Source organism: Pteronotus mesoamericanus, unplaced genomic scaffold, assembly GCF_021234165.1.
Source record: "Pteronotus mesoamericanus isolate MK-2021 breed Mesoamerican mustached bat unplaced genomic scaffold, CSHL_Meso_final contig_25, whole genome shotgun sequence".
NCBI classification, from domain to species: domain Eukaryota; kingdom Metazoa; phylum Chordata; class Mammalia; order Chiroptera; family Mormoopidae; genus Pteronotus; species Pteronotus mesoamericanus.
Genome location: NW_026555105.1, coordinates 6,664,530 through 6,734,175, shown reverse-complemented (window position 1 = coordinate 6,734,175; position 69,646 = coordinate 6,664,530). Strand labels below are relative to the sequence as shown.

General features: G+C 53.5%; 2 protein-coding genes across 3 annotated transcripts in view; both read left to right on the top strand.

The window, feature by feature from the left end:
* Nucleotides 1-3,582, top strand: part of PARD6B (par-6 family cell polarity regulator beta) — a 16,127-nt gene extending 12,545 nt beyond the window's left edge. The window contains exon 3 of the mRNA XM_054573601.1: nucleotides 453-3,582. Coding sequence (XP_054429576.1) covers nucleotides 453-1,282 — 830 coding nt within the window. The 3' untranslated portion in view covers nucleotides 1,283-3,582. The remainder of the gene's footprint in view (nucleotides 1-452) is intronic.
* A 14,279-nt stretch (nucleotides 3,583-17,861) lies between these two features.
* BCAS4 (breast carcinoma amplified sequence 4) lies at nucleotides 17,862-67,384 on the top strand. 2 transcript variants are annotated; one of them, XM_054573373.1, is made up of 5 exons: nucleotides 17,862-18,041; nucleotides 30,183-30,254; nucleotides 39,658-39,759; nucleotides 43,381-43,521; nucleotides 66,457-67,384. In XM_054573373.1, exons 1-5 carry the CDS (start codon nucleotides 17,862-17,864, stop codon nucleotides 66,574-66,576), a joined length of 615 nt encoding a protein of 204 aa, XP_054429348.1. In that variant the 3' UTR covers nucleotides 66,577-67,384. The 2 variants fall into 2 exon arrangements, with proteins under 2 accessions (XP_054429348.1, XP_054429347.1); XM_054573372.1 differs by having other exon boundaries at nucleotides 66,454-67,384.
* Nucleotides 67,385-69,646: the final 2,262 nt, after the last annotated feature.

Genomic DNA, 69,646 nt, shown 5'->3' with positions numbered 1-69,646 from the left:
TGGTGTTGGCAATTAAAAATGGGAAGATTTTTACCTAAAAAACATGACTGGCAAATTCCTACAGTACAGGAAGAAAAACTGCCTGGAGTGAAGAGCAGCTGTGTCATTAAACAGGGCAAAATATATTTTAAGTAACTTGTTTAAGGATGTGTTTGCAGTACTTACCAGAATTTCATTTGCCATACTTAATATTGTTTAATTGTTATTGAGCTTTATCAAATTTAGTTTTGAACATTCAGTAATTTTATGATATGTGCTTGAGAGAGCCACCTAGTGGTTTTTTCTGATAGAAAATATCTTTTGCACTACATTTTTGATCTGATAAGCTAATATTTAACTAGTGTGTTTGTGTACCAAGTACATTTAAGCCATTCTTTCTGTGCGGATTCAACTGTAAATAAATGGGTGTTTTCACAGCATTTCTATAATTATTTTATTTTATTTTTAAACAGAAGAAGCAGACTACAGTGCCTTTGGTACAGACACATTAACAAAGAGGAGGAATGTTTTAACCAACGTGTTGCGTCCTGACAACCACAGAAAAAAGCCACATATAGTCATTAGTATGCCCCAAGACTTCAGACCTGTGTCTTCTATTATAGACGTGGACATTCTCCCAGAAACACACCGCAGGGTGCGTCTTTACAAATACGGCACCGAGAAGCCCCTTGGATTCTACATCCGGGATGGCTCCAGCGTCAGGGTAACACCGCATGGCTTAGAGAAGGTCCCGGGGATCTTTATATCCAGACTGGTCCCGGGAGGCCTGGCTCAGAGCACAGGACTGTTAGCTGTTAATGATGAAGTTTTAGAAGTTAATGGCATAGAAGTTTCAGGGAAGAGCCTGGATCAAGTAACAGACATGATGATCGCAAACAGCCGCAACCTCATCATAACAGTGAGACCAGCAAACCAGAGGAACAATGTTGTCAGGAACAGTCGGACCTCCGGAAGCTCCGGCCAGTCCACTGACAACAGCCTCCCCAGCTACCCGCAGCAGGTCGAACCGAGCTTTGAGCCAGAGGACGAAGACAGCGACGAAGACGACCTTGTCATTGAAGACAACGGCGTGCCGCAGCAGATTCCCAGAGCTGTGCCCGACGCGGAGAGCCTGGAGTCGTTAACGCAGGTAGAACTGAACCTGGAGTCTGGGCAGAACGGTTTTATCCCTTCTCATGATGTGAGCCTAGCACCCGTAGCCAGTGGCACCAACACTGAGTTTGAATCGCGCGTCCCGGATCAAAAACTCTTAGAGGAAGATGGAACAATCATAACACTATGAAACCACTGGACGTCTTCTGAGTGAGGATGCCGTTGGGACGCGTAGGTTAGGCTCGCGGAAAGCATGTGTACCTCTGGCCCAGGGACCCGGAACAGGCATGAGAACAAAGAGCGTTGCAAGCTTCGAATGTTATTAAAATAGTAGGTTGGTAAGTGCTAATATAGACTCTGGTGGGTCAGAGGTGAATTTAAATCTATATTGAAGGGGCCTTTGCTGATGCAGTTACGTGCTTTCGCTGTTTTGTCTGCAGAGAACTGGATGTTAGAGCACATTCCCAGAACTGTGTGAGAGGATGAGATCATTTCTGTTTGAAGTGGTTGCATATTTAACCTGCCATGCAGAGCCCAGTTAATTTCCCTTTATATATATATTTTTAATTCTAATGTGAAAAAAGTCTGATTCTATCTTTCGGTACCTTGGGGACCTCAGCTCCTATGTTCCTTGTATTTTATTTTGATTTTTTAATGTTGTTCCTCTGTTGCGAATTGTAACGAGTAATTTTTTTTCAAGTGCTTTTTCCCCCCTAATTTCTAAGAAATCAAATCAATTGACTGTTTTTAGGAGTTGCTTCCTGTGGTATAAGGCATCGAAACTATGTTCCTGAATTAAGAAACTCAGCAGTGGCTCAGGCTCATGCTTGTCCATCCCGGAGTGTAGTGTTCGCGCACTCAGACCCATTCCGATGGGTCCGACTTTATGTGGGAAACGGCAAGTCCGTCGACTCGGGGCCTGTGGGAGACTCTCCCTTCACCTCAGCCTCTTCTCATCCTCATTCCCAATCCCACTGGAAACCATTCCTCTTGTTGTTTGTCTGTGTGTGCTGTTGGTGTGCTTTTTGTATACTCTTTTAATGTATACAAGTAGTGCGAATCATTTTGAATAAAAAATGCACCCAGATTAAGAGATTTTTACACACAGGACAAACTTGTGCACTTTTTATAGGAGCAATTTGGGTTTCCCTTCATGGGATTTCTAAGAACACTGCCTACACTTTATGAAAATTATGTAGTATTCACCTTTGACAGGTAGAGTTTATCACTATTAATTTTATGAGGCTATTTATTACTTTCCAATGCATCCACTTAGAACAAGTTAAGAGTAAGGCTGCTAACTTTCATTCCTTGCCTGACTTCACTGTACGATGTGCACAAATGCTACAGTACGCTTGTATATAGAAACTAAGGAGAGCGTGAAGTACATAAGTTCCTTATGTACCTATGGATATTACTCTCAGAGTTATTTATTGATTAATTTTATGGTAGGGCTAGTATGGATACCTTATAACAATTGTGTGCTATTAAGACAATGAAGAATCCAATGACTCCGTTTTGAAGGTTATTTTCTCTGTATGGTCAAAATATGAAGATCATATTGGTTACATGAAGATCACTTGACTCACAATACTTAAACGTATTTAGTTCCCATTACCACTAAACATGTTGTCACTAAACTATTAACTGTGCAACAGTGTAATGCCATGTACTTTTTATTGAAATCACGAATTTCTTCCACTTCTATACCACCACTGTGTTTTTAGTGGCATTCTAGCTTTAACATCCTATGAGTTTTATAAATTAGACTCTTGAATGGCAAAACAATGATAATATATGTAAGGTTAAATTTCATTTTATAAGCAGTGCCAGGGGTTCAGCATTTTAAGTAAAAATACTTTCACACACTACCTCTCTCTCTCTCTCTCTCTCTCTCTTTTTTTTAACAAAGTTTTAACATCAGAACTTTTCTTGTGGGGGAAAAATACTTCAGGGCTTGACTTTTTGTACAAATTTTAACTGTAAAATACAGATTAGTCCTGTGTGTGGTATTCATGAAAATGGAAGTCAAAGCTGCTAGTGCATTTTATTTTAATTGTCAGTGGTGTTTTCAACTAGATCTCACTTATTGGTAAAATAATTGATTACTAGACGTATTGTAAAACCAATAGATCTTGGTTATACAATAAAATATCGATTCATTGGTAGTCTGAATCAATTATTTCAAGTGTATCATCATCAAAAATATCAGTGGACTCAGCACAAAATTTTCTAGTACTGAATGTCAAGCTTAACTGTGAATTTTGTTCTTTAAGTAAACTTATGATAATGTTCTCATGTGCTATCAACAAAATGTATGTACTTTTTGTGAACTATGAATTTTCTAATTAAATTTTACATGCGACAACATGATTTTTACATGGATGATACTTTGTTTAAACTATCAAATGTCAGTATTTTACTACAATTTTATTATAAAATGTACATTATCATTAACTGAACTTTGATTTTAAAAATCAAATTAGCTTTAGTTGTATATTATTTTTTACAAATAAAGATAGACTTGTATAAAGGCTACTTTCTTGTTTGCAAATATATGAAAAGTCACCCAACAATGATTTGCCTAGTACCCATGATACAAGTTATGGCAAGGTCCTGAGTCCCTTAACTTAATTTTTAAATGATAAATACCAAGTTGTATGTACATCCACTACAATTCTGTATGTGTGTAGAGACCGGAAGATAGCACTGAAAATGCAGTTAATTCTGTTAAAGTGAAAAATTACTCATGATAACGTCCAGAGTCATCATTCAGGTTAAGATTATTTGAAACAAGACAAGAGTAGTTTGTAATATGATAGTGTTATCTTCTGAAACTCATATTCACTCAGTTTTACTTTTTATTGCCACCCTGTAGGGATTAAGTTCAGTTTATACTGAAAAATGTAAAAGGCTTGAGACAAAACGGCATTTCTAATCTCACATTAGCCCTGGCTGGGTGGCTCAGTTGTTTGGAGCGTCATCCTCTACACCAAAGCGTTATGGGTTCGAATCTCATCCCAAATTAGTCGCCTTGTCATTGGTTTAGTTGCTCTCTGCTCTCACTCCTCTGCAAAGCAGTGTGAAGGATAATAATCCTGATTCCTTCCCCCAATTAAAAACATTGAAAATCCTCTTGAGTAGAAGTTCAACATCCTGTTTATAGACCCCCTCACGTCACAGGTCAGTCTGTCCTGCATCCAGCACTTGGTGTTCATCTCAGTTTCAGGGCCCATGAAGCAGCAGCGGTGTACAGAAACATCCACTTCACCCTAAAGTGTGACCCCAAGGCTGTTTGTATCTTAAATCCCTGCTGTGTCCAAGTTGCCAACCTGGGAAAGATATAAAATTTGATTTTTAAGTCAGAAATTTACAAGGAAAAGCTGGCCCCTCCGTGCACCTACTTTAGGGTCCTCGAATTCATGGTTAGCAACCGATGATTGCTTTGGCTTTCCCTTCTTATGGATAGGGAAGATGGATAGGGATGGAAGGCTTAATTGTGGGTAGTGAACGATGGCAGGGGAGCTCTCCTAATCGGGTGTGGGCGGGGCTTACAAGACATTGAAAGTCTTGACTTGTGACAGCAAGTCACTTGGTGATGGTATGGTGGCTGTTCCCTCCAGTCTAAGCACCAAGTTGTGCCTCCTAGCTGTAGTAAGGTCACTGATAAGCTATTTCAGTGCCATAATTGGGTGGATGTCTGACAGGCTATTGGAAGGTAAGTAGAAAGGAAATAAATCTGTTAGATTTCATACTTTAAAAGTCCTCGATATGTAGTAGTCTACCAAGTCCTTCTCTAAATACAACACTTAGGTAATATTTTTAAAACTACTATGTTTATCCTTTCTTTGCAACATTTGATGTGTATTTTATCAGTACTAAAATTCAGTGGAGTTCATGTTTTCTTTACAAACTGTATTTAGGTGTTTTCTCATTTTAAGTAACTTTTGGAGACAATTTGTTCTTCATGTAATAGAAAAATCACTATTTTCTAACTTGTTATGATGATCTTCATTCTAACCCCAAGGGATAGGTAACAAAATCATTTAATACAGTATTAGTAAAGAAAACTTTACAAATTTGTAATCCTACAGACAATGTGTAAATTCATTATTTTTTTCAGAAAAGGCTCAAGTCCTTTTTTGGCCACCAGGCATACTTATGCACACTGTACTTTGTTATAAAAAGGAATTAAATTGGCTTAAAATACAAATGACTGTAATTCATCATCTAAATGGGACCACTTTTGAGAGAATGGGTTTGCTCTCACGCCATGGCAACGAGCTGTCTTGGACAAGTTGTAGTGTGAGTCACCCTATTAAAGATGCTGGAGTAGAACCGCTTTCAAACATTTTTCTGAAGTTGTGACACAGTAAGAAAGGCACTGACCGCTGTGATCTGGTACACAGGTGTGTGTGTGCGTGTGTGTACACACATGTATAATTGAAAGTTTCACAAGGCAAATATTAACATGAAAAAATGCTCTCATTTCTGTTTTTTTAAAAATGTTTAAAAACAAACATCCAAACAATTTTAGGATGCACTAGTTGAAAAATACACTGGAAGCACTTTGCTTTCCACGTAACAGATTTGCCGTGGACAAGTATTGCTATTTTTTTTTTTTTTCCTGAGGTGGGGAACACACTATTGCTTTCTTTTTTTATTTTGAAATAAACCTAGAAAAGAGCTACATGAAAAGTACTGTTTGTACCCTTCACCCAGGTCATACCTGCCTTTGCTTTTTCTCTGTATTTTTTCCTGAAACACTGGAGAATTGGTTGCAGAGAACATAGTCCCTGAACCCCCTAAAGACAAGCATATACTCATATTTTCTAAGGACAGGACATTCTCTTAATACATTTTCTTACACAACCATGGTTCTGCTATAAAATGTTAAAACTTTAACATATATAAGCTATACTAGAATCTCACCATTTGTCCTCATAATGTCCTTTATGGAAATGCTTCCCTTGGTCCAGGGTCCCCCCCAGAGTCACAAATCACATAGAGGTGTCACGTCTCTTGGGCCTCCTTTAATCCAGAATCATTTCTCAGCTTTGCTTTTTCTTTTTTAAGATTTTATATATTTATTTTTAGAGGAGGGGGGAGGGAAAAAGAGAAACGTAGACATGTTAGAGAAACATGGACTGGTCTCCTCTCACACGCCCTCCGCTGGGGACCCGGCCCGCAGCCCAGGCATGTGCCCTGACTGGGAATCGAACCTGCGACTTTTCAGTTCGTAGGCTGACACTCAACCCACCGAGCCACACCAGCCAGGGCCTCAGCTTTTCTTTCTCTTTCAAAACACTGATGTTTTTGAAAAGTAAAGGCAAATTGTTTTGTAGGTTGCCCATCAATTTAGATTTGTTTCCTCAGATTCAAGTTATGTGCTTTGGGCCAGAATAGTATGTATGTGACGTTGTATCCTCATTATCACTTTATTTCTGTATGGTTGATGTTAAACACTTCCTGATGGGGAAAAACTGTCTTGTATTCTTATGTGTTGTCCATTCTAACTATTCTTATGCTGACAAACACCAACATTTGTTCTACATCTTCACTTGTTTTCTAACTGAAGAAACAACAGAAAGTGTGGTGAAATGGCACAAGTATTCTTTCAGCGTCACTTGCTTACCTGCGTTTCTGGGCGCAATGGCTATTCTCGGCGGCTGAAGGAAAACGCCCAGAGGAAGCCTCACCATGCACGTGGTCGCATTCTTAGTGCTAACTGGAAGCTTCTCTGCCTTTGGGTTCTTGGGATCACCAGTAAACCCAGCTCCAACTGCAGGCGTAAAAAGGATGCAGGGGTGCACGGCGCTGAAGAAGCAGGGCCAGGACTGTACCACCGGCACCATCTAACAGTGCTGCCCGGTAGAACCTTCTGCGCTGAGGGGAATGCCCTGTATTTGCTTGGTGCAAACGGGAGTCACTGGCCCACACAAGGCTACCGTGTGTTTGAGATGTGGCTAAGGCCACACGAGGCTCGTGGCTACTGCGTTTTTACAGCACAGGCTAGAATCTCCCATTTTTTGCTTTGCTTTCCTCTGTCGGCTCTTTTCTCAGGCCACTTTCCCCCTTGTGGTGGCAAAAATGGCCTCCAGCAACTCAGTGGGCATTCCATCACTTTTTTGAAAGACTTTACTCATTTATTTTTAGAGAAAAGAGAGAAGGGAGAAAGAGAGGGAAAGGACTGATGTGTGAGAGAAAAATCACAAAACCTAGGAATCAAACCAGTGATCTTTCAGTTCACAGGCAGACACTCAGTCCGCTGAGCTACGCCAGGCCTGACGCTGCTGCTTTAACAACTCACCCAGAAGAGCGCCTCTCCTCCCGACTGAGCACAACCAGAGCCTCGGGGCGGCGCCCCCGGTCCTGCCTGGGTCGTGGGCCCACACTGGGCCTGGGTTGGTGAGGGGTGGCTCCTCAAAGGCCAATCAGGGACCCAGGGTGCTGCCACCACACAAAAAGGAAGGACACCAAGGAAGTCGGACACAGTGGTTAGCACTTGCAGCTTTGTTTCCTAAGTATTTGGGTGTCCATTTTTCATAAAAGAGAAAGTTGAAAGCACAAAGTACTATGGGAAAAAAAGAAGACAGTCCACTATCAAAGGAAAATGGTAAAGGTGGCAACGTTCTGAATTTGAAGAAAAAGTTTAAATTTCATAATAATACTTGGACTTGTGTTTTCAGGTCCTAGCATTTATTATTATTTTTTATTTAACAACTAGATCTGATACAAATCTAGTATATAAAGAATACATAAACCCAATAGAAACTTCAGTCGGAAATGGCAGATAGTTCAAATGTTAATACTTTTGAATTACAGGGTTGAGAGTCATAGGTCTTAGAGCAATGAGTAAATTCAAATTTTCCAAGGAGCCAGAGTGGGCGGGGTAGGTAGGGCTGATGACCCAGAGACCCGCGCACGCCCCCCACCCCCGCCCCTGGCCCTCCCCCGTAGTGCCATTGTTGCCACGGGGTCTGCATGGGCCCAGCGCTGGGAGCTCCATGAATGTTTCCGAAGATGTCAGAAATCCGGAATTTCACATGAAACAACATGATTTCTTTTTTAATTTTTAAATTTTATTTTCAATTATAGTTGGCATACTCTATTATATTAGTTTCAGGTGTACAACATTGTGATTCGACATTTATATACCTCACCAAGTGATCCCGCAGCAGGTGATCTACTAACCATCGTCTGTCGCTGTACTAGTCACTAGAGACTGTATCCCCTGTGCTTGCACTTTACACCCCTGAGGCTTGTTCTGTAACTGGAAGCTTTTGTTTCTTCATCCCCTTCCCCGCCCATCCTGCCCGGCCCCTTAGCGCCCACCCTGCTGGCCACCGTTAGTTTGTTCTCCGTATCTATGAGTTTGTTTCTGTTTTGTTTTGCTTGTTCATTTTTTTTTTTTTTTTAGAATCCACATACAAGTGAAATCATACAACTGAAATCACCCCTTACTTCGCTTAACATAATGGTCTCTGGGTTTATCCATGTTGTTGCAAATAGCAAGATTTCATTCTTTTTTATAGCTGAACAGTATTCCATTCTATATATGTACCCCATCTTCTTTATCCATTATTCTATCAATCAACACCTAGGCTGCTTTCAGACCTTGGCTATTATAAATAATGCAATGAACATAGGGGTATGTATATCTTTCATATTATTTTTATTTTTATATTCTTTGGATATATACCAGGAGTGGAATTGCTAAGTCGTATGGTAGTTCTATTTTTAATGTTTTGAGGAGTTGCCATCCTGTTTCCCATGGTGGCTGCACTAATTTAAAACCCCACTGACAGAGCTCAGGGCCCCCTTTCCTCACATCCTCCACAGCACTTACTTGGGACTTTTTGTTCATAGCCTTCCTAATAGATGAAGTGACAGCTCTCTGTGGTTTTGCACTTCCCTGATGCTCAGGGATGTTGAACGTCTCTCCATGTGCCTGTTGGCCATCTGTGTGTCTTCTCGGGAAAAATGTTCACTGAGGTCCTCACACATTTTTTAATAGGATTTTTTTCTTTTTTTCTTTTTATGTTGAGCTATATGAGTTCTTTATATATTTTGTATATTAACCCCTTATTGCTTATATCATTTACAAATTTTTTTTTTCCCATTCAGATGCTTTTTTGACTTGGTGATGATCTCCTTTGCTGGGCAAAAGCTTTTTAGTTTGATGTAATACCCTGTTTGTTTTTGCTGTTGTTGCTTTTGCCCAAGCAGATAGAGCCAAGGAAAGTTGCTAAGACCAATGTCAAAAAGTTTACTGCCTATGTTTTCTTTCAGGAGTTTTATGATTTCAGGTCTTACATTTAAGTCTTTACTTCATTTTGAGTTGATTTTTGTATATGGAGTAAGAAAGTGGTCCAGTTTCATTTTTTGCATGTATCTGTCCAGTTTTTGCAACACCATTTATTGAAGAGATGCTCTTTTCCCACTTGTATAGTCTGACCTCCTTTGCCCTACATTAGTTGACCATATAAGCCTGGGTGAACCATCCTGATTTTTAAAACAACCCATGAGACAGACCACGGGGGCCCGCCGGTCGCGACTGGCCTGCTGGCTGCCAGTGTGCCACCCCCAGCCTCAGCAGCTCCGAGACCACAGGCCGCCAACGGCTCGAATTCCCCTGCTGTGATACCGGTTCCTCCAAGGTGGCTGCAAGGATTGCTGTGACATAATGTGTACAAAGGGGTTGGGACAGGGCCCGGGGATGGGTAAGTGCTCAGTGAACACCTGTCCATGTTTCCGGGAGACGACTGAGACCCAAAGGGACTGTTCAAGGCAGTCCCCTCACCCCGTGTGACTCCGAAGCGTTGTTCCCAGATTGTAGCACCTGGGGGAGTGTTAGAAATGCAGACGTTCAGGCCCCACCTCGGTTCCACGGAACAGAGCCCCTGCTGGAGGGGTGCAGCAGGGCGCGTTTTAAGAAGATTCCCTGTGCCCACGAAAGCCGGGGAGGTTCCCAAACCCAGCTTGCTTTTCTGCCCCTCCTTCACTCTCCGCAGAACTGCTTCAATAAGCATGGCTTACACATCCTTCTAGAATTCCTCAAGACATGTGAAAAGCGGTCACGTACTCCTCTGATATATTGTATTGTCAACTCTCTGGGCCAAGGTGAGCTTCAGTCTCCAGCCCCCTGTGCAGAGGGTCCCACTTCCTAAATCAGTAGAATCTGACATCAGAATTGCACTTGGGTTGGAACACCGCACCTGCTCTACCCTCGCCAATTCATTATAGGTGTGCAGACAGTACGACTCTGAAAACTCCGGGCTGGGTTTTTGTGCTGGCTTATCTGCAGGGGGAAAAAAAGGAGGAGAAAGGCTAGAGTTGGACTAATAGTACAACCCACAGATGGTATCAGTGCAGCATTCCTGCTCCATTCCGTCTCCTAGCAATGCATCAGACGACAAGGAAGTCGCATTCACGGCATTGTTTCTGACCAGGACCTGGAGCAGGTTACACTCAGATGAAACCGGCGCTGAGCTGATAGGACATTAGCGCTCTGTTCCCAGGCTTTCTGCCCTGCCTGCGCGTGCTAGGCCTAAGTCTGTGGTGAGTAGCAAGTTGCATAGCAGGTTTTTTCTAACATTCCCAGAGGCCCTCAGCTGCTGTCTCAGGTGTGTACCCCAGGTGACTCAGGCAAAACTCTGTAGGCTTAGTGACTCAGAAACTAAATCATTAACTTGGTAAATTCCTGCAGAGCATGGGGAGAGGAGGCTCAAAGGGGAGGGTGTTAGAATGTGACCAGTGACCGTGAGCACATGAGAGCAGCAATCCCGAGCTGCGTGGCTTCTCGGGTGGCCTGGTGACTAACCCTGGAATCCTCAGGAATCAGAAGAATCTCCAGCCAGTCACTCTCAGGAGCAAGAATCCACACAGGGTAACTTACAAAGAATGTGGATTTCATTTCTTTGACTCTCTACCTGGTAAAGCAGAAAAATGTGGGAAAGTCTTCTCGGCTTAAAAATACACATACACATAACTTTTAAAGATTTTAATTATTTATTTTTAGAGAGAAGGGAAAAGAGGGAGAAAGAGGGAGAAAAATATCAGTGTGCGATGCTCTTGTGCCCCAAAAGGGGATGGCCCACAAGCCAGACATGTACCCTAACTAGGAATCAAACCTGTGACCCCTCGCTCTGCAGGATGATGCTCAGCCAACTGAGCCACACCGGTCAAGGCCCACATACACAACTTTTAACTAACTGTACGTTGGGTATATGCATTCACATACACACACTCACAAATCTGGCCTGCCTGAAAGTGAAATTCATGCCAGACAATCCTTGAAAAATGATTCCAAGCAAATCTCACCCCCCAGAAATGGCCGTTGGAACAATTTTTCAGTCCCCTATGGAAGGCAACAGTAAGACCTTCGCAATTCCTGCTCCATGCCATCTCCTAGCAATGCATCAAACGACAAGGAAATCGCAAAACCTTGGTGATTCGATTGTGCCACACGAGGGTTTTTCTAGTGAGCTGCCCTTCCTCCACCCCAAGGCGCCTTGGCAGGTGTTCACAGGTCCCATGCCCGGTGGGGCTGGCCCGTGGGGCTGGCATGGGGCTGGCATGTGGTTCCACTGGCCGAGCAGCCAGGGCCAGGGGAGAGTGAGGAAATAAACGGTAAAGGGAGGAGAGCCAGGAGAGGAGGCCGAGTGGCTGGGAAGGTGGCCAAGTGGCACAAGGCTGAATGGGTCACATCAGCTCCTGACAGCTCCTCAAATGTCCTTGCTGTCCTTTCCCGCTTGCTGCGTGGATACCAGGGGAATACAGAAGTCCTTCACCGGGATGTCACCAAGAATCCATAAATGTTCGTTTTCAAAACAGCACGCTCAGTAGAGCAATATGTTCATGATTTTCAGGGACAACAGATTTGATGCAGAAGGTGAGATCACCCTGCCGTCACTCAATCAAAGTGTGACATTCAAGTTCAGCTTGTCAAGCTGACCCCTTTTTTAATCATGGTTAGTTTTTTCTCCTTAGAAGCACTGGTGTTTGAATGGTTGTGTCCCTTCTGAGGTGCAGGAACGATGACAAGACCGATGATGCTTACGATGTGGGCATGTTCTTTCTTTCCTCTTTTAGCTGCGTGAAGACAAACACTGGTTAAGGATGGATAAAATATTTAACAGTGGCCATACATAATTTATTCCTAAGCTGATGCCCACTTCCAGCCCAATGGTTCGCTAGCAATTAGAGCTTCTCAGAACATCGAACCACCGTGTCTCGCTGGCAAAGTGACATTGTGCTTATTTTTACTCTTTTCTTCCTAAGCTAATTGTTTCTACATTGTCCTGTTGAAGTACTCCTTCCTTGATGTTGTTTTCATCAACAGGCAACAAAAGTAAAAATTGTAGGCAAGGTTATATATATACATACACATATATATATATGAACTGGGCCTTAGGGTAGACTCTGAGCTTCAGAGACATAGGAAGGAGAAAAATATTTGTGTATATAAATGTTGCTTATGAACAGTAGACTGCTTAAGAAGCTGTGTGTCTACTGAACTAATATATGATTTTAGTAGACACTTTAGAAAAAAGTATGTAAAAGTAAAAAGCCATGCCCTCCTTGGTGTGGCTCAAAGTCACCCCCGCCCTTACAGGTCTGGCTCAGTTGGTTGAGCATCATCCCGCAAACTAAAAGGTCGCCGGTTTGATTCCTGGTCAGGGCACATGCCTGGGTTGCAGGGTTGGTCCCCGGTTGGGGCACATGTAAGAGGCAACCGATCAATGTTTCTCTCACATATCGGTGTTTCTCTCCCTTCCACCCCCTCTCAAAATGAAATCTTTAAAAAGAGCCACTCCCCAAAATCACTAGTCAAAGATAACCACTCTTATGTTTTTCAGTCCATGTGCATATCGATGTATATCTCCTAATGTGTATTTGAATGAAAACAGGATCATTGCATCCATATAAATTATTCTGAAGTTTGCTTTCTTCAGAGGACAAATGTCTTGTGAATGTCTTCGCTCTGCATCCTGTGTCATGGCTCTATCCCGTCATGCGCAGATGAACCAGCCTTTTCTAACTCTTAGCTCATTCCCTACTCTTAGCTCTTCCATTTTCTTCCTGATGATATACAGCGCTGTGGTGAATGGCTTTGTAAATACAGCCTTTTATCCTTTGCCCAATTATTTCCTTAGGATTCATTGCTAGAAGAGGAATCATCAGGTCGCTGCATATTCCTTTTTTTGGAATCCCTCTTCTTTCTGGAAAGGTTCTAATTTACAGCCTTACCAGGGCTATGTGTGAGTCATTTCCCCTCCAAACCAGCAGACGTTTTACTTTTAGACTCTGCCTATTTCACAGCGGGGAGGGGGGTGGGGTGGAGGGAGGGAGAAGAGGCATGTCATTATTTTACTTTGCATATCTTCATTAGTCTGAAAGTGTTTTTTATGGTTTATTGTATTTCTTCTTTCTTTAGCTTCTCTATTTGAGTGTTTTGCACAACATTTTAAAAATTGAGATATTGGTCTTTTCTTAATACATAGAAGTGCTTTCTATATTAAGGAAGTCAACTTATGGCTATCACATGTCCTAAGTAGTCATTTGCTTCTTACTCTGTGTACCATTGGCATTTCTGTTCGTCGTGTAGGAATTTATTTTCTATAGTAAAATCCTTTACTCTTTTCTCTAATTGTTTCCCTCTGAAAATTATATATATTTTACCCAGATTTTATCCTAAGTACTATACTTTTATGATTCCTTTACACTTAAATATTTAAGCCATCTGAAAATTATTTGGTCTTCAGGTAAGAGGTCTGGTTTTTTTTTTAAATGCTTCATTCATTGTTCTAGCATAATGTGTTGAATAAGATTCTACTTTCTCATTGAATCAAAGTTCACATTTGTCATTTACTAATTTCTCAGATGTTCTTGGGTTTGTTTTGGCCAAATCATTCTGATTTGTTGATCTATTTGCCTACTTTGGAACCATTTCATATGGAAGCTCTATACTACATTTTAGTACCTAGGGAGCAAATCCTCTCCTTGTTCCCCACTTGTCCTTTATATTTTACAGAATTAGTTACTTGAATGATAAGTAAATTCATGTGGCTCAGGCAGGCTCTGCGGGAGAGGCAAGCAGGAGCCCAGGGCCCTGAGCGCAAGGAGACCCTCAGTCCTGTGGGCCAGCGCAGTGAGGCCCTCACAGTTTGTACTCTGAGTGCCTCTCTCCCCGGGCTCCCATTTGCAATTTAGGGTTCAAAGAGAAAAGCAATATGAAACTTCTTGGCAAGGTAAGGCCAGTTTTTTGACCTTGACTTAGTGGACACTGGGGAGCCACTGAAGAATTATGAGCAAGAAGGAAGATGACCAGAATGTGCTTTGGGAGGGCAGAGCAAAGAGTGGGCTGGTGAGGGCTTTTCTAACGGACCAGGCTGGGGCTATGGGGGCGGGAACAGGAACCGAAAGGGGGTTATCTTGGTGCTAGTATCAGGTAAGGACTTGGGTTCTGGAATCAGATCCTCCGAGTTCAAATCCCGACTTTTCCACTTACTAGTTACGATCCTGGGCAAGCTATTGAGCCTCACCGAGTCTCAGCTTCTTCATTTGTAAAATGGGCATCACAGCAGGGCCCGCCTACCCCCCCAGGACGTGGTGGAGCTTCAGCGAGGCCACCGATGTGAAGGGTTGAGAACAGTGCCTGGTGCAACAGTAAGCGCTCAGGGCACATTAGCCCTGAGGACCGATGCAGAGGCTAAGGGAGCACAGGATCCTCGCGTCTCCAGAGTTAAGCAAGCGAGGGAGCAGTGCAGATAGGAAGTGCCTGGGGGATCTTTTAAACCTCCACAAACCAAAGCCACACCCTAGGCCGACTAAATCTGTCTCTGAAGTGGGGTCTGGCCATCATTGTTTTCTGGAAGTTTCCCCGGAGCTTCCAGTATGCAGCTGAGCTCAGGAATCATTATTAATCTAGAACCTTGTGTGCCCGCGGCCTGAGCCGTGAGGACTGCCTGGTAGACAAGACACAGGCAGGCTACCATCTTGCAGCAGGAGGTGAAGCCAGATGGCGTGGAGGTGGAAGAGTGTGCGACCTCGGGCCCCAGCGGGGGACCTCTAGGGCTCCTGGGAGCCTTGAGGGCCTGGCGGTCACTGGCACCCCCAGACAAGGCTGGGATGGAGGCCGCCGCCCGCAGCCCGCACTCTTGGGCGACTGCGGAGCAGGAGGCTGGAGCAGCGGCTCTGAGCTGGGCTTGGGCGCCAGGGGGAGCTCGTGGGGACGGCCACGGCTCCATCCCCGCAGCTGGTTCAAACTGGTTTGGGCAGGGTGCGGCCTAGGCAGGCTGCATTCCGGGTCCCGGGTTTGCTGCCTGGTCTACGGTCTCCCCAAGATCTGGGGACACAGGGCAGGGCGCTGAGGCATGGGCCAATACGCTGAGAGGCGGGGAGATTTTTAAAAATTCATTCTTCTTCTTTTAAAATCATTCATTTGGCCTCCCACGGGGGTCCCTGGCTAACGGCCGCAGCAAGAGGGAGCCCCCCAGTTAGGGGTTTGACTCCGACTTTGCTGTGCATGGGACTGAGCTGCAGAGCTTTTAAAATGCAGGTGCCCAGCTCCCCAGAGATGCTGACGCAGAAAGTTGGAGCAGGGCTCCGGGCATCTGTATTTTTAGCAAACTGATTCTGAGGTAGCTGGGAGGGGGAGAGGAGAGACTAGAAACAATGACTGTTGGCCAGCCAACGTGGCCCAGAGTGTGAATCACCGAGATGCTTGGGAAGAGCCCACATCGCTTCCCCAGACACCCCATCTCCAGGGACAGGGGGTCTGGGCAGTCCGCACTTCCGGCTCATCCCAGGCTTTTTGTTTTGTTTTTAATGAGTCATTTTGGGCACTTAAAAAGTTTAAACAGTATAACCAGTATCAGCAGATGAAATAAAACATTGCAATTACAACTGAATACCTTTTCACACCCTTCCCCAATTTCCTCTGCCCCTCCCCTGCCCCACCCCAAGTACCCACTTGCCTAACTGTGGCACACCATTCTCAGGGACAGCTTTATACCCTCACTCCATATGTCTGTATCCATAAACAATATATAGTGTTCTTGCGCATGTTTTTAAAACTTTATGTTAATGGCAGAGTGCCCTACGGAGCCTTCTGTGACTTGCCTCCCCCCGCCCCGCGCCCCCTACAGCGTTGTCTTTGAGATTCATGCATCAGGGGAAGTTGTGCAGCGCTCAGGATTTTCGGGCTGATCTGAGGTCACTTCTGAGCTTTTCTGAGTGAGGGCCCTGGCCAGCCTGCAGGGCTGAGGGTCCGAGCTCCACTCTCGGGCGTGTGTGACGTGTGTGAGGCATGGAAGGGCTCAGCGTCAGGAAGGTCAGGGCGGTAGTGAACCGCCAAGTGCCGGTTCAGGGAGTTCCTATCAAATCCTCTTCCCAAGCACCTGAGGCCCAAGTCTTTGCCAAGAATTTTCTGGAAAATGACTCTGGCCTGAAGGCCTGAGTGTTTGGGCGGGGATGTGGAGAAATCAGCAGTGGGCAGATGTGGAAGTGGAAATTGTGCAGAGAGGGATTACCCAGAAGGCCGACCAAGCATGTGCCCACGCCCCCTACCTGGGCTCCTGAGATAAAATACAAATTCAGATTTAATTTGAGGGGGATGAGGGTCCGATATTTCTTAAAAATTTATTTGCAACCCTAAGCCCAGACCAATTTTTAAAAACGAATTTACTATTTTTTTTAAAGTCATCATAGCAAAAATGAGCACTCTAGTCCTTCCCGTACCTCTTTACCGTGTTTAGTGCTTTCTTCATGAGCAATGCATTGGCGGGGGGGTTCACTCCACCGTCTGCATCCTCTAAAGGGTTTAGAGAAGCCTCCTATGGGGCGCTAGGGGAGTCACATTTCCTGTGCTTAAGAACTCTCTGGGGAGTTTATTTCGAAAGCTGCCCCTGCAAGGAAGAGGGCCGCCACACCCACATTCCCGAATTTCCAGGACTCCCCGCCTGGCGCCGACCGGAGGCCGGAGGGGAGAGGGGCCTGGGGGCGGGGACGGCGGTCTTTAAACGAAAGGATCCTTTAGGAGAGCGGCTCCCTATCCTGGATGCGGGATGGATCACCCTCGGAGCTTTCAAAACAACCGTGCCCAAGCCCCGCCCCGCAGGATTCCGGCTGTCCCAGGCTTGGAGGAGGCCTGGCCTCCCGACTTCTAAGAGCTCCCCAGCGCTTTGCAAAGTGTTACAGACGCTGGGAACCATTGTTCCTCCAGATTCCAATGAAAAGGGGACATTTTACACTGCCGAAATTCAGACGTTGGGTGCGGCAAAAGTAACGCCTGCTTGAGTGTGGTTGGTAGGGTAATAATATGGATGTAATAATTTATAGTTTTAACTCAAACGTTTCACTTAAAATTTCATAGGGCGTGCTTGAGTGTGATATTGTGTTACAGAATTGCACGCTTATGATTTTGTAATAAAAGACTAAAAGACTGTGCAATAAAAGAGGCGTTATTTGTGCCGGACCCTGTACGTTGAAATCACCTTGTGAACTTCAAAAATACCGACGCCCTAGGTTCCCACCCGAGACCGTGTGTGGCCCGAATTTTTGGAAGTGTTTGTAAGAGCCCCAGGATATTGTAATCCGCGGGCCAGTTTGAGAATCTCTTGTTTACCAGGTGGTGCGAGGGCCGGGCTCAGTGAGCAACGCACGCCACTGGGTGGCGCTGCCCACTCGGTTCGGCGCTCTGGGAGGCGTGGGCCGCAGCCTCCGCCGGCACACCTGACCCGCCTCCGCCAGGCGGGCCGCGGGGCATGCAGGCGACCGGGGGCGGGGCTCCGAGGCCGGGGCAAGGTGACAGGCTCCCTGGCAGCCTCCGCCAGCTGGACCCCGCCACGCTCCTGATGCTGCTCTTGGACGCCGACAGGCCCGAGCCCGTGCGCAGCGGGGCGCGCGAGCTCGCGCTCTTCCTGACCCCCGAGCCTGGGGCTGAGGTAGAGGACGAGGGGAGGCGGGATGGATGTGCGGGAGGCGTGTCTCGGCGTTGGGGGGTCCCGGGCCCGCGCGCCCTGGGGGGGAAGCGGATGGGTGCGGAACCCCAGCGCGCTAGTACCCCGACGCGAACCCTATGCTTCCCTCGCATCCTCTCGCATCCGGCGGGAGGACTCCGGACCGGGAGTAGGGGCGCGAGGGTCCCCTTCTTCGCGGAGCGGTGACTCTTTGGCGCTACCTATGTGTGCGCGGCAGGTCGCGTCGGCTTCCCCTTCCAACGGACACCGCCCCCGGGGACCCAGATCGGGCTCCCATCCCCACCTAGGGCCCTCTAGCTTCGGCCAGGAGCTGCTGCCCTTTGCCCGGCTGGGCCCTGGCGGAGGCCGACCCCCTGCAGGGGCACTGGGCCGCTCCGCCCGGAGCTGTTTGCCAGGCGCCGGGGAGGAGGCGGACGGGCTGCGTCTGTGCGGGGACGCACCCGGCCTCGGTCCCGTCTGTTGCTAGGAGGGAAAATACCTCGTCTCTGCCTGCACTTACTATTTTAAACGCGCAGAATAAAAAGTAGATCTAAAACTAGACCCTTCTTCCAGCGGAAGCCAATCTGTTGACAGTGCCGTGAAAGAGTTACTTAACCGAGTCCGCAAGGAGTTATTTAGGTAGGACTAGAAATTCAACTCATCCTTTTTTACATCTAAAAAGCAGTGCAAAAGTACATAAAATAAAGTGAATGCCCACTCCCTTTGGTCTCCCCTGCAGACCCTAGTTCCCTGAGATAACCGTCAGTAAGAGTTTGGTATACAACATTGCAAACATTTTAAAAATACATTTACAAATGTGGGCATGCGTATAAATAATGATATATATTCGTTTTCATAAAACCCCACTCGATACTGTAATACTGTTCTACAACTTGCTTTACTCAAAACAGCACGGACAAATGGGGAGTGACCGCTAATGATAAGGTACCAAGAGCTGCTTTTCAGGGTGATAAAAATGGTCTGTATTAGTGGGGATGGTTACACAATTTTGCGAATATACCAAAACCCACTGAATTGCACACTTTTAAAAGGGTGAATTTTATGGTATGTGAATGACATCTCAATTTTTTAGAATAGCATGTCCAATGGAAATCGATCCTGAGCCACAAATGTGAACCATCCATATAATTTTAGATATTCTAAGAGCCACATAAAAAAAGGAAAAAGAAACAGGTGCAATTACATTTAATTATGTAAAATAACAACGTATCCAGGAGATCATTTCAACATGTCATTGGTGTAAAAAAAAAAAAAAAGGTCAATGAGATTTTTACATTCTTTTCATTGCACTAAGTTTTTGAAATCAGGTTTTTAATATTGAACTTACAACACATCTCAGCGGGGACCAGCCACATTGTAAGCGATTGATAATCACCTGAGGCTGGCGGCTTCCCTAGGAGAGTGTGGGTCTGTATCATTCTTTGGCTCCCTAGTATCCCACGATGAAATAACAATTACTCCTATTTCCTGGGCACATACTGTGTGCAGTGTCATGCGTCATGGGTCTGCCTACTGGCAGCGACCCAGGGGCTAGGAGGTGGTCCTGTCGATCAGGGAATAAGAGACATCCTATGGGTGTACTGTGACTTCTGGCTCATGCCCCCAGGGATGGGCATTTAGGTTGCCTACAGATTTTTACTGGTTTAAGTAGAGACTTTTTTGTCTCTTTCTCCCTTGCTCTCAACAGCACGATGTCCCTGTGCCCAGTGGCTAAACCTGAGCATCATTTGGTCTCTATTAGGAACAGCCTTTGAGAGGAACTGCGTGCATTAACTTCATTTTCTCACCCAGGGCTCCCTTTAATGCAGAGGCGGGCCAGCTCACGCTCATTTGTAAGGGCCCTAATGAAGAGCCCGGCTCCCGGTAGCTCTGCGCAGCAATAAACTCACTTAGAGCGCTTGCTGAAGTTTATTTACCGAAAGCAGCAGAAACTATCAGAGTCATCATCTGCAGCCTCTACTTAAAGCTGAATTCAGGAGCAGGTCGCTGAGCTGAGGCTGTTTGCAGATGGGCAAAGGAGTGGGACAAGGGAAGTCTGGTTTGGGAACAGGTATGGGCAGCAGGTCCCCCCCACTAAGTGGCCTTTCTCCTGGACCACTTTCAGCTTCTAAATGGAGCTGTAGGCGGTCTCAGACCAGCCCACTCCAGTCCTCTGGGTGTCCTGCGGTTCCAGGCGAAGTAGACCCGCCTCACTGACCACCTAGATGAACCCCTGTGCTGTGGCAGGCGCCAGGGATACCACAGCAGTGAAACGCCTGAGGGTCCTGCTCTCGCGGGACAGTAAACATGGAACACACGGAACCTCTACATGTGACAAATGCCATGGAGAATGTGACATGGAGTATGTGATAGTGGATATCCGTGTGTTAAGGGGCGGGGACGGCCTCTCAGAGAAAGCCAAGACCTAGTAGTGACTATAGAGGAAGATACAGGGAAGAACAGAGATCTAGGACCCAGCAGGGTGAGTTGCAGAGGGACCCCCACCTTGTCTGGGTGAGGTCAGGGAGGGCTTCCCTGAGGAAGTGTCATTTCAGGCTGAGCCCTGAAGCATGAATAGGAGTTGGCTGAGAGGGAGAAGCAAAATATTCCAGGCGGAGGGACTAGAACTTGCAGAGGCCCTGGGTGGGACGAAGCAAGTGTTCCTTGGGACAGAAGGGAGCAGAGGGAGATGTGGCTACCGAGGGGGGCAGAAGCCGGGCCCAGGACTCTGTTCCGTCTCACTGGACAGGATGCAGGAGCTCATGAGGCACAGCGGCAGGGCTTGAGGCTGACTGGCAGTGAGCATTCTACTCTTCCTGGTGCCCTGGGCGTTTTCTGTCCAACCAGCTTTTTTGTGTTTTATTTTCTCTTTTTCTGGTTTGAACTTCCTCTTTTGGGGGAAATTTCAGGGGGGAGGGTCTCCGGAAAGCTGCTTCAAGGTGGCAGGGAGAGACGTTCACCTCTTGGATGCTCTGTGACTTACAACAGAGGGGAGCTCAGGGACCCCCCCATACCCCACCAACCGGCTGAGCACCGATGCCCCCACCCACGGGTGAATTTCTGAGCAGGCTCTTTCAGAATTCTGCTTGCTTCCTGTGCTAGGACACAGGACAGGCACGGCCCCCAGATGAGGTGGACGGCTTAGGTGGAAGGCGGTGAAGGAAGCCAGCACTTTCTCATCCCCTGGGGTCTCTGCTGGAGTGAGCGGAGGATGATGGCAGAGGACGCACCTGGGACCTTGAACCACAGGGGGATTGGATCAGGGATTGCAAACTGGTGGCTCAGAGGCTGAATCCAGCACTTGCGTGTGATTGGTTCAATCCAGAGAGGGTTTTTTTCAAAGGGGAATTTTCATTTAGAAAAAAACAAAACAAAACCCTGAGCTTCTTGTGTATTTAATATAATGAACAGTCTGGTAATCCTAGGTGCATGTTTCCTCGCTGCAGCCCTGTGTTTGCCACAGTCTCCACCTTTCCCTATTGTCTCCCCCATACTGAAGCTGGTGCCCGTCATTCTTTGCCCTTGTGCTTGAACTTTTGATTTTTCTGTAGTCATAAGAGGAAAGAGAACTATTTTACCAAATCATGTGCCTGGACTAAAGTAGAAAGACATAAATTAACCAAAGATGCCTTTGAGTTTTAAGAAAAGTGTAGAAGAGGCCGTTTCTTTGTAGAAGCAAAGAATATTCTATTGACTCCAACCTGCAAACACCATGTGCCTATGGGAACCCCCTCTCCCCCGACATGTTCTGTCCCTGTGACTTGCTGATCCCCTTTGGGCATTCGAACTTGAGATGTTCAGGTTAGAAGCCTGTGGGTAGAGCCGCGCACAGTCCACTCTGTCTCAAGCTGTGGTTCTGGATTAATTTGTTCCTCGGATCTTTAGGGCAGACCTGCTGTGTGCTGGGCGCTGCGCTGGGCACGGGGCGAGGCGGGTGAGACAGCGGTGGCACCCGCCCTCGGATGAGCAGACTCATAATGGCTGAAGGAACTAAGGGCAATAAATGCCAGGACGGAGGCAGCTGAGGGGCCAGGATGGAGACACCGGGAGGACTGGAAGGAACCGCAGGGCAAAGGTCTGGCGGCGTGTGCATCGCCCGCAGCGGGGAGCATGAGGAGGTGCCGAGTGGGTGATGGCGGGGGTCGGGGGGCGGTGCCAGGGCCAAGCCAGGGGCCGTGGGCGTGGAGACTGGATGCGATTCTGGGGTCCCGGGTAGAGGGCCTGGTCAGGTGGGGCCAAGCGGTGGGAGGACGGGAGCCCTGGAGCCGCACGGCCTGGGTTCAGATCTCGCCTCTGTACTCGGTGCGCCTCGGCGCCTTGTCTCGTCTGGTGTGGTAGTTGTAGGCTGGATGAGATTATCCACGGCAAACGCTTGGAATGCGGTCTGGCCCACAGTAAGCAGCTTGGAAACGTGAGCGACTATTTATGTGCCCATCCTACAGATGTGTGCTGAGCAGGTGCAGACACGGCGCCAGGCGTGTGAGGGGCACCTTCGTCCTTAGGGTTCCCAGTCAGCGCAGGTGAGAAGGTGCGGGTGACTGCCGCACGCTAACTGCTCTATACGGTGTTTGGCAGTGGGTGATGTCAGCCCTTCCCTTGTGCTCAAAGATCACAAATTTTCACTCACCAGCACGCCCCCTGTCAGCCTGGAAGTCCAGCGTTAACTTTCTGACCTATATATCCGAGGCCAACCATAGATTCCAGTGTTTGCTTTGCAGAACACAGCTGCCAAACACATGGTCCGAATGAGCCACTGGCTGTTGTAAGCTGTCTCGGGACCTGCAAGCGTGGCAGGACTTTGGCCTGTGGGTTTTTTAAAAAAGTCAACAGGAGTCATTCTGCTTTTGAAATTAAGTTTTGTTTTAAAAATTAAAAAAAAAAAAAAATGTATGCGGATGCCACACAATCCCAAGGCCCTAGTGGCCAGACAGCAGTGAGCAAGACCCTCCTAGTCGGGGGCTGCAGCGACCCCCCTCCCCGCCCCGCTGCTCTCTCCACGCTGTTCAGGCCTGGGTCCCCTTCCAGGGCAGGCGTGGCAGGTTCTTCCTCTCCCCCTCCCCGCCCCCCCACCTGCATCATGCTTTTCTCACTCAATATATCTTGGAGGTCTTTCCAGATGAGTGCAGAGAGAGTGGCCCGATCATTTCAGCTGCTAAACAGAATGTAATGGCCTGTCCGAGTTACAATTTTGGTAGCCCTTCCTGTGTTGATGGCGTTTAGGTTGCGTGGAGCCTTTTGCTGTTACAAAATCCGCTGCAATCAGGATTTTTCTGCAAGTTAAGTCTGTCCGGTGGATACCTAGAGGGAGAATGACTGGGTCCAAGGATACGTGCATTTTAAATTTTGACTGCTGTTGCCAAAGTGACCTCCTTAGAAGTCAGGGTCAGGGCATGTGAAGAGTAGAGTAGTCCGCCCTGTGTGGACTCTCAGCCCTCAAGGTCAAGGGCCTGCTGGGGACAGGGTGGGAAGTCTTATCTGCCCTGCTTTGGGGGCCAGAGAGGGAGGAGTTCCAGCCCAGGGCCCTGCGGAGAATCCTTTCATCCCGGCTGGTCCCGCCCCTGGAACCTTCCGCCGTCTTTTCAGCCCCTGCATCCTGTGCCCCGCGAGGAGGCTGCTTGTTCTGCCGCCCTTCGGGCTGGTACAAGGGTGGCACTGACATCCAACAGACCTTCACTTTTGCTGTCGTCTGAAGGGGCCACCACGCGCGCTTCCGGGGAAGAAGTGACATTCCTCATTATGTGCCCTGGGTGCGGGCAGGTGCCTCGGCCGCTGGGCTCGGTTCCTACTCCGGGCCCGGCGTGGCTGGGGGAAGCCCAGGGCAGCTGCAGAGCCTGGTGTTGAGCAAAAGCCTAAAACCCACCTGGGACTGCGCGTGGCTGCGAATGGGTGTCCTTGGGCGGGCCCAGTGATTTGATTTAAAAAATTCTAAGGAGTTGCCGGTTTCCAAAAAGTGGGAAGTTTCAAATAGAAATCCAGATATCTGGCCTCTCCAAAGCTGTTGCAGTAAAAAGTGCGGGACTTCAGGTGAGCGGCCCTGTTCCTGGCCTGGGCTGAGGGGACCTCGTAGTTTCTAGGAGGAGTCTCGCGTGTTTACAGCATTACTGTCATATAATTCACATACCAGGCAACTCACCCACGTGAAGTGTACAATTTAACGGCTTTTCGTCTCTTCACAGAGTTACACAACCATCAACCGCAATCCATTTTACAATGTTTTCATTACCCCCCCGAAGAAGCCCTCTTCCCCCTTAGCTCTCGCTCCTCCCCCGCCCCTCCCCCCCCCGCCCCCGCACTAATCTACTTTCTGTCTCCACAGATTTGTCTTTTCTGGACATTTTATATGTTTGTGTTTTATAGACACTAATAGACCAGGGATTTGAAGGCCCCATTTAGCCTGTAGACAGGTTTGTTTGGCCATCAGTGTTTTTTAAATTTTTAGTTTAGTTTTGAACACTTTTGAACTGGGAGAGTTCGCATAAATGTCTGGACCGTTGTTTGTTGTAAACAAAACAGGTTTGGCACGTTTCCACCTGGAGTGACCTGCTGGAGCCGAGTAGCAGCCACCCTCTTTACGTGCAGCAGTGGGTCTCCATTAGCCACAGGTCCCACCCCTCCCTTGTGTCTCCCTGCCTGGTGTGTCACCTGCCACTTATTCTGCTCGTTGCTGCTGTGTTTCTAAAAGAAAAGTAAAAGTTCTCCATCAAAAGTAGGAAACTGAAGACAAGCAGTATGCTGGAAACCATTCTTAAGCATGACCCAATTCCCTTGTGTTCATTTCCTGCCTGGTTTCCGGGTCCCTCTGAGTTTGGACACCCTAGCAGGGTCCAAGTTACAGTCGTCTCTTTTATGGGAATAGCATCTCTCTGAGAGAAACCCAGAGAGAGTACTTCATTGACCCTCTTCAGCTTCCATCTCGAGACAAGAGTGTCTGAGGATTGTTTTTCTGCAGTTTTCAAACGGGGAAACTGAGGCACAGAGACGGTCGGAGATGTAGTTAAGGCCACACAACCGTCTAGGCAGGGGCCCCTCCCGGAGAGTGCATTTCCTCTTCCCCTGTTCCCAGCTCATTTTTCATGCCTTCCTCCCTCTTTCCTTTCTTTCTTGCAATGGATATTCATGGAGCACTGTACTGGGGACTGATTGTCAGCTAACAAGCTGCCCCAAACCTTAGTGGCTGAAAGCAGCTACGGGTTTATGGTGCATGATTTTGCCAGCGGGTGGGGCTCGTCTGAGCGGTCCTTCTGCCCCCATGGTGCCAGCTGAGCCTGCTCACGGGGCCGCCGGAGGCTTGGCCACACCGGAAGGTCCAGCAGGGCCTCACCCATCAGATAGCTGGTGGTGTTGGCGGGAGCATCTCGGTTCTCCTGCATGTGGCCTCTCCAGCAGCACGCCTGGGATTCCTCACGTGGCCGTTGTTCTCCAAGAGGGTGACTTAGATGCTGCGAAGTCTCTTGAGATCTAGACCCAGAAGGCACAGAACGTAGCTTCTACCACATTCTACCAGCTGGAGCCAGTCGCAGGCCAGGGCAGAGTCCAGGGTGGGCAGGAATGGACCCCACATCTTCATGGGCAAAGTCGTATTGCGCAAAGGCGCGTAGGGTAGCGGGGGATGGAGGGCCAGCTCTAGAAACACAAGCACCCACTATGTGCCAGGCATTGTTCTAAGCTCTGGGAATACAAAGGAGAATAAAGGGACTAAAACCCCAACCCCCAGGAGCTTCTATTCCGCTGAAGGGAAATGGCAGGAAACAAGTAAAACATACAGCACAGTGGTAAAACTAATGACAAACAAATTGAGATGGGACAGGGAGTGGAGGGGGAGTGGCAAGGTCAGGGGAGGCCTCACCGAGGAGAGACATTTGAGCAAAGGAAGCATGGGATGAGCTTTACCAGCAAAGGGAAGAGCAGGTGCAAAGGCGCTGGGGTGAGGATGTGGCTGATGTGGTTGGTGGGGAGTGAGCAGTAGGTGATGAGGCTGGGGCGGGGGTGGAGGGTGCAGATGGTATAGAGAACGGGGGGCTCTATTTGGCATTTCTGAATGAGGTGGAGAACAAGAGAGAATTTTTAAAAACTAAGATATAATTCATATAAAATCGACCATTGGAAAGGATATAATTCAGTGCTTTTTAGTATACTCACTATGCTGCACAAATATCACCATGACCTAATTCCAGAACATTTCCATCACCCAACAAAGAAGCCCCACAGCCATCAGCGGCTGTCCCCTATTCCCCCTTCCTCTCATTTCCTGGGGGAAGAAAACCACTAGTATACTTTCCGTCTCTGTGGATTTGCCTCTTCTGGACACTCACAGCAAAGGAATCACGTAACACATGACTTTTGCGTCTGGCTTCTTTCACTCAGCATGTTTTCAAGGATCCCCCATGATGCAACATGTATCAGAACATCACGCCTTTCTATGGCTGAATAACATTCCACCATGTAGACAGACCACATTTTGTCCATTCAAACACGGACGTGAGTTATTTCTACTTTTTGGCTACGATGAATAGCGTACAAGCTTTTGTAACAACCTGCGTTCTGGATATGTTTGGATATCCTTTTGCATGCATTGCTGGACCGTGGGGCCCCTCTGTGTTTAAGCGTTTGAAGAACTGCCGGCCCGGTTCCCAGCGCTGCTGCATGACTTCACGTTCCCACCAGCAGTGGATGAGGGTTTCCGTTGCCCCACATCCTCACCAGCACTTGTCACTTTCCATTTTTGTCGCTGTGGCCATCCTGGTGACTGCGAAGTGGAGGAGTGGAAGATTGTGAGCAGAGGAGGGGTTTGGTTTTAACAGGATCTTTCAGGGGAGTGGATCAAGGAGGAGCAAAAAAGGAAGTGGGGGACCAGCGAGCACCTTCTGCACTGGTTGCAGCAGCAGGGACAGTGCCATGTGCCAGGGAGGTGGCGGGGAGGAAAAGTCGAGGGATTTGGGGTGCATTTTTAAGGCATAAGTGAGAGGATGTATGTACGGATTGGATGGGATGAGGAGTGAGAGAGATGAATCAAGGATGCCCCCAGATATCCGGCCGGAGCAACCGGACAATGGCATTTCCATTTGTTGAGTTGGAAGAGACCATGGGTGGAGGGTCTTTGAGTTTTCTTGTGCCGGTCACTTGGAGGCAGGGGCAAGCCCCCCTTTTTTTCTTTTTCTTTCTTCTTTTCTTCCTTCCTCCCTTCCTTCCTTTCTTTCTTTCTTTTTTTTTTTGCCAGCCCAGCTGGGAAGTTTTGATTGGCACTTTGGGAGGGGGAGGGATGTGGAAGAAGAAAGCAAACGCCATGATTCAAACGTGTTAAAAAAAAAAAAAAGTCCCTGGCCGTGCCCTGAATGTTACTTAAAGCGAGCCATTTGTGTCCTTACCCTCGGGGTGGGACAATTTGTGCCCGGAGAGTTACAAAGGACGGCAGGGGCATTCATTCTGATTATGGGCTGGTTAAAAGGGTGTGTGGGCTGCAGCCTGCAGGACTCTGGTGGCAGAGGCTACTTAGGGGATTATCTGGAGGGAAAATTATCCCGTGAATGATTTGTGGCGTGGCAAGGTGGCTAATCCCGAGCTTCCGCGCGTTGGCTGCGAGTGTCTTGGGGCTCCTTCCTCCCTGAGCCCACCAGGCAGTGAGCAGATGCCTTCTGGGCTCTCTCCTGCTTTGGGGCACTGCCCTGAGACTGCAGCTGACAGGTAGCAATAAAGGGAGCACACTTTCCCCTCTCCCAAGAGCACCTGGCGGTTTTGGGCTTCAGCGCCGGAGTCAGAGTGCTCGGGGGCAAATCCGGCTTCTATACTTCTGAGCTGTGTGACCTTGGGCAAGTGACTGAAGCTCTCTGGGCTTTTGTTTCTCAGTCCCTGAAAGGGGGGAAATCCCAGCACCTGCTGTACAGCGTTCTCCTGAGACTCAAACGAGACAGTCCATATGGTGGCTAGACCTTGTTTTTATGAGAGAGCTATAGAAAGCACCTACTGTGTGGCAGCACTCCCTCAAGCGATTTAGCCACATTTACTCTGTCAGCTTAACCTCTTAAGAGCCCTGCTTAGTGGCAGTTCCTGGCACAGGGGAGCCCACAAAAACGTAGGGTCACATGGCTGGCAAAAGAAGAGACGGGATTTGAACCCAGGACCAACTACCTTTCTCTGCATGCCAGGATGGCTTGAACTGTGCTTCCTGTGCACAACAAGCTCAGGCAGCCTGTCCAGCTGGGGCGGGTGTCCACTGTGCTGGGCCCTGCTCCGCAGGGGGTCTCCAGCCCCCCTCTGCCCCCCACCGTCTCCTGGTCTCCCGTCTCGCTGGGTTTCCTCTGCATCAGAAGGAACAGCCAAACCCTCTCCCACCTTCTTTCTCCCTTAGCGTTCAAGACACTTTTTAACCACGATTTTGGGGGAGAACTTCCTGTGTGTTTCCTCCCGCCATCGAGGTTGCCTCCCCCTGTCAAGAACCCCCCTTTCAGGTACTGAAATAGTCCCAGCTGCGAGATGAAGGTTCCAGAGCTTAAAATTGCAACCGCGGACTATTTATACTGCAGCCGGAAAGATGTCTCTTCGCACAGCCGCTCACTTTGTTGTGGTGGCGACGCTCCGCTGCAAGCAGCCGGCTCTGGCTCTGTACAAACATTTCTTGGGGACAAGTGGGCGGTGAGGGAGCCCTCAGGTGTGGGGGCCGGTACCAGGCCTGCCCAGAAACGTTCGTGGCGTCTCCCTGGAGCAGAATGCTGTGGCCCGCAAAGCCAGAGAAAGAGGTTCCTGGTCTGGGTGAAGGTCCTTCCTAGATGCCTGGTACTCAAACACCAAACAGACAAAGGAACAAAACAAAACAAAACAAAACAGGCATTTTATAAGCTATGAATGTTGTACCTACCTGGGGGGAAAATGTTCAAACTAATTTTTACAAAGGTGATGAAAACAGGGGTTATAAACAGGCAGACCCTTTCACATTCATGTTTAGGTTGGCCCACGGAGTGTTAAAAAAATTATTTTTTTTGGATTTGTGCCACTGTTGAAAAATTGGGATCTTTCGCATAAAATGAGAATTTCTGGGCTCTTGGTAAATGGGAGGACGCGGCACCCCCAGGCTGCCTCCTGACGGCCGCCGGTGGCCGGCTGCCCAGGCCCTTGGCGACCACCGTGAGACCCCGCAGCCCGCTGACACCCACACGTCGCCGCCTGCCCCTGATGGCTTGAGTTTGGGACCCATGAAATATCATAAAACCTTCAAGTCTCCCTCTCAGACCCTCCAATACCCGCTCTCCAGGGATGAGTACACACCATAAATAGGGTTTCCAGAGAAGCGACAGGGTGCCCAATGAAAATTTGAATTTCAGGTCAACAACGAATAGTATTTTAGTGTGAGTATATATCCCCTAACTATTCACGGGCTGGGACGTGGTGGAGGCCTTTGTCTGTTGACCACACACGTATCTTGGTCTTGTTACAAGGTGAGGCTTGTGTCCTGCATCTTCTGCAAGTCGTGTTTCCTCTCTGGGGTGTTTCTTTCTTTTTAAAGATTTATTTATTGATTTGAGAGAAAGAGAGGAACGTCAGTTTGTTGTTCCACTTATTGATGCATTCATTGGTTGCTCCTCATATGTGCCCTGACTGGGGATTGAACCTGCAGCCTTGGAGGATCAGAATGATGCTCTAGTCTAAGTAACTGAGCTACCCAGCCAGGGCTCTCCAGGGTGTTTTGCAGAAGGCCTTTCTCGGGGTCTGTAAGAGCAGATTTTGAGGCCGTGGACTCAAACCAACGTCAGCACCCTGGCCCCACTGTGGGCCAGCTGGGCAGCCCCAAGCAGGCTGCCTCATCTCTCTGAGCCTCTGTTTGTTCTTCTGAGCAACGGGCACGATGAGGATAGATTTGTTATTTCCTCTTGATATTCTGTCATTTCTTCGGAAAGCCGCGTAGAGTGGATGGTCCACGGGGGCTTTAACCTGTCCTCAGGTGTCAAGATTGCTGCCAACTTATTGCCGTTTCAAAGTGAGGCTGTGGGAGGTTTTGAAAAGGGAACGGAGGTCTGGAGGGAACGGGGCAGATAATTCTAAGATTTAGTTTCTTTTTTTTTTTTCTTTTTAATTGAAGGACGCTTGTCTCCCTGGAAACCACTTGCTAATCTCCAGGATATTGTCTCTTTCCAGGCGAAGGAGGTGGAGGAGACCATCGAGGGGCTGCTCCTGAGGCTGGAGGAGTTCTGCGCTCTGACTGACATGGTGAGTGTCTGCCGGGCCGTGAGGGTCGACACCCGGGCGCCACGCCGGCCCTTCCTGGAGGTGTTCTGGGGAAGCCTCCCAAGTGGGGATGGAGCCACCAGAAGGAGTGGAGATTAGAAGGAGCAGGTCTCGCACACTCTGCTCCCACTCTCTCCCACTCCCAACCCCAGGGCGTCCTCAGGCAGCCATCTTGGCCACGTCCTTCCCCCCAGATGGCTTTCATTCCACGGAGGAGCCAGGAGCAGGCCACCAGGTGGCACTCTCGGGCCCCGATGCGGGGAGCCGTTCAGCGGGGATGCTAAGACTATATTTAACTTTCCCTGGCTCTGCGCAGCCCGCCAGGCAAACATGGAGACGGCCAGGAAATGGCTTCAGGCCCGTGAGGCCTAGGAGGAGCCTGCCCCGGGCCGCGGCCCGCGGTGGGGTGGGCGTTGGGCTCTTTCCTGAATCCTTCTGCTCTCTCCACTTCCGCCTCCTACCCTGTTCTTTTTTGGTTTTGTGTTTCTTTGGGGTTTTGGACCCAGCCCCCTTGACTGGGTGGGGCAGAACATGGACACAGTACCTCCGGCCCAGAAGATGAACTCTCCACTCCAGGTTCTGTAGAAATCTCCCCAGCATCCTGGTGTCCCCGAGCCTGCTGCCAGCAGGTGTGAGGCCCAAAGGAGCAGTGATAGAATTTTCTGGAAATCCCAAGCTCATTAAAGCTACCCGAGGTGGAGGCTTCGGCCTGGAAGCCCAAAGGCCAGAGTTCGATGTTGTGACCAGGCCCTGCCTGTCCCTGGAGCCGGGGAAGCCGGCCTGGGCCCAGTGGGATAGGTTTGTGCCCGCCCCGAGAAGCCAGGTCTGTGGGAGCCCAGGCCAGTAACAGGAGCAGCAGCCCCAGGCATTGACTCAACATCTACTTTGTGCCAGGTCCCTGTGTAATCTCGCCTCCCCTAGAGGCAGCCCAGCGCGGTGGGCTCCCTGCCGTCCCGCTCATTCAGCAGGCCTACCTTGTGCCAGCCTGGGGCGCACGGCGTGAACAGGCAGGCACTGCCCACGAGGACCTGTGTGCGCTTTCCTCCGGAGAGCCGATTTCTCAGTTCAGGGGGTGGTTCGGGGGGAGCTGGGTACTGAGACAGACTCTGAATGGACTGCCTAGTCCTTTCCTCATCGCCAGCTATTGGATGCCTTCCCTGACAGAGTCCCGTGTGAGTCTGAGGATGCGAAGAGTCCGCCCCGCCTCTGTTCCGTCTGAGCCCCCACTCTGCCGGGGGAGCCTGATTTCGGTCCCAGGCTCTGACATTTTGGGCAGAAATGCTGTCATGATGGTATGCTCAGGGGCAGAGGGAGGCTGCAGGAGTTTTGAAGAGAGAAAGGGGGTCTGGAAGGAATGGGGCATGTAATCCTAAGCCTTAGTTTGCTTAAAAAAAAAAAATTAGAGCAGAGGCATTAATTCTGCCTGGGAAATGGGGAAGGCTTTGCGGAAGAGGTGGTGTTTAATTTGGGGCGTTGAAGGAGCAACGGACAGAGTTCAGCCGCTGGGGAGAGCGGGAGTCTGGGCAGAAGGACCGGCCGGTGCGTACGGTGCGTACGTGTGGTGTTCCCGGCACAGCGTGGATGGGAGGGCCCCCAGGGAGTGGCGAATTTGTAAGACGGCATGGACTGGTGACCCAGAGACATTTTTGTTGACAAGTCCTAGCCCATCCCCCTCCCGTGAAAGGAGGCCCACCGTCCTGCCTGGGCAGCTGGAGGTGGGGGTCAGCCTGGACCGGTGGAGAGGGACCCAGCCCCCTACGCTGGGAAGTCAGCGTTTGGGTTGCCAGGAGGCCCAAGACTGCAGGCTGCCCGGGGCCTGGGTGCTGTACTGTGGGTCATTTTCACGCGATTAAAATAATTGCTTTCACGCTGCGTGCTATGTACTAAGGGACCCACACGCGGTGTTTTCGTCAGTGCCTCTGGCTGCACTCCTCTCTGACTCAGAGCCTGGGGCCACCCTTACGCAGAGATTTTAACATGAGGTCACACACAGGTGACCCACAGGCCCAACCAGTCCTGCCCGCAGAGAGATGGGATGTTTCCAGGGGGTAAAAATAAGAAAAAAGAAAAAAGAAAAGGAATTTGCTGCTGACATTTATAGAATGTCATGCAAAAAATCTGGATTTCTGGCTTTTCTTACGAAAACAAAGATCTGGCTACCTCTGTGCCTGCCTTTTTCCCACCTGGCCAGCATCAGCTCGAGCTGTATGGTGGCCGTCCCCTGTGGCATCTCGCCACCGTCCCCAGTGCCCCCGTGGGAGCCTCCCTGGCTCCACGGCCCCTTGCCGGGTACATCCATCACTTGCTCGTGTGTTTAAGGTCAAGGACACGTCTCTGTTCTTTGGGCCCTACTGAAAGTGGGCAAATAAAACCCGATCATGAGGGCCCCATGTTTCAAGGAATGGAAGAGAGTGCACTTCCCATGGACGTGAAAATTATTTCAGTGTGTTTATGTGCAAACGAGCATGTCTGCAGTGATAGAATGTGCCCAAGATGCACTTTTGTGGCCTCCGCAGGCGTGTTGAATTTGCAGCCTCCACATCGGTGCTCTGTGCTGATGCTCTTCGGATGAGGGGTCCTCTGGGCCTCAACAGCTGATGCTTAGCTTACTGAGTGTGTCTGCATCGGGTGTTGTGAGCTCCGTGGCAAAGAGAGGTGTCCAGCTATCAGCCCGGGCTCGGACCTCCGTTTCGCCCTTGATCCAAGCCAGGGGTGAGTGGGTACTTCCGGGGGGCAGGTGATGTCCCACTGTGGACCACTGTCTGGGCCCTGCCTTGACATTGATTAGGAAACACTGATCAAGTTAGAGGCCTGAGAGAAGCCAGGCTCCCTGGCACATGGTCCAGAGAGACGCCACTGCATTTCTGATAAAAATCAGGCTGTTCGAAATGAGAGGCCGGCTTCCTGTCTGATGCATTAACTCCTCTGCGGGCCTGTCCTCGATCGCTTGCTGAGACTGGATTTTGCTACCCTGTGCCTGTGACCTGTTTTGACCTTAGGTATAGTGCCAGTGGCTGCCACTCCGAGCTCTGAGTCTTCCCTCCGTGGGGCCTGGGGCACCGCGTGTCCTGTCTCTGTACCTTTATTTTCTCCTCTCTATAATGGAGACAATGGCTCGGACAATCTTTTGCCACATCACGCTACCCTGGGACTTAGTGGTGTGAAAGCAGCCCGTTTGTGACGTGGGCCAGGCCAGGGCACAGAGAGGCCAGCCCGTGTGAGCTCTGTAGCACCTGCTGGGCTGGGGATGTCCAAGGTGGCGTCTCCCCTCACTTGTCAGACGTCTGGGCTGGGAGGGAGGTGGGGCTGGGGACTGGCTGGCACACCTGTTCGCGCAGCCTCGCCACGTGGCCAGCTTGGACGGCCTCACAGCATGGCGGTCCGGCCCCCCGAGCAAGCGTTGCAGCAGATGGGAAGCAGAAGACGCCAGTCTCTGGAGGCTTGTACGTGGAAATTGACACAGTGTCACTTCTGGGTTTTGTTTGTTTGTTTGTTTGTCAAAGGAGTCTCATAGCTCACCCAGATCCAAGGGGAGAGGCCATAGACCCACCCTCCCCCCCGGCCGGCCCCCTGCTTCCTGGAAGGAACGTAGAGAACTTGTGAACATTTTAACCCACTGCGAGTGGTATCTACCTCCAAAGAGTTGTCATGAGGAATACGTGAGGCGGGGATATATACTTCCCAACCACTAGAGCGGCCAAAATGGAAAGGACAGACCATAGCAAGTGTGGGTGAGGCTGTGGACTAACTGGAGCTCTCGTTCATTTGCTGGCGGAAATGCAAACAAGTACAGCCACTTTGGAAAATAGTTTGGCGGTTTCTTAAAAGGCCAGACATATACTTACCCTATAGCCCAGCAATTCTCATCCTTGCTAATTACCCGAGAGAAATGAAGACGAGTGTCCCCAAAGACTTGAACGCAAATGTGCATAGCACCTTTGTTCATGGTGCCCCAAACTGGAAACAACCCAAGTGTCCATCGGCAGCAGGGGTGGGAAAAGAAGCTGTCACTTATTCGTACACAGCCCTGGGAAGGAATGAACTGCTATCACAGTAGCAGGATGGCTCCCACCAATGTGATGCTGAGCGAACGAGGCCGGACGGGAGAGTCCGTTCTGTGAGGTTCCTTTACTATGAAGTTCAGAAACAGGCAAAGCTGCCCTGGCTGGGTGGCTCCGTTGGTTGGAGCGTCGTCCCATAAACCGAAAGGTTGCGGGTTCAATCCTCGGCCGAGGTGTGTATGGGAGGCAACTGAGGGATGTTTCTCTCTCACATCGATGTGTGCGTGTGTCTCTCTCTCTTCCTTCCTCTCTCTAAAATCAATAACCACATCCTCGGGTGAGGATTTAAAGAATGAAAGGCAAAACTAACCAATGGCGATGGGAGAGCGGTGAGCGCTGGGAGGTGCCGTGCCTGGGGAGCGGCCTGACGGCGCCTTCCGGGGCCACGGGATGGCATGGCGTTGCCGTGGGTGGCGGGCACACAGACGCACACGCATGTACAGATCGATCTAGCTGTTCGCGTCGGGCCTGGGTGCTGTACTGTGGGTCATTTTCACGCAGTTATAAATAATTGCTTTCACGCTGCGTGCTATGTACTAAGGGACCCACACGCGGTGTTATCGTCTGTGCCTCTGGCGAGGTGTACATGGAACTGGGATCTGTGAGTCTTCCAGTTCAGTACCCTTGGGGTTTGGGCAGCCTGTCCAGGCCCTCTGAAATTCTGGTGGCCTCGGGCCCACCTTCTGGCGGGCAGCAGACTCTCCCTTTGCTCACGTAAATGGAGAAAATTTCCTGTTGGCCTCCACCCAGCAGTTGCATTTGGCACTGGTGTGTGTTCCTGGGTCAAGTGCATTTGGCTCTCCTTCCTGGGGGCCCTGACTCATCTTGGACAGCCGTCTTTGCTCTGTGATAACCGCACCCCCCTGCCCAGACTCCGGGGCTCCGGAGACCCGCTGCAGGGAAGGGGAGGGCCTGCTGGGCCCCCAGCCCCGTGAACCTGGCTGGGGGTTTGTCCTGGCAGGAGCTCAGAAGGCACGGCTTTCTCGCCGACGCCTCTTCGCTCTTCTCAGCAATGTACAAAACGCGCATGCTCAGATGCCTGTGATGTGATGCTGTGTAGTGGGCTGGCCTGAGACAGGAGGTGGGTCTCTTCCCTTTGACTCCCTTGTAAGAAGAAAAGTGCACACTGTGCCCGCGGACACCATGTTGGGGATACTAAGGGAGTGGTGGGAACTGCGGTTTACCAAAAGGGGCAGCTGTCACTGGCTCTAGCTGGTTGTTGCCACGTGGAACTTGGCCTCAGTGTGGCCTGAAACCTGGGTTTCTTAGGGGAAAAGTCTTAATTTTGCATCTTGGCACCTAACTTGGTTGTGCTTTTGTTTTTGTTGTTGTTTTGTTTGTTTGTTTTTTTGAGACATGACGCAGGCTGGCTCTCCATGGATAATACGTAGGTAGAACGTGCCTGTGGATCTCTGGTGTCGGGGGAGTGGCCTCAGACCAGCCTGAATTGGAGTCCTCTGTCTCCCACCTTGTAGCTCTGTGGTCTTGGGCCAGCTCATTGAGTTTTCCTGAGTTTTTCTCAGTATCATCCTGAGATGATAAAAGTTGAAGATAAAATAGTTCCTCTTCCCAGGGTCTGTTTCCTCAAAGATCACCCTCTCCTTCTCCCCAGGGGCACAGCCTGCCTTTGAGACAGGTGTGGATCGTTCCCTAACACCTGCGGTTTCTGGAGAAGTGTCCTCAGGGAGGGGCCTGGGGCTGGGCCCACAGACCCTTTGTCCCCTGCCTAGGCTTTGGGAGGCAGGCGGGGAGTGCTCCCCTCTCCCCTGCAGGTCGCTAAGAGCAGTTCCTCCCGATTCTCACACCCACCCCCAAAATATTTCTTTACAAATTATAGAGAGAGAAGATTACATTCAATCCACTGTGTTCTGTCCTTGCTGTGAGCTCTCTGCTCCGGGCCTCCCTCTAGGACATGGCTTTGGGGAAACCAGGGCAGATGGAGGACTTTCCCTATCGCAGCAGCAGGTGCAGGCGCCTGCGGAGCCAGCTGCCCAAGGGTGTGAGCACACGGGACCAGGTGAGGCATTAGGGAGGGGTGGCAACAGTGGAATCCCACCCTGGGGGGAGCAGCCTTCCACGCCTGGGGGGATGTAGGCCCCATGCAGCTAAAGCTGCTGACTCGTAAGAGAGCTTATACGTCCAAACTTAACCCCTTCAATATTTTTGTCATATTTGTGTGTTTTATTATGGAATAGTTTTAGATTAACAGAAAAGGTGCAGAGGCAATACATAAGAGCTTCCCCCCTTCGTTAATATCTTACATCACCACATGCCTTTGTTGAAACTGAAAAACCGCTGGCCCTGCCCTGGCTGGAGAGGCTCAGTGAGTTGGGCCTCGTCCCACAAAACAAAAGGTCTCTGGTTCGGTTCCCCATCGGGGCACGTGCCTGGGTTGCATGTTTGGTCCCTGATCAAGGGGCGTGGGAGAGGCAACCTTTTGACGTTTCTCTCCCGCATCAATGTTTCTCTTCCTTTCTCTCCTTCCCTCCCTTCAAAAATAAATAAATAAAATCTTTTAAAAAAGAAAAACCAACCCTGATCTGTTGCTACTCGCCAAACTCCACACTTGATTTTGATTTCGCCGGCTTCCCACCGACATCCAGCTCCTGTTTCAGGCCCCCGCCCCTGCCTCGGAGTCCACATCGCCTTCAGCGGTGGCGCCTCCCTCACCTCCTGCCGTCTTCGATGGTGTTGGGCTCCCCGTGTCTCTTGTCATTGTGGCAGTTGGGAGGAGCGCTCGTCGGGCGTTTTGTAGCATGCCCCTCCGTTTGGGTTTGTCTGATGTTTTCCTTGTGGTTGCACAGGGGTTGTGGGTTTCTGGAGAGAACACCACAGAGGTGAGGTGCCTTCTTGTCACATTGTATCAGGGGCGAGTGTCACGCACAGAACACCCCTGGGACGTCAGTCTTGGTCAGATTTCCCCACGGAAATGTTACCGTGTTCCCACGCATTGTTTGCTCCTGAGACGCATGTGTGTTCAACGTGTCCATTCACACTGTAGGTTCTCGCCCAGCATTACATTATTTACGCTGTTGTTCAGGCTGCCCCAGCTCCTGCCGCCAGGCTCTCTCCGGCTCGCTCCTGGGTGCCTTGGACACGCTCCCCTCCTTCATTTTTTTAAACACTTCTTTCCTTTCTGGCACTATAGGATGCTCTAAACACAAACTTTCCCTGCCCCAACCCTAGAATCAGCCATTGCCCCTAGGAGCCTCAAGCCTCATTTGAATTTTTAAGTTAGACATTAAATCAAATTTTAAAACTAAAACACTTTGTGAGCCCAATCAGGTACATCTGCGAGCCACAGGCATAGATCTTCTTTAACCCCCAAAGCATCCTCTTGAGAGAAGCGCCAGTGCGAGCCCCATTTTACAGGTGTGGAAACTGAGGTTCCGAGAGGTCAGGGCAGAGACTAGGACCAGGCGCCTCCCTCTCAAGACAATCTTCAACTTCATGGGGTCAGGGCCGGGGGCAAGGAGCGTTCCGCCGGACGGTGGGCTCGGAGCCAGGTGCCCGGGGAGATGGCTGTGCCGTAACCAGAGGAGGGGAGGCCTGGGGGAGACCCGCAGAACCGTGGGCTGGCTTCTGAGAAACCCGAGGACAGGGGGGACAGAATTCCAGGAGAACCCCAGAAGTCTCCTGTACTTGGGCAGAAAGAGGAGGAAACACAGGTGCGGTTTCTAAAAACATTTTTAAAATTAAAATGTTGTCCCGAGTTGTCACCTTGTGTTAGTTCTCTATTGCCGCATAACAAATTAGCCCACACTGAGTGACTTCAGCCATTCTCTGTTTGACGGTGTGTGGGGGGCAGAAGTCTGGGTGCAGCCTAGCTGGGCGCCATGGCCCAGAGTCTCACAGGCTGCAGCCGAGGTGTCGGCCAAGGCCACGGTCCTCTCGGGGCCCACGTCGGGCAGGACTGCGTCTGGGCGAAGTCAGTGGCTCTGGATTCCGTTCCTCCCTGGCAGTTGGTGGGAGCCCCTGGCTTGCTAGTCCCATGGGCCTCTTTGTCAAAGTGAGCAACCGAGAGGGCAAGTGAGAAAGAAAATGGGGAGAGAGAGAGAGATTGTGCGTGAACAAGCCAGCAGTAGACAGAGACCGCCAGCAAGGTGGAGTGACAGTCTTCTGTGAACTAGTCTCAGGCGCCACCTCTCTGGTCTCTCATTTTGACCAACTCTCCTTCATTAGAAGCGAGTCTCTAGGTCCAGCCCATCAACAAGGGGGCGGGGGTCCCACAAGGGCGTGAATACCAGGAGGCAGGGACCCTTGAGGACCCTGTCAGAAGCTGCCTGTACACGCCATGCCAAACAGTCTGCTACCTGTTGTCCTTGCAGCTTTCCCAGGAAGCAAGAAACATTGTAGTTGCAGAGAAGCAAAGGAGGGCCCAGAGAGGTGCAGACACTTGCCCGGGGTCACACAGCTCATGCTGGGTAGAGATAAATTCAAGCTCCAGGCAGAGTCCCAGGGCCAGCTCCCAGTGTGCCCACTGGTGTTTCCCTGACCGTTCCCCAGACCCCACTCCAGCATAGCCTTGGAGCCTGGCTGCAAACACAGACAAACCAGGCGGGGCTTGGAGGGGCCTGGGGACCAGCATCAGGCTGGCTGCCCCCACCCAAGGGGGTTCGGATGTCCTGTAGAACCTGAGAGCCGTGCGTCCTGCCTCTCTGCACGTGGCGTGGAGGCCATGACAGTGTGGACACAGAATTTCCCTCTCCCACCCCGAAGGGCTGGGCTTGGTGCTGCGCGCCACCCTCCCACGCCCCGCCCCTGGCTCTGAAGGAAAACGGAGGCTCAAGAGTCCGATTTCAGTGAGCCAGTGAAGGTGGTGGCTTCATGAAGTTCACAGTCCCTTTTGGGGTCCTTCTAAGCGGAAGAAATCGAACATTAAATGAGATGCATGGGACAAGGGAAAGGCTCAGCGCCCTGATTAAGTTGTGTTTTCTGTTAACATCGTTAATGTTAATGATTAACTCATTAGTATTAGTAATTCTAGGGCAGTGAAAACTTGACTCACCTCGACTTCAGTTTAGAGAGCTGGGTTCTTTCCCTTTGCTCCAGTTTAGTGGTTTAGAATGTGAAGAAATTTCGCTTGGGGCTGGGGTGTTGGCGGTTTGGGGGGGAAATGATCTGTCTGTGGTTCAGTAAATAATACCTGGCTGGGTCTGGGTCCCGAGAGGTGGCGGGGTGGGTCCTCACCTGGGACCCCGGGCAGGGGCCACTCCGCGTCTCCGCCATCCGCTCGGGCTTTGCAGCCCCGGCTGATCCCAGAGGCTGGCGGGAAGACGCGGCGACAGGGCAGGGGGCCTGAGGAGCTGTTCTGTTCCTTGCAGATCAGGAGCGACACTTCGCAGATCTTGGAGGAAGACATCCCTCTCCTGAAGGCCAAGGTGACAGAAATGCGTGGCATCTACACCAAAGTGGACCAGCTGGAGGTGTGTCCAGGAAAATGAGCCCCTCGGTGGGCTCTGCGGACGTGTTCTGGCTCTTTGGTCCTGTCTCCCAAGACACTGCCCTGGCCCGGTGCGGGACGTGAGGGTCTATATGCACGTGGCCTTTAAAAAATAGGACACACGTGAATTTATAGACAGCATCCTAGTTAAAGAACAGGGGTACCTATATAAAAATCTGAACATTAAGCTGCTCTTGGAAATTCAGAAGCTTTGATAACCCTGGGCCTGCATTTCTTTAAATACTTTCATCTAGTTGTTGTTCAAGGTATAAATAGATAAAGTGCACAGTGACTTTTTACACATGTAAACTCCCACGTGACCCAGTTTGAGAAATGGAATATTTCCAACCCCCGGGCTGTCTTGTAGAGCTGGTGGCAGCTGCCCCTCCGATGAGGCGTGTGCTCTCTAGTTCACCGCAGGCCCCACCGGCCCCTGTTGCCTCACTGCCGCCTCTCTCCCCCCCGTCTGTTGCTTGTGTGGGCTGAGCTGCACAGCACCTCCTTTTCCTCCTGGCTGCCCTGCAAAGTTGGTGCCCTCCCTGCCCCAAGGCCCCGAGGAAGGGCCTAAGCACCAAGAGGTAAATCACTCACCCCGAGTCACACAGCTAATGCCGTGAAGCTGGGACTCGGCTTCCATCCATTGGGGCCTAAGCTCTTCGTTGAACTGCGGCCCTCCGCTCCGGGTCTCGGCTCCTTGTGCAGAGAAGGACTGGGAGGCTGGGAGGAGCGTGTGGTTGAACAGTGGTCACCTGGACAAAGAGGGGGTGTGGGCCCCTCCGAGGCGCAGAGCGAGGGAGCACGGCCGTCAGCGCTGGAGCTAGCAGAGAATTAACATTCCTGTCAGCAGCGAATAAGGCAAGAATATAATTAAAACTTTGCCCTTGGAATAGCTGATTCATTTGAATTTTATTCCACATGTTGGAAAAAGGGAAGATCTTGCAGCTCTGTTCTTGCCTTGCTTGGGCCGGCTCAGCTGTCCAGCTGGAGTCTTTGCTTAGCATGTGGTTTGCTGACATTTATTGCAGGCCTACTATGTGCCACTCGCAGGGAGGACAAATATAGTGCACAGCCACATTCTAGCAGGAGAGACACGACGACAAAACATCACCTTAGCGGTTTCTACTGCCACCGCCCCAGAGGGCCACACATGGCTGGCTTAAAACGCGAATTTTTATCTTACAGCTCCTGAGGCCAGACGTCCAAACTATGTCTCTCAGGCTAGAGTGGATGTGTCGGCAGGGTTCCTTTGGAGGCTCTGGGGGTGAACCCATGTCCTTGCCTTGTCCAGCTTCTAGGAGCTGCCTGCATGTCCCTTCCTCCGTCGGCAGAGCCCACAGCCTTGCGTCTTCTCGTCTCTCTCCTACTCGGACCCTCCCGCTTCCCTCTCCGTAGGACCCTGGGGCTATATTGGCCCACCTGGATCAGCCGGATCACGGCCCCCTTGCAGGAGCCTTAGTCACACCTGCTAAGTCCCTTTTGCCCTGTAAGGTAACATATTCCCAGGTCTGGGAACCAGGCCGTGAACATCTTTTGGGGGCTGTGATTTTGCTGGTCACAGTTACCAAGCGTGACTCAGAGCCACCGCCTGGGCCTCCGCTCTCTCCTCCTCTTAGGGTCAGATTCCTCCTCCGTAAATTGGGCCTGTGCTTTTTGACCCTCACAGGGTCGTTGTTAGGCCAGCACCTGGCACGTCTAGGTGCTCAGTGGGGACGAGCTGTCACAGTGGTCGTCGCCTGCAGGCTGAGAGAGGCCAAATCTGTGCACGATGCACGCTCACCACTCTGCCCAGCCGGCTGTGGCTCCCTGGGGCTTTCGGGGAGCCCAAGACCACCCTGTTCTCAGATCAGTGCAACCCACTGGGTGGGAGGAGCTTGGGAGCCACGAGGTGACCTCTCAGGCCAGAACTTGGCCCTGTAACGGTTGTAATCATAAAAGCAAACGTTTACTGAGCACCTGCTCTGAGCCAGGAACTCACAGCACTTTCCTCGCAAGAATGCGGCAGCCCCGGGAGGAAGGTCCTGTTCTTAGTCCCATTTTATAGAAAAGCAGGTGAGGCGCAGAGAGATGGAGCGCTTTGGCCAAGGTCACACAGCTAGAAAGGGGTGGAGCTGGCATCGCAAAAATCTGAGCTCCTGACTGCTCCTCAGTGCTCAGCGTTGGCACTTTCTGGGCAGGGACCTGCTTGAGCCTGGGGCCTTTGCCAAAAACATTGGAACTTGCAAATATGCTTTAAAACAATGGGGCTTTCTCCCTTCCTCCCTCCCTCCCTCCCTCCCTGCCTTCCTTCCTTCCTTCCTTCCTTCCTTCCTTCCTTCCTTCCTTCCTTCCTTCCCTCCTACCTTCCTTCCCTCCCTCCTTCCCTCTCTCTTTCCTTCCCTCCTTTCCTGCCTTCCTCCCTCACTCATGATAATAAAAAGTATACATTTTCATTGTAGAGAAAAAATATATAGAGGTCCCCCATCCTCCATAACCAGCCATCAGGGTGGCTATGATCGGCTGTCACCCTCCTTCTGCCCCCAGCCCCCGACGGTGTGGGTGCACGCCTGTCTCCCCCAGTTGGCTGCAGGCTGGGGTGGCCCAGGCTTGGCCTGTCCCTGGCCCGGCTGGGCTGGGCTGCCCTTGCTGGCAGGCACTGGGGAGGCGGGCCCGACCTCATGCGCCTGCATTCCTCAGCGTGGCCTCGCTCCCCACCAGCCTGGTATTAGCGCAAGAAGCGTAAAATTGGAATCGGCTGGAGGAAGGGCCTGCGGGACTTTCTTCTGTTTCACAACCAGATGTGCTGGCCAAACAAGGCCTCCAAACTCGAGGGCCAGAACCCTGGTCAGGGGAAACTTCCAGCCTGTGTGCCCCTTGTCCCCCGCACTGCGTGTGTGCATGCGTACACACATACATGCACACAAGAACCCCAGGGGGGCAGCGACACCATCCTGGCCTCATCCAACATCTTTCTGCTGAGGATGTATCGAGTCGTTCATTCACACGCACATTCATTCCTCCTTGTGTGCATGTCCTCACCCCTCCACGCGTGGATGCCTTCACGCCTTCACCATGCGGCCGAGCCCCTTCCAGCTGACCAGGCTCTGGTCTTGGCCTGTGAACAGCACTGACTCAGCACCTGCTCTTTCTGCACTCACATTCCAGAGGAAGCTGGTCTGTGAGTGGACAAGAAAGAAGTTCAGAGGGCAGGGCGGACTCTGAAGACAGGTGGCTCCCCCGTGACTCGGGGGCCGTGTTAGAGTAGGTGGTCAGGGTGGGCCTCTCTGTGGAGGGGAAGTCAGTCCAGGGCTGGAAAGATGAGCAGCAGGTATCCCATCCAGAACAGGGAGGGGCCCCACAGCACAGAGAGAGTGGTGCAAAAGCCGGGGGAGGGGTAGAGGGAGGGTTAGGGTTGGGCTGTGTGGCTTTCCAAGCCTGGCCAAGCCTGGTTAGCTATGGGAGCTGTTATGTTATTGTCAGGGTCCCTGTAGGGGACCTCCTGGCTAGGCAGGCCCGACCTCGACCTCGCCAGAAGCCCATGGGGCCGTGACCTGTGCCACCGAGGGAGTGTGCGCCAGTCTGCAGCAGGTGTGGCATCCCCGCTCTCCCCCCTCCCCCTCTCCCCCAGGCCTTTGTCAAGATGGTGCGACACCACGTCTCCTTCCTGGAAGACCACGTGCTCCAGGCCGAGCGGGACCACGGGGCCTTCTCCCAGGCCCTGCGGGGCTGGAAGTGGCTGGGCTCCAGGGGGCTCCCCTCCTTCAGGAACGTGAGTATCTCCCCACCTCCCTCCTCCTCCCAGGCCCTGGAGGGGGAGAGGGGCTCAGGAAATGGGAGGTCAGAGGGCATGTCTCAATTCTGCAGACAGGAAACCGTGTCTGGCTGGCCCGGGGGAGGGCTGGCCCAGGTGTCTGGGTGTCTCAGGCCCTCCCGCAGGTCCCTCTTGCTCTGAGCTTTGAGCTGTGTTGCTGTGACCTTTTGCTTATTCGTCCACCATTTATTGAGCGCCTGCTGTTTGCTGAACACGGTGGTCCATGTAAGAGGGGTGCTAATGGTAGAAAGCAGGGATGGTATTCAACACTCTACAAAGCCCCCACAACAGAGAGCTCTCTAGCTCTACCTGCCAGCAACACCCTGCCCTCAGCTGGGTCTGGTCATTAAAGTAATGGCTCATGTTGGGCCTGTTCTAAGGGCTTTACGTGCTATGTAGCATGGGATCTAACTCATACACCAGTCTTTGGAAGAAGGTAATTTTATCGTCGCTGCCATTTTAGACAAGGAGACAGGCTCAGGGACGTGAAGGGACTTGCCTGAGGTCACCCAGCCTGGTGTGACAGGCTGGATTGAGGCCCTGGTTGACACGTCCCTGGGGTCTTGCTCTGCACAGGAAAGATGTCTAGCCAGCCAGCCAGCCACGGTGGCCTGCACCCCCCACGCCCCGAGGGGGTCTCTGTTCTTTGGAATCTGCTTGCGGGTCTCCTGTCTGCACTTCTCTTCCCCCGCCTGCGCCAATGACTCTACTTTGTGTTGCCCCAAAGTCTCATGCGTTGACTGTTCACAGTGTCCCGGGCACTACATTAGGCATTTCCCCTGCGTTGACTTGTTTACCTTCCTGATCTTTGTGCACGCTGGGTATTGATTAACGTTACCCTCGTGTGATAGATGAGAAAACGGAAGTTGGAAAGTTTCAGGGGTTGCGGTCTTGCAGCCCATGGACAGAATTTGGCCCACATGAACACATTTTAGTGGCAGTGTTACTTAAACAGCGTGACTTGGGGTGCCTGACCGGGCTTTTGCTCCCTAGTCCTGGCCAGGCCCCCGCTGCTCCATCTCGTCTTACACCTGCCCCAGGCCTGTGCTGCTCGCTGGCCCCCTCAAGGGGGAGTGACTTGCCCAAGGCCGATAACAGCGAGACAGTGGCCCCACAGACTTCCTGGTCTAGAAGCTCCTACTATTCCTTCAAAACCCAAGTTTATGCCACCTCTTTTTAGAAGCCCTCCAGATTTCCCCCTCTCCAGACAACTGCTATGTTTTTTGCCTTCCAATGACAATGAAATCCTAAGCTGTTTCCTTTTTCCTCTTCTCCCTGGAGTTACGGTGACTCTGCCTGGGTGACCAGCAGCGCCCCAGTCACACAGTACTCTGCCCGTTGATGGCTTCAGGACCTCAGCTGCCCATGGCTTGCTGGTCCCTTGGTCTCTGCATTTTACAGCCTTCTTCTGTCATCCATACAATTATCCCTGTGTGGTTGTCAATAGTGTCCCCATTTAGAGGCAGAGACCAAGGCCTGGAGAGGGAGAGACACGTGGTCAGTGGTGGGGCTGGAACTCAGGCCCCTGTGGCTCCAACACGGGGTGCGGGGGTCTCATTTCTGCAGACAGGAGACTGTGTCTGGCCGGCTCGGGGGAGGGCTGGCCCAGGTGTGGGTGTCTCAGCCCCTCCCTCGGGTCCCTCTTCTTGCTCTGAGCTTTGAGCTGTGTTGCTGTGACCTCTTGCTTATTCATCGACCATTTATTGAGCGCCTGCTGTTTGCTGAGCATGTGGGAGGGGTGCAGGATCTGGTGGGTCCCACAGAGGGTCCCACTGGGGTGTGGCTGGGCATGCCGAGGCCTGCACCTCCTCATCTCTGCCAGACTCGTGGTCCCCCCAGCCTACCTGTGGTGACTTGTTCCAGGAAACTTGTCGCAGCCCGGGGGTGGTGAGTCATTCCGCACCCCCAACATGTTGATCTTGGCCCCAGGAGGGCTTTGTCTGGGGCAGGCAGTGCCAGTGAGCGGTACACACACACACACACACACACACACACACACACACACATGCGCGCGCGTGCACACACATGTGCAGTCCTGAGGGTTTCTAGGGCTGCACCTGCCCCCAGGGTGCAAACTAGGGGGCCCTTCTAGAATAGTGTTTGTCATCACAGCTTGTGTTGGGGGGTCCTGACTCTGCAGGGACCTCACATCCCACCTTGTGAGTTAGGTCTGGTCACTGTCCCTATTTTATGGATAGGGGAACCGAGGCGCCAAAGGGTTGAATTGCTTGCCCACCTAGAAGTGGCGGAGCTGGGATTTGAACTTGCGAGACCTGGACCCAGGCCAGTGCTCTGCACTGCTTGGCTCCGCCAGGTCTTGCTGGGCCCCGTTCCGACCACTGGAACCGCTGCCTGGGGGGCTGGGCCCTCACAGGATGCCGTCCCCCAGTGATCCCTGGGATTCCACTGGAGTCAGCTCCCCTCAGTGCCTGCGCGTGGGGGCGCTGCCCTTCCTGGACCGCGGCTGTCGCCCTCAGAGGGTCCACGCCGCCCCCTCACCCCGCAGCAGTGAGAGCTGCTCTTCTCGACTCCAGACTCCACCTCCTGCCTCCACCCGCCCTCCGAGGGTCCTGTGGAGCCAAGGCTGGCGTGGGACGGGGCTCTTGGGCCTCGCCTGTCCCTGTGGGGTGACACCCATTGCTGTCCCCATGGCCTTTCCTGAGTCATGGGGCCCAGGAGGGAGGGCTCTCAGCCTTCACTCTGTAGCTGGGCAGGGGTCTTTTGGAGGAGAGGGGAGAAAACTGGTCCTTGCTTTTTCTAACTTTGTTGGCCCCACCCCCCTCCTGGCCTCCTTCCTCACTCTCTTCTTCCTCACTCTGCAGGGAGGGTGAGGGGCAGCTGGGCCGGGCAGCAGTATCCCTGCCCCTCTGCCCCAGCACCAGGGACCCATGTGACTGGGTGCTAGCTGTCAGCTGGGCTGGCCCCAGGTGCCTTGGAGGGGAGGCCTGGGAAGGCGGGAATGCCACCTGCTACCAAGCTCCCCCTGAAGCCCAGGCCTTGGACCTCGAGTTGAGTGGCCCGAGGAGCCTGCCGTCAGCCCACAGGCCGAGGGCCAGCCTGGCGCCCTGGGCCCCCAGCGCCAGGTACAGAAATGGGTGCGTGTTTTCCCACTATAATGTGTGTGTTTTCGTGGTGCGAGAGTCCTCATTTTCATCCCGCACTGCAGGAAGGAAAAGTGTTTGGTTATACTTGTACATTGATCCTTGTAACGCTCCAAGATCTTAACTAAGAACTGTACCTCCCTCCCTCTGTGACATTTTTTTAGCTGTGTGACTGTGGGCAGGTGGCAGAGCCGCTGTCAGCCTCACAGAGCTTAACTGTGGGCTAGCTGACGTGGGCACAGTCCTGTGCTGGCTAGAAAACTGGCACGGATTCGGTGCCAAGTGACGGGGCCTCCACCAAAGCAGAGGGAATGAGGAGGAACAGAAGGGCTCCAAGGAGGGCTCTGCGCATCAGCGGGGCTGAAAAGCCAGCTCCGCTTGTAGATAAGGTCCCAATGCAGGACAGACCCCTCCGTCGCCCAGGGGCGGCTAGGGGTCATGGAGGTGGGGACAGAGGTGGGGACACAGAGCGGGCCCCGCAGAGCCAGGCACCATTCTCAACTCAGCACCCACAGGGGAGGGGCTGTTAATCTCCCCATTTAACAGGTGAGCAAAGGGAGGCACAGAGAGGTTACTCAAGGGCCCACAGCGGGCCTGAGTGAATGAGTAAACCCACATTCTTAACTGCATCCCAGGCTTCCTGGGGAGGGAGGTGTGGCCTCCACCCTCAGAAAGCCTGTCTGGTGGGTGAATACAGACAACAACGAAATCCCAAGCAAACGCCGTAGGTAGTTGTTTCTAAAGGGGACTGGGGCTCGCTCTGAGTTGGGGGCGTCAGGGATGGCCTAGGAGGAAGGGCCATGTTGGCTGAGACCTGGACCATGAGGGAAGGCAGTGTGAAGTCTGAGGGAAGGGTGCTCCCAGGAGAGGGGACCACGGCACAGGGGCCCTAACGTGGGACCCCCGCACGCGGCTCGAGGAGGAGTGGGAAGTCCGGGGCAGGTGCCTGAGTGAGCCGGGACTCGAGCGCACAGAGGAGTTTAAGGCTATTCTAAGGGCAATGGGAAGCCCCGGCAGGGCTCTTAGCAAGGGGAGCGGCTTGATCAAATTCGATTGGCCCGCAGAAATTTCCCACGCCTCGCCCTCTGCCCTGATCTCCGGCGTTCAGAGGCACGATGTCTGGTTGAGGCTGGCACACCAGTCCGAGCAGGGCAGGGCGCACGGGCGCCCTCCAGGTTCCAGAGTTCAGTCGTTCGTAGTGCGTTTCCTCAGCCCGGAAACATGCCCTGCACCCTGAGCGCACTGCAGGCCTCGCACGGGGGGGCCGAGGGGCCCTTGTCCCATGGGAAGAGAGAAAAGAGGCTCCCGGTCGGCGGCCCAGGTCTCCCGGATGAGAGTGTGGGTCCCGAGGCCCTGCCTGAGGAGGCTTCTGCACCTGGAGATCATTTGCAGAAGTGAAAATGTGAGATGGAGCTCGAGTCATGGGAGCCGTGAACCTCAAAGGGCAGGGAAGACCGCGTCAGGTGACACCTTGTCCGCCGAGCCCAGGCCCAGCATGGTCGGGTGGCCGCCGTGGGTGTACTGCTGACGGCGCCCGGCCCTGCCTGGGCGTGCGTGTCCCCGGGGCTCGGTGCCACCCCGCTAGTTTGTTGTAAACCACCGTTTGTTTTCTGCCGAGCCAAACATCTTGTTCGCAAGGTGTCACTTCGATTAATTTTCCGATGGAGGAGAGTGTGGGACTCTCTGAGAAAGGCCTTTGGGTAATAGCAAAACCACTTGGGGCCAGATCCTGACCTCCGCACAGAGCCAGGCAGTCTGGGACTTGTGGCCCGGCCTGGACTTGGGCTGGTCCGGGGCCCTGATCCCCCCGCAGGGCTGTCTGGTAATGAAAAAGTGTGTCCGCCAGGTGTGACACAGTTAGGGGTGGTGGGCACCGGGGCGCCTTGCAGAGCCCAGTCTTCATCTGAAGGGTGGGCACAGCCCAGCGGCAGCCTCACAGAAGTGGGGGCAGAGCCAGGCTTTCCTGTTTTGTGGGAAAATACGTACGTGTTTTGTTTTCCTTGTTTTTTCCTAAATGTTGAATGCTGGGAAAAACCGGGTGCACCTGTGTCCCTCCCAACGCCCTCCCCAGCTCTGGGTTGTAGGCTTATGTCTGTGCGCCATAGGCGCCCCGCCTCAGGCAGCTGGGGCTGAGGAGAGGGGAGAGGGGAGAGGCAGCCCCTCGCTTCCTCGCACCAGCCCACCAGGAGCCTCTAGCTTTTGGCAGCAGCGTGACTGACAGCCCGCAGTTTGACTGAGCGCCCGCTGCTGTCTGGCGCCTTGTGCCAGCTTCCCATAACAACCCAGAGGTAGGCGCTGTTCTCCCAGGTCACGGGCAAGGGCCTGAGGCTCAGAGAGGGCTACCCACTTGCCCGGGGTCACACAGCGTAAGTCGCAGATCCAGGCTCCAATCTAGCTTTGACTTTGTTCAGTGTGTCTCTGCCCTCCCTCTGTGACCTCCCCGAAGGCAGGAACCACCACCTCAGTGGCCAGCGTTGCAAATTGAAGGCTTTGGGGCCAAATTTACCCTATTCATGTATATTCTGTGGCCAGCTTGGAACATGTACACATTTATTCTGAACTCGTTTCCAGCATTTAAAACAAGTCCTATGGAAGAATTGGTCCTTCTGGAATCTCTTGAAAAAGCAGAGGTCCGGGCCCCGGAGCAGCATGCCTTCCCAGCCAGCATGTGGCCCAGGTCACCCACTCTCAGTTCCTGCCTGTGGGCATTTGAGTGTCCTACCCAGGTTGAGCACATAGTAGGTGTGCCATGAATAGGAATCAGTGGATGCTTGTGGAACTTCCTTGGCCCTGGATGGCCTCCCCAGATTTCTCCAGAGGCCGTTTCCAGGCGGTGGCGGGAGAGCTGGGATGGAGTGTCCACGCCTTCCTCCCTCCCTGCGGCTTGGGGCTGCCTCTTGGGCTTGGAGGTAATGGAGGCTGTGGGCGGAGCTGCCGTGCCCCGGGCGGCCTGCAGGAGTCCTCAGCGCCAGGTTTGGTGTCTCCTCCCCTCCCCCTTTGTGCCCCCCCAGCTCCCTCCCCACCCGGAGGAGAGGGAAGGAGGCAGGCTCGGCCTTGCTGGGCCGCCTCCCCCTCCCTCTGCCCAGTGCCCCTGGAGGGTGAGTCCCGGAAGGAGGCAGGCCTGGCTGGGGCTTTATCTGGTCGTGGAGGCCAGCAAGGCACCAACACAAAGAAGGCGGACGAGGCTCCATGGCGCCTTCTCCCGGCCCCGAACCGGCCTCTCCTTCTCCTTCTGTCCCCGTCATCCCTTGCGGTAAAAATGCAACATAAGCAGATGGCAAATATTAACGCGACAATGGAGGGCTGAGAGTGGCAGAGTGGCGCTGGTCCCCAGCACCCCCTCAGCAGCTCCCCCCAGCCCCCGCCCCCGCTCCCAGTTGTTTCTCAGCACTCACGCGTTAACGGATCCGTTCCACTGGGTATTTGACGGTACACGTGCTGGGAGGGACAGAAGGCTCCTGAAGGGCTAGTTTGGGGACCAGATTTCTTTTTTTAAACATTCCATTCTTGTTGAGGTTTTGAGGGTGTGTGGAGAGGAAGTTCCTTTTGACAAGGAAGCATTTTTATTTGGAGGGCGCTGTTTGTTGAGGCCTGCATGGAAGCTTACCAACCTCTCCCTGGTTGGTGAGACCCAGTCCGTGGACCCTTTTCCAAATATTGTCGGAGTCGGGGGCAGCACTGAGACAGCAGCGTCCTCAGACCACGCTCTACCTTCTCTGGGGCTGGTGGACACTGTCTGTGGCCTTTGCAGAGGCTGGTCCCCTGCCTAGAACACCCTTCCTGCTCCCTGCCTGGTGAAGTTTATTCATTGTTCAAGGCTAAGGCCAAGGACCGTTACCACCTCCGGGAAGGCCCCTGGGTTCCCCAGGCGCCCATTCCTCTGGACTCCCAACGCTCTGCTCATTCCCCTGTTGACACAGCAGGTCTGGGAGTCTCTGTGTTTTGACCTGTGTTTCCCGCAGACAGAGAGCTTGTCAGGAGTGGGAATAGGGACTCCCTTACCTTTGACTCGGTCGTCAGGATGACGCAAGCACCCCAGTTTCTGGGCCTTTCCTGGGCCAGCACAAGCAGGCACTTTCCCTGCCCCAGCTGGGTTGGCTTTCGTGTCCACGTGTTACATCGGCGCTCGCCGTTACCTTTCCCACTCCACAGATGAGGAAACTGAGGCGCACAGAAGTTAGAACATTTTAACTTAGCCAGCCAGGCGTTGGCGTGTTTGGTTCCAGAGCCCCCTGCTCTTCACGTCCCAGGGGCCGAAACCCAAGGGCTCCCCAGGAGCAGGCCGGGTCTGGAGAGAGGCAGAAGGGCTGGGTGTGACTGTGGCCAACAGAAAGGGCAGGTGCCCTCCACTGCAGCCAGGAGTAAAGGCTCAGACAGGCCTCAGCTTGCCCTTCTATATAAGAAAGAGGTCGAGGATGTAGATTCTCATGTGACATCTGTGGACTGTGAAGACAAATCTGAGAGGCTCATAGAAATCTCGGGGGGCCTGTTGGTTCACAGCTTCCGTCTCTGCCTTGGCAAAGGTCCGTGATGAACTAGGGCCTCGCGTGGTACCTGGCCTGGGCGTGGGCCCAGTGCCTATTTCCTGAAGGAGAGAGGAGAGGAGGGAGGAAGCCGATAGCACAGCAGTGGGGCTCAGCCTTGACAGCTGGCGTGGGGGGCTGAGCTGAGCCAGCAGGGCTGGACTCTGAGCTGCGGACCCCGGCCGCTGCAGCCCGGTCCACGGCTGTGTGTCTGGGTGCCGACCCAGCCTGCACCCCCCCAGCCCCCGGCATCTCCGCAGCTGCTCTGGGCCCATGGGGGGAGCTTGGGAAACGGGGCCTGTGACCCGAGCGGCTCAGGGACCTTGCTCTGGGCAGATGGGCCCGGTGCAGGCGTGGTGGCTGCGGGTCTGACCTCTGTCCTCATTTGCTCAGTAGCGAGGTTCTGCCGTCAGGGCCCGTTTTGTACAAGAGCAGCGTGAGGAGGCCAGAGGGGGCATCACTCGCCTGCAGTCAGGGGGAGGGGAAGGGGAGTAGCCCAACACCTGGCGCTGGCCTCAGGGATCGGGCTTGCGCTGCACCTGCAGGGGCTCAGCCAGTGTCTGTGGTTGGCAGCTGGCATCATTTTCTAGAAAGCTCCCTTTGGAAAAGCGGATGGTTCTACCCCTGCTCCTGCGGGCTCGTGCGGTGCCACCACCCGCCAGCGCCTGCGGGAGCCGAGCAGGGCGGCCTGCCCCTCCCCGGGCCTCTGCGCTGAGCACACAGGGCCACAGCCCACCGGGCTGGGTGGCCTCTCAGAGTGGGGCCCCGCAGCAGGGGCCCCGCCCAAGGACACACCCCAGGGGAGGTGGGGTCTTCAGGGGCCAGGTCCCGGGGGCACTGTGGCTCCCCCTCCAAGTGTCCCTCTTCCAAGTGGCCTCCCCATCACGGGCCATGTGTTTGACACACTGGGGGCCACCCAGGGGCTGTGGCCCCTTCCAGTCTCTGTCTCTCGGTCACTGTGTGTCTCTCTAGGTCCCTGCTTCCGAATCATGTGTCTGCCTGCCGGTCCATGTCCACTGGCCGGGCAGCTGCGTGGGCCTTCACTGCCTTGGGGACCTTGATGGACATAGTGCGTCCTGAGGGGGCCCCACAGTGACATGCCTAGTGTGTCATGAGTCTTGATATGTGGGAGCTGTGAATTTGGCACCGAAGGACGAAGAAACGGTGACACGGGGTCCCTGGCTGTTGCTCGCAGGAGGCGACTCCCGGGCAGGTGTGGTTAGCAGATGCCTGCGTCTGGCTTCTGCGCGTGACAGAGGAGAGAAGAGAGGTCTGGGGAAGTGACTGACACAGGCGCCCAGCTTGGCCCGACGTGTGGCACCTGCTTGGCACTAGGTCACACGGCGTTTCCGAGCGAAGGTGGGTGGGCCGGGCAGAGGACAGCCTCATCTGCCGTCGCAGGCTCCAGGGCAACGTGATGCGCGGAGGTGGGTCCTTCGTGCCTGCAGACACCTGCATGCCTGGGGCGCCTGAAGGAAGTGGGGCCCTCTTTCTTGATGCCCAAGTAGCCTGGAAAGCCCTTGGTTCCATCCATGGTCAACCTTCTGCTGGGAAAATAAACCACATCTCATTAAGCAGTAAATTCGTCCAGGTGCCTTGTCACATTGCCAGACTAAAAGTCAAGGCCAAAGTTCCCGTTACTTGGAGAGTCCTAATAATTAACCTGGGAAGGCAGCTGCAGAGGGCAACTGTGGGCTCTTTGGTGGGGTGAGGAGCTGGGGTGGGGATGGGCCGCGTCAGGGCCGCACACTGCGCTGCGGAGCGCCGGTTGGGTGCCCGCCGTGGCCCGGGTCGGGGGTCTCAGCACTGCAGCCCTGGGCGCGCCTTTTCTGTTCCCGCATCTGGTGGCTCTTCCCTGGTCTGGACCCGGCTCCAGAGGCCTTGGGCAGTGGCCCAACTCTGTGTGCGCGTGTGAGTGTGTGTACGTGTGTGTGGGGGGTGGCCCAGAGGGGCTCAGAGGACAGCAGTCATTGCTGGGAGAGAAATGGGAGCCCACAGGCCGCTCGAGGGGCTGGCTGCCTGGGGCGGCCTCCAGGAATCTGTCAGCGTCCAGCCCCTGGGCATTTATTGAGCACCTACTGTGAGTCAAGCCCCTGAAGTGATAGACGAGCCTCGCCTCTTGGTGGCTGAGAAATATCCTGGCCCTTAACGATTTTTGAGGTTCCTTGTAATTAAAAATTAGAGCAGTACTTAGAATTGGCTCCTGCATTTGGGATTTAGTTTAAATGTTCATGTTTTGAAACGGAATGCACTTAATACTAAACATGCAGCGTTATAAAATTGTACACTTGGGCTCTTTGCAAGCTAATGATGGCATTTAAAAAGAATACGAATTCAGGGGGCTATAATAATAATGAAATTAGCCAGCACTCACTGAACACTTACTGTCTTCTCAGCGCGCTGCCGTTTCAGGGGGCTAAGACCCTGGCCCTGTTTCCACAGGAGAAAACCCGGGCTCCGGAGGTGAATTAGCCAAGGTCGCCCAGTGGGGAGGGGACCAGTGCTATCTGAGGGACTGGAAATGGGATGCAGTTTACTGTGCTGGATGAAGGGACTCTGCTCTCTGGTGGGAGCTCCAAGTGGGGCTCTGGAGGGGATGTCACAAGTTCAAACCTGAGGGCCCCTGCCACCCCCCCGCCGCTACTCCTACCCTCATTCCCCAAAGCTGCACCAGCCACGTGTAGGGGGCATGTGGACGGGCAGATGGGGGGAAGCCCCTGAGCTGGGGCCTCTGGGCCCCCGGGGGGCCCCAGAAAGTGAGCCCAGCCTCCATCCCACCCGGCGTTTGGTTCTCTTGAGAGCACCGTGGGGGCGGGGCAGCATGGCTTGGCGGGCAGGGCGCCTGCTGTCCTGGGCTTCTTTCCCTTTGTACTTCGGGCTTTTGCTCCTGAAAACCTTGCGACCTGGAGCAGCCCCGCCCATCGCCCTTCTGTGCACCGCCCCCCTGCCCCCCCCCACCCCCCGCCCCCGCCACATTCTCCTTTAAGTTCCCCTTGGTTGTTCCAGGAGCTGCCACTTGTGTGACCCCAGCCCTTTACCTCTTCCTTCCCCCGCCCCTGGGCTGGGCTTAACTCCTTTGGTGCCAAATGGCCATCCACCTCCCCTCTTTCCTTTCATTCATTCGACACATCCTCTCCTCGGTACAGCCGGGGGCGGGGTGCTGCTTCATCTGGAAACCCAGGCAGGACCGAGAATGTTCCTGCCCTCTGGCAGCTGATGGTTCAGTGTAACGTGTACTGTGTCCCAGGGAGAGAGAAAGGTGAAGCAGGGTAGGGAGAGGTGTGTCTGGGGGTAGGGGTGGGGTTCGGGGAAGGCGCGAAGCGCAGCAGGTGGTGGCTGGCGCTGTGGAGGGGGACAAGTATACAGGTGTCTGGGGCCCTGGGCGGGTGGCACGTTGGACCCAGAGGTGAAGTTCAGGGGAACAAATGGAGCAGGTCACTGGGCCAGCGTGAGGACTCGGCCCTGGAGGGACCGGGGAGGTGATCTGCCCTGCCTCCGGCCCCTGAGTAGGAAGATGCTGGGTGTGTGAGGGTGCAGGTTAGGAGGCCAGCGCTGCTGGGGGGAGCCCAGGGAGAGATGCAGGTGGCCTGGACCAGGGTGGCCAGGGTGGCAACACGGTCTGTTCTGCGTGTGTGTGTTCACTGGAAATTCTTTATTGAGATCATTGTAGATTCACATGCAGCTATAAGAAACAACACAAAGAGATTCCTTGTCTACTTCGCCCAGTCGCCCCCAGTGGTAACATTCTGCAAAACTGTGGTGCACTATTACGGCCAGGATGTTGATATGGAGACAATGCATTGTTCTTACTCCGGTCTCCCCATTTTTCCTTCCATTTTTACTTGCACTCGTTTGTGTGCGGGTTTAAGTTCTGTACAATTCTATCAGTTCTATACAATTTTATTTTATTTAGGTTGTGTCTCCACTTTCCCCCAACCTCTGGCAACTGCTAATCTGCCCTCCATTTTCTAAAATTGGGCTATTTCAAAAATGCTCTATAAATGGAATCACGCAGCATGTAACCTTTTGGGATTGGTCTTTCTCATGCAGCATTATTCCCTGGAGGTTCATCCCGGCTGCTGTGTGAGTGGAGAGAGCCCGTGGAGGTGTGTTTGCAGGTGGGGCCCCAGTTGGACATGCCAGGGTGGGGTCCGGGGCTGCAGGCATCCAGCGTGGGGCCCGTGGCTGTAGCCCTGAGGCTGAATGAGGTCACCCGCACAGGGGGGCCGCGGGTCGACGACCTAGCGTGTATTGATCAAACACCTGCTGTAAGCCAGGTGCTGTCTGAGGCGTAGGGGAGGCGGCCGTGGGAGCAGGTCCCTGCCGGCGGGGCAGGGCTGGCAGGGGCTGGAGGCTGGAGACAGCAGGCTCAGCATCCACGTTGCCCCTCTTCTCTCTCTTTGTGGCCGCAGAGGGCTGGGCGCCTGTGGGGGGGCCCACGGCCAGGCCCTGGGGGGAGGTTTAGACCAGAGATTCCCAGGCGCCCCGAATCAAGTGAGGGCAGAGTGAAGGGTTACCCCTAAGGCCAGATGGAGTTCATTCAACAAAGACTGACTTGGCTTCTCAGATGGCCTTTGTCCCCTAAGAATATTATTTCTTTGACAAAAGGGATGTGGTTGGCATATGGTGTCTTTTTGTGTCCTGGCCAGGCACAGTGCCTTGGCCTGGGCTTGGAGAGCCCTTGAACCCATGGGCGGACGCCCCCAGCTCCCATCACAGTCTCCCCACCTCGGTCTCCTGGTCCCCAACCTGCGCCCCGCCCTGTGCCGCCCCGCCCCCCGCTCCCCATTCCCTGACGCCTCTGTGTGGCCCATTTCACTTTTCTATCAGACCACTCGGCCCTCCCGTCTCCTCTCCTCCCTTACTTCCTCATCCTCTTCCTTCCCTATCCATTTCCACTTTTCCTCTCTCTTCCCCCTCCCCCCTTCTTATTTCCCCGTTTCCCCTCTTTCTGAATCCCCCCTTCCTGGGTCCCTCCTCCACTCGCACTTTTCCCTCCTGGTTTTGCTCTCGGCCTCCCTTCGGTCTCGCCTCCCTTGCGCCTGTCTCTTCTCTGCCTCGAGTCTCTTCACACTCCATCCCCTCCCACCTGCTGACTCCGTTTCCCTCTTTTCCTTTCTCTCCCTCTCAAATCTCACTTCCCTTGAAAACCATCCCTGCTCTCGCCCAGGGGCCCAGAAGATAACACTGTCCTGATCGGACCAGGCGGCACATGAGCTTCTTGTGGAAAAGCTTCTGAGCCCAGTGCCAGGGCGTCTGGCGAAGGACGAGGCTATGGGGATAGAATCAGTGCGGTGACAGTGACCACCATCTGAGGCTCGGGGGCCAGCGTGCAGGTCGCGTGGTGAAGGGCAGACCCGGCGGATTCGTGGGCCCAGACAGGAGCCCTGAGGTCACCGCTGGGATGAAGGGGTTCATTGAGATGAGGCTCCCAGGGCTGCCTGGACACCTGGAACAGGGGCGGAGGGACGCAGGTGACAGCCAGGGCTGGGCCTCCAGGGAAGCTTCCTCCAGCTGGGGGAGGTGGCTGCCCAGCCCTGGGGAAGGGTCCCCCAGACTGGGCAGGGACATGGGTGCGGCCTGTAGGCGGCTCCTTCTTACATACGGGTTCTGGTGGACGCCTCTGCTTTTGCCCTCGTGGCTTGTTTATTTAATGAGGAACAGCTGCCCACGTTAGGGACCCCGACTGAACGGGCCGACTGCGTGTGCGTGTCCTCGCTTCCCAGAGCTAACTGGTGCCGTTTTCAACATCCTGCTGTGGAGCCAGCCAAAGCTCCGAGGAGCCCCGCGGAGAGCCGGCTTCGGGGTGAGCGACGCGCAGCTCCCGGTTGCGGGGCCTCAGCGTGGCCACCTGGCGTGGGCGCTGGCTGCAGAGGCCTGGCTGAGCGCCTCCCATGGGGCACTGGAGAATCTCGGTTTGACCTGGAGGTCACTGACCTGAGCAGGCCTCTGGGCGGGGTGGCTGGTTTGCAGCCTGTGTTGGGAAGGGATTGTCCCTTCCCTGCTCCCTGCCCAGAGCGTCTGCCATCACCAAATCCGGCCACTGATGTCCCCCATCCCCAGCTCCACCCCTGCCCCGCCAGGAGCGCTCACCCGCTCTGCCCATGGAGTTCCCACCAGTGCCCCGCACAGCATGGGGCAGGGCCTGAGTGACTCCCCGGGTCACACGCGCGGGGCCAGCCCTGCCAGTCACTTGCGAGTGTCACGCTTGGGGTGAGTCCCGATGCCTCTGTGCCCACATCTGTAAGACGGGATTCACAGTCACATCTTCCGCACAGGATTGTCCTGAGCAGCGGTGGACGGCACCTTGGGTTTGCTGCTGTTGCTGTGGTCGATGACATTGGTGTTGTTACTTAGTAGCTCGTCGGCTGCGTTGTTCCCTCAGTGCTTTGCTTAGGCTGCCTGGGTGCGCTTTACTCATTTCCAAGTGACCTCTTTGTTTTGGATCATTTTAGATTTGCAGAAAATCTGTGAAGACACTACAGAGTCCCCCTATATCCCTTACTTGGTTTCCCGCACAGTCACCCGCTGCTCTCGCCACACGCAGCCATCCCAGCCCAGACACTCACATCGATCCAGCGGAGCCACTTGGCCCCAGACTTTGGATTTCACCAGCGTGTTCTTTCACGCCCATGGGCTGCCCCTGGCCCCGTCCAGGGCAGAGTGATGCTTGTGGCGGGGACTTTGTTCTCAGTGTGACCTCATGTCTCCAGGAGTGGGTCACAGACCTGGCCAGGGCAGGGATGCCAGCCTTGAGCCACCCAGCGGCTCCTAAGCCTGACTGGGCCCCAGGCCGGCACGCAGGCCCTTCCTGTCTGCCGCAGGGACTGACAGATCCCAGCCTTCGTCTCTCGTGGCCTGAGGTGTCCTGTGCGCCAGGCTCGGGCTGCCACCGTGGCTGGGGCCTTGAAGGCTGACGTGGCCCCTGTCCCCGTGGGGTTTATTTTGCCGGGTGGGGAGACAGGTGATGACCAAGGAGAAAGGTTAGCAGAATACACTCCGCAGAGCTGCAGCGAAGGAGGGAAGGTGACGCGTGACTGGGAGACCCTTCGGAGGGTCTGAAGGAAAGGAGGAACCAGCACAGGAAGACCTGGCAGGAATACCTTGAGGGAGGACAGCAGGTGCAAATGTCCCGAGTCATGATAGACCCCGTGAGGTCCACGCCCCAGGCGGGAGGGTCGGAGTGAGGGGAGGTGATGGCTGAGTTAGAGGTCAGGTTGGACCATGTGCGTCTGGGGTCGAAAACCCCCAACTCTAAGGGGCCAGGCAGGGGGCAGAAGTGCATACACGGCCAGGGGACCACGTGGGCAAGAGCACACGTCCCTGTATAAGGATGGCCGCTTCTCGGCGTCAGCCTGTCCCCTCCACCAGTGTGCCAGGGCTTCTGATTTTTAAAGAGAAGCTTGAAGTCCATTTTTCATAATGACATGGTGTTTCATTATTAAAAAGGTGAGAACAAAACAACCAAACAAGTGAAAACAACAAAACTAGTAAAGAAATTGAGGCCAGTGGAGACTACATGGGACGTGCCCGTGTTCTGGGTTGGCCTGCCCGTTGGTGGCCGTGGGGCAGGGCCTGATGACCGGGAGCTGGGCTCAGTCTCACTGCGATGAGGTGCTTAGCAGAGCATCGGATCTGCGTTTCAGGACAATTGCTCAGGCTGCCACGTGGAAGACGAGTTGAGGGCGAGAGCAGAGGCGGGGCCAGGGAGCGGTCCCACGGGCCACAGCGGAGTGGGGCAAGGGGCTTGGGAAGAATTCCCAGGTGGGCTTGAGGACGGGCCGGGTGTTGTAGAGGGCAGTTTGGTCCGGGCAGCCTGCGGGGGACAGAGGTCCTGGTCAGCGGCCACCTGCTAACCAGTGGGCTCACTGTGAGTCATCATTTCACTCTGGAAAGCCTCAAGTTTCCTCTTCGTAAAGCGCGGGTGGGACCTGTGCAGATTCTCCGGAACACAGCAGGTGCTTGATTAAAAATATTGATGAAAGTACGTTTATATCTTGTCTGTAGTAAGATAGTCGCAACCACTGGCCCTGCGATGAGATGCAAAGCCTTGTTGTTCACACGAGGGGCTCTGGAGCCAACCATGGGCTGGGGGCGGAGCCAACCATGGGCTGGGGGCGGGGCTGGAGGGAGGAGGGGCCACGGCTGAAAGCCCAGTTTCAGAGGCTCTATGACTGGGCCCCCCGAACCCCCGACCTGGCAGTCATGTCTCTCCGCCTGAACGGCGTGTCAGTTTAGATGTAGAAGCCAGTGTCTTGGCAGAACTGGGGGCTCCCCCTCTACTCATTTCCATGTTAATGCTTTTTTCCAGCTACAAGCAGAATCCGTGGGGATCCAGGAACATTCTACAGCTGCCCTCAGGGTCAGCCTCACCTATAACGAGATTGCACCAGTTTGTCCCTGCTGCTGGGGTCCTCCTGGCAGCCCTGCTCTCCTGTCACCAGAGCCTCAGCCTCCCACAGCCACCAGCTGCTGTGGTCACCAGGCTGGGGGAGGCTGGGGCTGGGGGCGAGGCTGGGCAGGAGGGCCCTGAGCAAAGGGGGTTCCCCCGTGTGACTTGTGCAGGCTCTGTGAGGCTGGCCAGCCCAGTCCTGCGGGCAGGATGGGACCTGCAGGGGCTGCTTGTAGAAATGGGAGAGGCTCAGCTCACAGCTGTTGGAGCATTCTGGAAGGCTGGCCCCCCAACCCCCACCCCGGGCAGACACAGGCAGGACAGCCCCGCGTGGCCTGAGGGGCCAAAAGCCCAGAGGCAGGCCTGAGAAGGGAGGCGGGGACAAAGGGAGAAGGTCATGCCAGGGGCCCAGAAGAGCTGGTTTGAGTCCCAGCCTGGCTTTTTCCAGCTGTGTGGCCCCGGGCACAACCTACCCTGGCCCCTCTGAGCCTGCTTTCTCCCCAGAGAACGGGCGCCGTTGCGGAGCCTGCCTCCCAGGCTCTTGTGAGCGTCTGTGGGTAAAAGGCAGCAGCCACTGGTCTTGGCAGAGACCCCAGGACGCAGTCCCTGCCTGGTGGGGCCCAGGGCACGGGACTGGAAGCAAAGCCTTCTCCATCCAGCTCCTCGGCAGCCCAGGGAGACTTGTCTGAGCCATGTGACGTGAGCCTGGAGCCACTGCCAGCTCAGATGCCTGCAGGTTGTGTGGACGAGTGAGTCAGGCCGGGCGGGGACGGCGGCAAACCGGACAGCACATGCCCTGTCTAGAGGGGCCAGCTCGCTGCACCCCGCAGGAATGTGGGCCCAGAGTGGCCGGATAGGCCTGTTGTCCAAGAGAAATAGGAACTCAGTATGTATTTGACACATCCCAGTTCTTCCATGTTGGCAGCTAACTCATTTTTAAATTTGCATGAGCCGAAGCCACTGTGTCTGTGGGCCAGATGCTAACCAAAGGCCACTGGCCTGTGATCTCTGGGGATGCTGGGAGCAGGGACTCCTGAGGGTCCTTGGTTCAAAAGCAGATACTGATGGGACATCCTGGGTCCTAGACAAGAGCTCACTCCTTGTCTCGGCTCCGTGCTGGGGCAGAGCCGGGAGCAGGGTGGGCCTGGGTTCGAATTCAGCTCTGCCAGTTACCAGCTGCGTGATCTCGGGCAAGTGCCTCTCTGAGCATCAGTTTCCTCTTCTGCAAGATGGGATCGTGGCCACCCGCATCTCTCCGTGGCTGCGAGGATGGATCCATCACGGGCCGGGTGCCCAGGAAGTGCTCACTGCTTGCTGTCTCGGGGCTTGACAGCCGGAGCTGCTGCTTCTGTTTGCTGCCCCTCCCCCCAGCAAATGTTTTTCTTTTAGAATTAGACACAAGCAGTGATGATACTACAGAGGGTTCCCACACACCCCTCACCCAGCTTCCCCTGTTAACATCTCCTTTTACTGTGCATTGTAAACACTGGTATATTCGCATCTCACTAGTTTTTCCCTGACGTCCTTTCCTGTTTCAGGATTGTACCTGGGATACCAACCGTATTATGTATTTGTTCATCGTGTCTCCTGGCCACCTCTGGTCCGTGACAGCTTCTCAGGCCTTCCTTGTTTTTGACGATCTGGACAGTTCTGAGGACTATTGGTTAGCTATTTTGTCCAATGTCCCTCAGTTAGGGCTGATCTGATGTTTTTCTCATGGTTAGACTGGGCTTGTAGGTTTTCGGGAGGAACACCCCTGAGCTGGAATGCCCCTCTCATTACATCACATCGGGGGGACATGCTGTCACCAGGACGTTGCGTTGGTGAAACCCTGGCCACCTGGCTGAGGGGGTGCCGGCCAGTGTCTCCCCCGACCGCCCTTCCATCCTCTGCGCTGCAGAAGCAGGTCACCAAGCGCAGCCCCGACTCAACTTGGGGGGCGTGGTTACAGTTCAGCTCCTGGAGGGGGTGATATGCAAGTCATTTGGAATTATTCTGAGGTTGGTATCGTCTCCCCCTTTCTGGCTGCTCTTACATCGAGCAGTTTCCACATTGGAGACCGTTCCCTCTCATTACCTCAACAGCTTGAGTTGTGTCCTGGCTCTGCCCACTTACTCTCTGTGTGACCGTGGGCAGCTCGCTATTGACTGGAGTGATGATGAGAAAAGGAGCAGCATGTGACAGCCCGTCTGTGTCTATCTGGGGACAGAAACAGACTAAACTAGTTTAACCAAATAGGCTTTGTGTTTTTTTTCCTCATGTGACAAGAAGTCCTGAGGTGGCGAGTTGAGCTGGTGGATCTCAAGGAGGTGGTCAGGGACTCAGGCTTCTCCTGGCCTCTGCTCTGCCATTCCCAGCACGTGGCTCTTGTTTTCATGGCCCCAAAGTGGCTGCAGTACCTCCAGCATCACTGCTGTGTTCCAGACAAGACTATCCCCATTTTACAGAGAGGAAAGTGAGGCTCAAGAGGATGGGAAACGCCTATCCTAAGGGAGTGAGCGCTGTGAAGGTTGAGACTAGTATGTAGCCTGGGGCGCAGTGGGTGTAGCTGTTGTTTTCTCAGTGGGAGAGGCCTCCCCAGGCCCTTTGGGGTAGCAGGTGCCTGGAGACCTTGGGGGAGGAAGAGGGCGGGCCTCTGGGCACTGGAGTTCCCGCCCATGGTCAGCCTGGGGCCTCAGAGCCCCGGGGCTGACCCTCTGGGACCTCAGAACTGGCCTTTGGGTGGGACAGCAGCGGGGCCTTCTTTGAGGGCAGAGGATGCTGGCGAAGCCAGGACAGGCTGGAGCCGCAGCGAAGGCCACGTAACCCTCAGGCCTGGGGACAGCCAGCCAGGCGGGCCTGGCCCTGAATCCTGCAGCCTGGGTCTGCTGACCTGTTACTCAGTGCCCACTTGTATGAGAGATACAGGGAAGGGTTTGTTGTTCTTGTTCTGCTTAGGAAGACAGAGTTAATTCAGGGGCAAACTATGGCCTGAGGCCAAAGCCGGCCTGCCACCATCTTTGTAAATAAAGTTTCACTGGCACGCAGCCATGCCTTCCGTGCACATTGTCTGTGGCTGCTTTGTGCCGCGGGGGCAGAGGTGAGCGGCTGTGACAGAGACCGCGGGGCTTGCAAAGCTCGGGCTACGTACTCTGTGGCCCTTCACAGGACTAGCGAGCTGACCTTGGCATGAGCAGAAGGCAGCCGGGATCAGGGCAGCGCGGCTGGGGCTTCCTGAGAGAGACACAGGCGGGCCAGGACTTAGGCGGGACCATGGGGGATTTCTGGAAACACATCCTGCAATAGCCATGTGGGGTCTTTGTCAGGATGGGAGCTGCTTGGGGGTGCAGGTTGCCGGGGGTTAGGGGGCGGGCAACTCTGAGGCATCTGCCGGAAGCAGCAGGCTGTTGGAAATGGGGGCCCCGTGGCCCATAGGACAGCTCTGCTCAGCTCGGCTACTTGGGGCCACAAGGGGACTCATTTTCCAGGAGGAGCTGGCAAGCCGGTGCTCATGGGAAATGTTCGCAGTTGATTCCATTTTACAAAATCACGAGCAGATGTGCCTGTGGTGTGTGGGCTGTGGGTTTGGGAACTCGGGTGTCCAGGGTGGAAGTGAGGAAGATGGGGAGCGTGGGTAGACACGGGAGCGTGCCAGGCCCGGTGCCCAGGGGGCCCCTCCTGTGGAGGATGGCAGGTGGGCTCTGAGTGGGAAGAGGGGGAACTAAGGGGAACTGGGAGGTAGGGGGCACGGCAGAGCCCTGGACCTGCGGTGTCAGGATGTCAGGTTTCCACGGCTCCTATCCTGCCCCGAGCTGGTGGAACATTCCCACCTGCAGGCTTGGGCACGAGCCCCGAGTTGGATGCCTGCCCTTGCACACCTGGCCGCCCCTAGAGGGGACCCGCAGTAGCAGCTGCAGGTTGAGCGGTTGGAGGTGGAGGTCTCTGAAGTCCCCTGAGCAATTCTCAGGGGGTTGGGTTCGCTGCTCTGCCCTCATGGAGGCCAGCTGGTGGCAGGAGCCCTGTGGGGCAGTGGGCAGGGCCTGGACTGGGCACCGACAGGCCCGGGCGGACCCTGGTCCCCTGACCTCTGACATGGGGATGACCCCTTTCATTGGAGGTAGCTGTGAGAAGCCAAGAGAAAATGGGCGTGGCCGGGCTGGTTTCCAAAGCACCTGCGCAGCCTCCGGGGGTGCTTCCGTTCTCCCGACGGCATCTGGGGTGCCAGGCTATTTTCAGCCTTACAGATGGGCCCTCACCTGCTGATTCAAGGACTGGTTTCCAAGTGCTCACTGGCACTGCTGTGGGTTTATTGTTTGTTTTAAGCTGGACTCTTGGTTGCACGTGACAGCCACCCAGGTCAGCCTGGCTTAAGCAAGGAGAATTCCGCGGCTCGGAACAGGTCAAGTGCCGGGGCAACTCCAGCGCCAGGCAAAATTGGATCCAGGTGTTCGAGTGATGTTGTCGGGTCTCTGTCCTGCTCCATCTCCCAGCTCTACTTCCCTCTGTTGGGATCCTTCTCAGGCGGGCCCCCCGCCATGTGGTGGCGGAAGTGGACCTCAGGCTCGTGACCTGTCCTCACAGGAAACTGGGTGGGAGTGGGGACGTCCCTGTCCCAACAGCACAAGTCCCAAGGCTGCTTCTCATTCGCCCAGCTTGAGTCACATGCTCACCCCTGGACCAATCACTATGGGGGGGTCAGGCCTCCTCTTACCCCTCCTTCCGATGTAGGGTGGGCCAGGGGGGTCGTACCAGAACGGGAAGCAGAGCCTGGGCAGGCAGCAACAGCACATGCCCACCCGCTGTAGAGCAGCATTTGGAGCCTCCGAGGCCCCATTCCGAGCCCCCTGGCTCATCCCAGTCCACCCGTTCCTGGCGGACTTCGGCCGAGTCCTCCAGCTGGCTGTGGTCACTTCCTGCATTTCTCCACATACCCCAAGGTGTTGTCAGGGGCTTGCTCCGGGGCCGAGATGGGGCTCCAGCCTCTGCAGCCATCCAAGCTGGGGGCCAGGGGACAGGGAGGGCGAGCCTGTCTGCGACGGCTTGTTCTTGGAGCCCCTGTGGATTCCTCGTGAGAGTGTCCTTTTCTGAGTGCACACGCAGCCGCTCTCTAATAATCCCCGGGGCCCTCTGGCCGGGCTCAACGCCCTGTTTCCCTCTTTCCTTGCTTCCTGAATGCAGGAATGATGTTTCTGTCCAGCATGAGGGAAGAGGCCACCATTTCTTGCATCAGATCTCGCTGGATCTGAAGACTCCATTGCATCTAAAGCTGCTCTAAGTCTCTTCTGATGGCTTCTTCTTAGCTCCTTCATCATAACATTGATTTTCCTCCTTTTCTGGACATCTGTCCCCTTGAGGGAGGAGGCCGAAGCCCCACCTGTGTTGGTCGGACCACCACAGCTGGGCCAGGACCCTGGCTCTGGCCTGGTCACTGGCCATTGGGGACCCTCATGGACCCCTCCCCTTGCCTGGGCCCGAAGTCTGTCTTTTCAGGATCACAAAATGCTCTTCGGCCCCTAAACCATGTGTCAGGACGAGGGAGCTTGTCTTTGAATGGCCATTTTTCACTGGACTGTTGTGTTTTCTAGAAGACACTGGCCAGTGAGCCAGCTCTCGGGAGGGGCCGGGCGAGGAGAGTCGAGAGCCCAGGTTACCCCACGTTGCATCCGCAGCCGTGAGATGTGCGTTGTGCCCACTTCCCAGCTGTGTTCTGGTCGCAGTGCTGCTGGGGGACTCGTGTCCGGTCTGTGGGGCTGGGACGCTGCCCAGGAAGGTGTTGGGAGAAGGGGGGCAGGTGGCAAAGGCCTGTGTCCCAGGTCCCCACCCAGTGGGCTGGGCCAAGGTGGGCTGACCAGGCCTGAGTGGATGGAATGTTCTCTCTGTCCTTGTGTGAGGCTGGCGCTTGGCCAAGGCGAACAGCTGGTCCTGGTTTTCCAGATGTGGGTGACGCCACGGGCAGGCACGTGCTCCCCAGACATCTGACTGCGTCCTGCTGTCTTTGAGACCCTCTGATGCTTTCCCTCTGCAACTGAGCGGCCTCCGTGTGGGCAGAGTTCAGGGCCCTGGGGCTCAGGCATTAATAAGAATCCGTCTGCGCCCGCCCTAAGCCCTGTCCGCCGCGCTGCCCGTCTCCCCGGCGGCGGCAGCGTCTCCACAGCCTGGCAGACCCTCTGTCCTTGGGGCTGCGCAGTCACTGGGAGCCGCCCTGGCTCGTCACGGGAACCACCTGGGAGCTTTGAAGGTACCCGGACGCCCGAGCCACAGCGCCGGCCAGGGACACCAGACTCAGGGTGGGGCCTGCGTGTCATCCTCCGGAACTCTCCCAGGAGACGCCCGTGTGCGGCCAGGTTTGAGGTGGTCCTCTGTAAAACTGGCTTTCCCCATGATGAGTATATAGCATGGAGGGTCCTGCCAACTAGATGGGGTGCCTGATGGAGAATTCCCCCTTCCCTGGCTCCCTGCAACAGAGCCCACACCAGAAATAAGTAAGCCCGTCTTAAAATGGTTCGATTTAAAAAACAAAAAACTAAGACATGCATATGGCACACACTGCAGGCAGCGCAGATGGGTCCTCGGGGAAAGAACAGTCACCCTGTCCCCGTGGTCCCCCAGCGGCAGGCAGCCCCTGTGCCCTGCTCCCAGGGACCCTGTGAGAGCCGGCCCTGCGCATGCCTGCTGAGCCCCGCCCGGTGCTCCACGGCAGACCGGCACCCACAGACAGCCCAGCTTCCCCTGGGGCACCGGCTGTGGCTCAGACAGCGCAGCTGCCAAAGCGTCATGGAGTCTTTGGGCACACGTACGACTCCCTCCAGGACGAGTACCTCCAACTGTGACATTCTTGGGTCACAAAACAGGTGGAATCCTATGGCTGATCGGGCACCCTGTTTTGTCTTCCCAGAAGCTGTCTACGCCGGCGCCCCCGACGTTCGAGCTGCCCGCACTGTACAGGACCGAGGACTATTTTCCTGCGGACGCAGGGGAGGCGGCGGCCCTGACCTCCAGCTGCCGTCACCGTCTGTGAGCGTCGTGGTCCTGCCACTGGGGACATTGGGAAGTGAGCCCCTGTGTGCGGGCAGCTTAGGTTTCTTCTACTGTCACCATTATTGATTTGTTGGCTGAGGTCCCTCCCTTGCTTCATGGGACACCGTGGGGTTTGGAGAAGCAGTTGGACCCGGTTTGTGATGGAGCCTCAGGGAGGAGCTGCCGAAGGTGTTTCTTCACCAGCGTTGGGCAGTCAGGTCTGAGAAGCCACTGTGCCCGAGGGACAGTGGGGACTTCCTCTGTGAAGGGCTTTGTGTAGGAGCCATGGGGGACCCACTCCTCACTCGGTGCCACCGGCCTGTGCGGTGCCAGGTCCATCACTGTTGGTTTGTTGTGAGCACCAATGTCTGCTGGCATGTCAATAAAGGTGTCAAGAGCTCACGTGTGGTCTGGGTGTAGGGACACGGTTGGGGGGCGACCAGTTCCTTTTTGCTCTGTGTAAATGTTTCCTCTAAGGCTGCTCCTGCCCCCTGGGCAGACCCGCCCTGAAATCTCCTGATCCAGCCCCTGGCCCACACCTGCCAGGGGGCCCCTGCCACGCTGAGGATCCCGGCAGGCATGTGGCAGCGGAGGGCGTGAGGGCCGCCCTGGCTTCAAAGGTGTGCTTGCTTTCCTTTTTTCTCACGCAGATGAGTTTCCTGTTATTATCCTGAAAGTCCAGATGCCACACGATAGTAATGGATGTTTCTAGTTTTTCTGGAGTTCCTTCCAGAGCCAAGAAAACACCCCCCCCCCCCAAACTGCAGACCTGCACTAGAATTTCAAGGAAATCTAAATTAATCAGGCGAGACAGCAGAAAAGGAAAATTGAGCCTTGCCAATTGCAAGATAATTTTGGGAATTAAAAGATAAAGGTGGACCCTGTGTTTCCAGAAGAGCCGACATTTTTCTCTGGTGATGACTTCTGTAAACTTTTATAATTTTTTATTAAAATTTTGTATAAATTATTTTAAATCATGGAAGTCTGATTTACATACAGAAAGGTTTACCTCGGGTATGGCTCACTGCGTTTCCACAAAGGGAACACACAGCTGTTTACCCCTCCCCCAGGGGGAGAAATGAACCAGCTGGCAGGGCCAGCGCCCGGAAGCTGCCCCCGCCCCGCCCCCGCCCCGCCCCCGCCCCCCCCGCCGGGCCAGCCCCGCCCTGACATAGCGCAGACCCTGTGGCCGGCTCAGGTGCTCTGAGGGCTGGACGGTGGCGAGAGGACGTCCGCACGGGATGCCGCCGTCCTTGTGCCTGGCTGCGCAGCTGACGCTGTGCCCGTGGGAGGCGTCCCTGTGTGGGCGTGGTTGTTAATTGGGCTGCATTGATGGGGACTGCCTTTGATGAGCAGCACTTAGGTACTTGCTGTGCCCCAGTCTGCGCAGCGAGAGCACGGGTTCGATGGAAAGTTAGTTTTTGAGACAAGCAGTGAGGACACCAGTTTCCAGACGGCCGAGTGTGTGTTGATGGCCGGGGAGGCTGAGGCCTCTTTGTACTTCCAGAGCCTGAACCAGGTGCCAGGGAGGCATGAAAGGCAATGGTATGTGATCAAGCCACAGCAACCTAAGTGTCCGTAAATAGAGACCCACCAGAGGCTGAGAGCTTACAGGCTCTGAGGTCGGCCTGTCTAGGTGGCGTCATCTCCTGCATGCCTCGGCTGTGTGACCCTGGGCTAGTTGCTTCCCCTCTCTGAGCCCGGCCTCCTCCTCTGTAAAATGCAGAGAATAATGGCACCTGCTCTGGGGCTGCTGTGGGGATGAAACAAGACAACCTGCGTGAGCGCTTGGCGCAGGTTGAGCAGCAGGTGCTCGGTCATGGGTGGCTGGGTGGCAGAGGGCTGTGCGCTGCTTTTCTCAGTTGACCAGTGGCATTTAAGAGTCTCAACAGCAGTGACTGAGGAACTGCCCTTAAACTTCAGAGTAAGGACAAGTCAGGAGTGAGAGCTACTAAAAGTCCAACTAGCTCTCTCCAGTTTCGCTGTCCCAAGTCAGGGAGGCGGCATAAGAACATCTATGGGGACGTGGTGGCTAGTGAACTGGCCACTCCAAGTTCCTTATGGGTTGTGGTGCCAAGCAGGGAACTTTTAGGGATATTTGGAGGCACCTGGGGGAGGGAAGGCCAGACACAGGGCCTGCCAGGCATTCCCGACCTCTGTTCACTTCGAGCTACTGAAATTCTGGAGCTCCTGTCCTTGTTCCAGGTGACGTGACAGGCGTCCCCTTTAAAGCTAGTGCCTGGCTGGTTCCTGTCAAGTAAATAAAAACCTTGACTGCTGACTGGAGCGGGTCCTGGGCCCATTGCAAGGGTCGCTTTGCAGCCCGGGACAGAGACACAAGTAGAAAAGACCGTTGCAAATTTTCATAAGCAAAGTGCTTCCGCCAGCCACCTCCCCACTTCTCCAGTGGGTGCGAACCTCATATCTGCCAAAGCAGGGGTTTCAGGATGGTGGCCTCCGGGCTGACGGAAACATGTCGTTTGCCCTGGACTGTTTTTAAATTGTTTTCATGTTGAGACAACTGTGTAACCATCTGGGGAAAAAAGTGAGTTCCATACCTCACTCCACACACCAGGAACAGTTCCAACATTCCAAATGGATTAAAGAGGAGTTAAAAGTATAAAAATTAATTTATGAGGAGGCAGAAACAGTACAGAATCATATAAAACCTAGACGTCATAAAAGCTAGATAAAATTGATCACATATATAATCATACACACACATACATATATATGCACACACACACTCTGCATGGCAAAAAAAGAAAGAAATCCCCAAAACAAAACAACAAAATCCTAAGCAATTTCAAAAGACAAATGACAAAAAAGGCAAGTGACAAACAGAGAATATATTTGCAGCTCATATTACAGAGGGGTAATTTCCCTAATAGCTCCTACAGATAAATAAGAAAAAACAAACAAAAAAAATGGACAAAGGATATGAATAGGCATTTCACAGAAAATGCAAACAGCTCTTAAACATTTGAAAAGCTAGCCAACCACGATCTCTCCCAATAAGTATGAAAGAAGATTGAAGTTATTCAGTTTTTACTTATCAGGCTGGCAAAGGT

Bases quoted from the DNA above. Each gene is read 5' to 3' on its own strand.
- BCAS4 (XM_054573372.1), top strand. From the start codon at position 17,862: ATGCAGGCGACCGGGGGCGGGGCTCCGAGGCCGGGGCAAGGTGACAGG. The intron at 30,255-39,657 runs GTGAGTGTCTGC...TGTTCCTTGCAG, and splicing joins TCTGCGCTCTGACTGACATG to ATCAGGAGCGACACTTCGCA. The intron at 43,522-66,453 runs GTGAGTATCTCC...TTGTCTTCCCAG, and splicing joins GGCTCCCCTCCTTCAGGAAC to AAGCTGTCTACGCCGGCGCC.